This window comes from Nicotiana tabacum, chromosome 10 (genome assembly GCF_000715075.1).
Source record: "Nicotiana tabacum cultivar K326 chromosome 10, ASM71507v2, whole genome shotgun sequence".
NCBI classification, from domain to species: domain Eukaryota; kingdom Viridiplantae; phylum Streptophyta; class Magnoliopsida; order Solanales; family Solanaceae; genus Nicotiana; species Nicotiana tabacum.
The window spans coordinates 126,701,809-126,773,897 of record NC_134089.1 but is presented as its reverse complement, the minus strand read 5'-3'; the positions used below and the strand labels follow the sequence as shown (position 1 = coordinate 126,773,897).

The following is a 72,089-nucleotide window of genomic DNA, read 5'->3' as shown; positions in this document are numbered from 1 at the left end:
CGAGATCCCTTCTTCGGACTTGCCGTGGTCCTTGTATGCATTTTTGTTATAGATATTATGGGTATGTCGGGGCCCTATTCCGGCAATGTTGCAGCACTTATGTTCCTTTAGAGGCTCATAGACAGGTGTCGACTCATGTATAGTTTGGTATGCTTTGTCGGTTGATTTTTGTTGTATAGTCTTTCATGGTAGCGTGGTAGCTCGTACCTTATATATAGTTGTCATCCCATGTTATGTATGTTCATATCATCATCTTTTGTTGTTAGTTGTCCGTGATCCATGTCTACCAATTATATTGATCCCGTCGACCCTAAAAGATAATAAAGAAGGTTAGATAAAATGTACGTTGGTGCTCGACAAGTATGGCCGGGTGCTAGTCATGGCCCTCCAGTTTGGGTCGTGACAAATTTGGTATCAGAGCAAGTGTGTCCTAGGGGTTGTCTATGGGTCATGTCTAGTAGAGTCTTGATTATGGATGTGTAGCGCGCCACATTTATAATCAGGAGGCTACATGACATCTAGGGTCGTTACCTTCTTCCTGAATCTAGATCGTGCATAGAGTTGAATCGTAAGTGTTCATCTCTAATATTTACCTTGTTTTCTTTCAGTAATGCCTTCGACTAGGAAGCAAACGATTAGTAGACTTCTTGATACAGCAGGAGGAGAGGGTACCAGTCAGGTGCCCCAAGCTAGAGCAGGACAAAGTGAGGCTCAGAGTGAGATGCCCTCTCATACCTCATCTACTCCGTCTCCTCCAGAGGATATTAGGAGGCACCCAACACCTCAAGTTCCTCCGTCTGGCACTACAGACCTGGATATGCAGAGTGTTTTGCAGTTGTTGACTAGATTGGTAGCTGCTCAGGCTTAGAGGCAGAATACAGGTGTTGCATATAAACCAGTTAGTATGAGAGTTTGTGATTTTATTAATTTAGACCCTCTAGTGTTTACCGGATCAGACCCCAAGGAGGACCCGCAGACTTTTGTTGACCAGGTTCATCGTACACTACGGGTAATGCATGCTAGTGATACGGAGGCAGTAGAGTTGTCTTCTTATCGGTTACGGGATTTAGCGGTTTTCTGGTATGATAGTTGGGAGAGATCCAGGGGTCCGAATGCTCCTCCAACTATGTGGAAAGAATTTTCTGAGGCCTTTCTTCGTCACTACTTGCCAGTTGAGATACGACGAGCTAGAGCTGATAAGTTCTTGAACTTTCGACAAGGTAATATGAGTGTGCGAGAGTATAGTATGCAGTTTGATTCTTTGGAAAGGTATGCTCCCCATATGGTGGTCAAGATGAGTGATCGGGTGCATCTGTTCGTGAACGGGTTGGGACCATATCTGATAAATGAGTGTACGACAGCCTCCTTGGTGGAGGGCATGGATATTTCCTGTATTCAGACGTATGCCCAGATCCTAGAGGATCGTAAGTGCCAGCAGAGGGCTGATAGGGAGAAGGATAGGGGCCAGCATAAGAGGGCAAGATTTGCAGGGTATTCTGATGACTTCAGAGGCAGCGTTAGGCCCCAGTCTTCGAGGAGTTCGGCGCCACCTATAGCTAGTGCTCCTTCACAGTTTCAGAGGCCTCGATATGATCGATTTACCTATTCTGGTCTGGGTCAAAGTTCGCGGGCATCAGGCTCACAACATCACAGTGATACTAGTTAGACGAGACCCCAAACACCACGTTGTGATCAGTGCGGTAAGGCCCATTTTGGACTGTGCCATCGAGGTTTTGATGTGTGTTATTCTTGCGGACAGCCGGGCCATATGATGCGGGATTGTCCTAATAGAGGAGGTGATGGTATGGCCCAGCCGACTGGATCTATGTCTGGTTCTTCATCATCAGTTAGACCTCCAGCACGGGGTTTTCAGCAGTAGATATGTCTTGGTAGAGGTAGAAGTGCAGTGCCGAGTTTGAGTGGTGCTCAAAATCGAACCTATGCTCTAGTAGGTCGACATGATCTCGAGTCATCTCGAGATGTTGTTTCAGGTATATTGTCTGTATTTTCTTATGATGTATATGCGCTGATTGATCCGGGATTTATATTATCATATGTTACACCCTTTGTGGCTAATAAGTTTGGCATTGAACCTGAATTGATAAGTAAACCCCTTGTGGCATCTACTCCGATAGGAGATTCTGTGATTGCTAGAAGGGTATATAGAGGTTGCACTGTGATGATTTATAGTCGTCAAACCTCGGCAAATTTATTGAGTTAGAATGGTTGATTTTGATATGATAATGGGAATGGACTGGTTGGCCTCATACTATGCAAATGTTGACTGTCGTATGAAGATGGTTAGATTTCAATTTCCTGGTGAACCCGTCATTGAATGGAAGGGGAACATTGCTACACCGAAAGGTAGGTTTATTTCCTATCTTAAGGCAAGGAAAATGATCTCAAAAGGTTACATTTATCATCTCGTTCGCGTTAGGGATGCAGAGGCGAAGCCGCCTACTCTACAATCAATCCCTGTGGTCAACAAATTTCCAGATGTTTTCCCAGATGAAATCCCAGGCCTTCCTCTTGAAAGGAAGATTGAGTTTAGCATTGATGGGTTGCCTGACACTCAACCGATCTCTATCCCTCCAAACAGAATGGCCCCGGCAGAGTTGCGAGAGTTGAAGGACATACTGGATAAGGGCTTCATTAGGCCTAGCAATTCACCTTGGGGTGCACCAGTCCTATTCGTGCGGAAGAAAGACGGGTCGTTACGGATGTGTATCGACTATCGATAGTTGAATAAGTTTACTATAAAGAACAAGTATCCACTTCCAAGAATTGACGACCTGTTTGACCAACTCCAGGGTGCCAAGTATTTCTCCAAGATTGATTTACATTCAGGGTATCATCAGGTGAGGGTTAAGGAGAAGGATATTCCAAAGACGGTCTTCCAGACAAGATATGGGCACTTTGAGTTCTTGGTGATGTCGTTCGGGTAACAAATGCCCCAGCAGATTTTATGGATCTTATGAATACTGTATTTAGGCCCTATCTTGATATGTTTGTGATTGTATTAATTGATGGCATTCTAGTGTATTCTCGTTCGAAGGCGGAACATGCGGTCCACTTGCGGATAGTATTACAGACGCTTCAAGATCGTAAGTTATATGTTAAGCTATCCAAATGTGAATTTTGGCTGAACTCAATAGCGTTCCTTGGCCATGTGATATCTGACGAGGGTATTTGTGTCGACACTCAGAAGATCAATGCAGTAAAGAATTGGCCGAGACCTACAACACCATCAGAAGTCCGCAGCTTCCTAGGGCTAGTAGGATATTATAGGCGGTTTGTAGAAGGGTTTTCCTCTATATCAGCACCATTGACTAAGTTAACACAGAAAGCTACCAAGTTCTAGTGGTCTGACACTTGTGAACGTAGTTTTCAGGAGCCGAAGAATCGATTGACATCTGCACCAGTGCTCACTCTCCCTGAAGGAACAAAAGGTTATGTGATATATTGTGATGCCTCAGGTATAGGTTTGGGGTGTGTAGTGATGCAGCGTGGGAAGGTGATTGCTTATGCATCAAGACAATTGAAGAAGCATGAAAAGAATTATCCAACCCATGATTTGGAATTGGCTGCAGTAATATATGCTTTGAAGATATGGCGGCACTACTTATACGACATCCATGTTGACATCTACACAGATCACAAGAGTTTACAATACATCTTCAAGCAAAAAAAGTTGAATTTGAGGCAGCGTAGGTGGCTTGAATTACTGAAAGACTACGATGTCGAGATATTGTATCATCCCGGTAAAGCCAATGTTGTGGCAGATGCTCTCAGCCGTAAGTCAATGGGAAGCTTAGTAAATATTGAGACTGGTAGGTGGGGGTTGACTAAAGAGCTTCATCAGCTAGCCAATATGAGAATCAGATTATTAGACTCTGATGACGGACGTGTTACTGTACATAATATATCAGAATCATCTTTGGTAGCCGAGGTAAAAGCACGGCAATATGAAGATCCTATCTTAGTACGATTAAGAGAGAGCATTCAACAGTGTAAAAGTACGGCTTTTGAGATCGGAAGAGATGGGGCACTGAGATACCAGGGCCGATTATGTGTGCCTAATGTTGCAGGGTTGCGAGAGAAGATTATGAATGAGATTAATCAATCCCGATATTCCATCCATCCTGGCTCAACAAAGATGTATCATGATGTCAAAGAGCAGTATTGGTGGGATAACATGAAAAAGTCTATTGAAAAATTTGTAGCTCAGTGTCCCAATTGTCAACAAGTAAAGATAGAACATCAGAAACCCGGTGGATTGCTTCAGAATATAGAGATTCCGACCTGGAAGTGGGAGGTGATTAATATTGACTTCATTATTGGATTACCTCGCTCTTATCATAAGTTTGACTCCATCTGGGTTATAATTGATCGACTTACAAAATGTGCCCATTTTATGCCAGTTAAGACAACTTACACGGCTGAAGATTATGCGAAGTTGTATATCAAGGAGATTGTTAGGCTTCATGGTGTGCCGGTATCTATTATATCAGACCGAGGAGCTCAATTTACGGCTAACTTTTGGAGGTCTTTTCAAAAGGGTTTAGGCACACAAGTGAATCTCAGCAGTGCATTTCATCCACAGACTGACAGACAGGTTGAACGTACCATTCAGATACTGGAAGATATGTTACGAGCATGTGTTCTAGATTTTAAAGGGAATTAGGATGATCATCTTCCACTCGTGGAATTCGCCTACAATAATAGCTACCATTCCAGTATTAAAATGGCCCCATACAAGGCACTATATGTGAGGAGATGTAGATCACCAGTTGGATGGTTCGAAGTCGGTGAAATAGAATTATATGGGCCAGATTTGATTCACCAAGCTATTGAGAAGGTGAAAGTGATACAGGAGCGATTGAGGATGGCACAAAGCAGGCAAAAATCTTATTCCGATGTCCGACGTCGTGATCTGGAGTTTGAGGTTGGTGATTGGGTTTTCCTGAAGATCTCACCAATGAAGGGTGTTATGCATTTTGGGAAGAAAGGTAAACTGAGTCCAAGGTATATCGGGCCGTATAAAATTCGTCGACGAATTGGACAGGTTGCTTATGAGTTAGAATTGCCATCCGAATTGGAATTTGTCCACCCGGTATTCCATGTATCTATGTCGAGGAATGTATTGGAGACCCTTCTCAAGTCGTCCCTATCAAAGATGTACAAGTTACAAATGACCTATCATATGAAGAAGTGCCAGTGACTATATTAGATCGACAAGTATGCAAGCTGAGAACAAAAGATGTAGCTTCCGTCAAAGTATTGTGAAGGAACAAGAATATGGAAGAAATGACATGGGAAGCAGAAGAGGAGATGAAGTCTAAATACCCGTACCTATTCCAGAATGAAGATAACAAGGATGCTGGTGGAACACATGATACATTGTAAGGTGAAATGGCTATATGAGGTAAGCAATAACTTGAGAATACTCTTCCTTAATACAAAATGGTGATATGCAGATAATGTAAATATCCATAATGTTTTGTGTAGCCTTGTGAGGCCATATGTTGGGCTTAATTGCTTGCAAGTTTTGCTAGTGACCATTTTATAGGGGAAAATTAATAGGAAATTTCTATTGGAATCCACGATGATTTGGACTCCCCATAGACCCATACATTCGTGGACGAATGTTCCTAAAGGGGGGAGGGTGTTACAACCCATATTCACGTATGTTAGCTCATGCCATAAGGTAGTCAATGTAAATCCATTAAGAGATTATCTTTAAGATGATAAGAAGTTAATCCTATTGGTCTTAAATGATACAAAGGTGTATAAGGGTGGTTAACAAATATTAGAAGTTAAATGAATCAAGGGTGTTGTCAGCCGTATTTTCGGATAAACCTAGAGGTTCTTAATACACTCAAGAGGTAGTGTTTTAAGGTATTTGAATCATATAATATCCGTATTATAAGTCTTGAATTCAAATGAGTTATGAGACAAAAGTCGACAAAAGTTGTCACAACTTAGGTTCATAATTTTACTTAAACATTAGGTCAAATGTTATTAAGCTTTTCTCCCAATTTACTTAGAATTATGGGGTAATCTACCCACCAAATTGAAGATCTATGAGTCTAGTTTCAATGCATTAAACCGTTTCGCAGAGTAGAGAGATATTCGCATTTTCATGAGACTGCGCCAAGCACCTCTCTATGGGGCCCACTTAGGCGGTTTAAGACATTTGGGTATATATATGATTACTCCAACCCATTTTAAGTCATTTGTTTTCACGATACTCAGACCATAGAACCCTAGGAACACCCTTTCAATGTTCTCTCAAGATTCAAGGCCCAAACAAAGGGCAAACAACACAAATCAAGTATCGGGAATCCCATGGCGCTAGTAAGTTTTTTTTTCTTCTTGTTGTTGCTCATTTTTGTGTTGTTCCAGCTCGTGTGGGAGGTTGTTTTAAAAGGTTTATGTTCTGTAAATACTCCCTCAAGTTCTTAATATCAACCGTAGGAGATTTCAAGCCTTCTAAAGTGATTTTATTGCCGAAAAACACTAATTGATTGCTAGTTTCGCTTTCTTGTTGTTGTGGCAACATTTGAGGGATATTTCATGGAAAGTTAAGGTCAAATTGGAGTTGTTCTTTCTGTATAAAGGTAAGGAACCTCTTACTCTATATGTATTTAAGATTATCCAAGTTGCGGCTAAGTCATTGAAGCTAGAACTTGTGGAATATATATTGAAAGGTTTGGTAGTAATGTTATCGGTTGGTGGACTATTTTGGGAGGTTCAATATGATTAACATTGATGTTGTTTGGGCTGTTTGGTGATTGTTTTCACTTGTGAAAGTCATATAAGTAGGGTATGTGCTGTCCATTTTATCATAAAATAGGTTGTGGTCGATACATAATAGTTACGACGCTTAAACATTAACGATAGTGTCATTTCTCCTATTGTACACTAAGGAGTCTTGACATTTGCATAGCTTGAGGTTGGGCAGTTTATACAAGGTATGTAAGGCTATCCCTTTCCTTCTTTTGCACGACTCTGATTATACATAATGTAATGAACGAGCTTCCAAAGATACTCTACTCTTAGAAACTAGCAGTACTTACATTATTTCCCCTCTTATGGAACGATTAATGTTGATGTTGCTTCTCTTATTCTTATATTATCAATGTTGTTGGTACTTCCTAATTCTTATAAGGTTCATAGTGAAGAGTTAGTCCTAATAACGTGTACAAAGGATACCGACCTTATGTCACTCCGAAACGTTTAGAACATAATTCCATGAGTCGAGCATGCAGTATTATATATGTATCTGTTTTACTCTACTGAGCCGTGCTATAGTCTGCCGGGTACAGAACATATTGTGCAACCATTGATCAGTTGGGTTTTACCGAGCTCCACGTGGCCGGGTACAATTCTACTGAGCCTTATGATGGTCGGGTACGTTTTTACCGAGCCTATTACGGTCGGGTATGATATGATGATGATGATGTCCACAGAGGCGTATGTTTTAAAAGTTATGCATATATACATATGTATCATGCATTACATGTCAGTAGCCCTCAGATGTACCCAGACGTTACAGGTTGTATATTATTTATCCCTACTTACATTACTGTTCGTACTTATGGTTCTCGGCCTTACATACTCAGTACTTTATTCGTACTGACGTCCTTTTATTTGTGGACGCTGCATGTCGTGCTGTAGGTCCTGATAGACAGCCAGGAGCAGCTCCCCCACCACAGTAGGCGGTCCAATTCAGCGGTGATTTGCGAGATCCCTTTTTCGGACTTGTCGTGGTCTTGGTATGCATTTTTGTTATAGACATTATGGGTATGTCGGGGCCGTGTTCCGGCAATGTTGCAGCACTTATGTTCCTTTAGAGGCTCATAGACAGGTGTCGACTCATGTATAGTTTGGTATGCTTTGTCGGTTGATTTTTGTTGTATAGTCTTTCATGGTAGCGTGGTAGCTCGTACCTTATATATAGTTTCTTGATTGTCTGGTCATCCCATGTTATGTATGTTCATGTCATCATCTTTTGTTGTTAGTTGTCCATGATCCATGTCTACCAATTATATTGATCTCGTCGGCCCTAATAGATAATAAAGAAGGTTAGATAAAATGTACGTTGGTGCTCGACAAGTATGCTCGGGTGCTATTCATAGCCCTCCAGTTTGGGTCGTGAAAAATTTGGTATCAGAGCAAGTATGTCCTAGGGGTTGTCTATGGGCCGTGTCTAGTAGAGTCTTGATTATGTATGCGTAGCGCGCCACATTTATAATCAGGAGGCTACATGACATCTAGGGTTGTTACCTTCTTCCTGAATCTAGATCGTGCATAGAGTTGAGTCGTAAGTGTTCATCTCTAATATTCACCTTGTTTTCTTTCAGTAATGCCTTCGACTAGGAAGCAAACGATTAGTAGACTTCTTGATACAGCAGCAGGAGAGGGTACCAGTCAGGTGCCCCAAGCTAGAGTAGGATAAAGTGAGGTTCAGAGTGAGATGCCCTCTCATACCTCATCTACTCCGTCTCCTCCAGAGGATATTAGGAGGCACCCAGCACCTCAAGTTCCTCCGTCTGGCACTACAGACCAGGATATGCAGAGTGCTTTGCAGTTGTTGACTAGATTAGTAGCTGCTCAGGCTTAGAGGCAGAATAGAGGTGCTGCTGATAAACAAGTTAGTATGAGAGTTTGTGATTTTATTAATTTAGACCCTCTAGTGTTTACCGGATCAGACCCCAAGGAGGACCCACAGACTTTTATTGACCAGGTTCATCGTACACTGCGGGTTATGCATGTTAGTGATACGGAGGCAGTAGAGTTGTCTTCTTAACGGTTATGAGATTTAGCGGTTTTCTGGTATGATAGTTGGGAGAGATCCAGGGGTCCGAACGCTCCTCCAGCTGTGTGGAAGGAATTTTCTGAGGCCTTTCTTCGTCACTACTTGCCAGTTGAGATACGACGAGCTAGAGCTGATAAGTTCTTGAACCTTCGACAAGGTAATATGAGTGTGCGAGAGTATATTATGTAGTTTGATTCTTTGGCAAGGTATGCTCCCCATATGGTGGTCGAGATGAGTGATAGGGTGCATCTATTCGTGAACGGGTTGGGACTACATCTGATAAATGAGTGTACGACAGCCTCCTTGGTGGAGGGCATGAATATTTCCTGTATTCAGGCTTATGCCCAGACCCTAGAGGATCTTAAGCTCCAGCAGAGGGCTAATAGGGAGTAGGATAGGGGCCAGCATAAGAGGGCAAGATTTGCAGGGTATTCTGATGACTTCAGAGGCAGCGTTAAGCCCCAGTCTTCGAGGAGTTCGGCGCCACCTGTAGCTAGTGCTCCTCCACAGTTTCAGAGGCCTCGATATGATCGATTTACCTATTCTGGTCTGGGTCAGAGTTCGCGGGCATCGGGCTCGCAACATCACAGCGATACTAGACAGACGAGACCCCCAACACCACGTTGTGATTAGTGCAGTAAGGCCCACTTTGGACTGTGCCATCAAGGTTCTAATGTGTGTTATTCTTGCGGACAGGTTGGCCATATAATGCGGGATTGTCCTAATAGAGGAGGTGATGGTATGGCTCAGCCGACTGGATCTACGTCTGGTTCTTCCTCATCAGTTCGACCTCCAGTACGGGGTTTTCAGCAGTCGACAGGTCGTGGTAGGGGTAGAGGTGCAGTGCCGAGTTTGAGTGGTGCTCAAAATCGAACCTATGCTCTAGTAGGTCGACAGGATCTCGAGTCATCTCCAGATGTTGTTACAGGTATTATATCTGTGTTTTCTTATGATGTATACGCGCTAATTGATCCGGGATCTACATTATCATATGTTACACCCTTTGTGGCTAATAAGTTTAGCATTGAACCTGAATTGATAAGTAAACCCCTTGCGGCATCTACTCCGATAGGAGATTCTGTGATTGCTAGAAGGGTATATAGAGGTTGCACTGTGATGATTTATAGTCGTCAAACCTAGGCAAATTTATTGAGTTAGAAATGGTTGATTTTGATATGATAATGGGAATGGACTGGTTGGCCTCATGCTATGCAAATGTTGACTGTCATACGAAGATGTTTAGGTTTCAATTTCCCGGTGAACTCGTCATTGAATGGAAGGGAAACATTGTTACACTGAAAAGTAGGTTTATTTCCTATCTTAAGGCAAGGAAAAATGATCTCAAAAGGTTACATTTATCATCTCGTTCGCGTTAGGGATGCGGAGGCAAAGCCGCCTACTCTACAATTAATCCCCGTGGTCAACGAATTTCCAGATGTTTTCCCAGATGAACTCCCAGGCCTTCCTCCTAAAAGGGAGATTGAGTTTAGCATTGATGGGTTGCCTGACACTCAATCGATCTCTATCCCTCCAAACAGAATGGCCCCGGCAGAGTTGCGAGAGTTGAAGGACATACTGGATAAGGGCTTCATTAGGCCTAGCACTTCACCTTGGGGTGCACCAGTCCAATTCGTGTGGAAGAAAGACGGGTCATTACGGATGTGTATCGACTATCGACAGTTGAATAAGTTTACTATAAAGAACAAGTATCCACTTCCAAGAATTGACGACCTGTTTGACCAATTCCAGGGTGCCAAGTATTTCTCCAAGATTGATTTACAATCAGGGTATCATCAGGTGAGGGTTAAGGAGAAGGATATTTTAAAGACAGTCTTCCAGACAAGATATGGGCACTTTGAGTTCTTGGTGATGTCGTTCGGGTAACAAATGCCCTAGCAGCTTTTATGGATCTTATGAATACTGTATTTAGGCCCTATCCTGATATGTTTGTGATTGTATTCATTGATGGCATTCTAGTGTATTCTCGTTCGGAGGTGGAACATGCGGGCCACTTGCGGATAGTATTACAGACGCTTCAGGATCGTAAGTTATATGCTAAGCTCTCCAAATGTGAATTTTGGCTGAACACAGTAGCGTTCCTTGGCCATGTGATATCTGACGAGGGTATTAGTGTCGACACTCAGAAGATCGATGCAGTAAATAATTGGCCGAGACCTACAACCATCAGAAGTCCGCAGCTTCCTGGGGCTAGTAGGATATTATAGGCGGTTTATAGAAGGGTTTTCCTCTATATCAGCACCATTGACTAAGTTAACACAGAAAGCTACCAAGTTCTAGTGGTCTGACACTTGTGAACGTAGTTTTCAGGAGCTGAAAAATCGATTGGCATCCGCACCAGTGCTCACTCTCCCTGAAGGAACAAAAGGTTATGTGATATATTGTAATGCCTCAGGTATAGGTTTGGGGTGTGTATTGATGCAGCGTGGGAAGGTGATTGCTTATGCATCAAGACAATTGAAGAAGCATGAAAAGAATTATCCAACCCATGATTTGGAATTGGCTGCAGTAATATATGCTTTGAAGATATGGCGGCACTACTTATACGGCATCCATGTTGACATCTACACAGATCACAAGAGTTTACAATACATCTTCAAGCAGAAAGAGTTGAATTTGAGGCAGCGTAGGTGGCTTGAATTACTGAAAGACTACGACGTCGAGATATTGTATCATCCTGGTAAAGCCAATGTTATGGCAGATGCTCTCAGCCGTAAGTCAATGGGAAACTTAGTACATATTTAGACTGGTAGATGGGGGTTGACTAAAGAGCTTCATCAGCTAGCCAATATGAGAATCAGATTGTTAGACTCTGATGACGGACGTGTTACTGTACATAATATATCAGAATCATCTTTGGTAGCCGAGGTAAAAGCACGGCAATATGAAGATCCTATCTTAGTACGATTAAGAGAGAGCATTCAACAGTGTAAAAGTACGGCTTTTGAGATCGGAAGAGATGGGGCACTGAGATACCAGAGCCGATTATGTGTGCCTAATATGGCAGGGTTGCGAGAGAAGATAATGAATGAGATTAATCAATCCCTATATTCCATCCATCCCGGCTCAACAAAGATGTATCATGATGTCAAAGATCAGTATTGGTGGGATAACATGAAAAAGTCTTGCAAAATTTGTAGCTCAGTGTCCCAATTGTCAACAAGTAAAGATAGAACATCAGAAACCCGGTGGATTGCTTCAGAATATAGAGATTCCGACCTGGAAGTGGGAGGTGATTAATATATACTTCATTATTGGATTACCTCGCTCTTATCATAAGTTTGACTCCATCTGGGTGATAATTGATCGACTTACAAAATGTGCCCATTTTATGCCAGTTAAGACAACTTACACGGCTGAAGATTATGTGAAGTTGTATATCAAGGAGATTGTTAGGCTTCATGGTATGCCAGTATCTATTATATCAGACCGAGGAGCTCAATTTACAGCTATCTTTTGGAGGTCTTTTCAAAAGGGTTTAGGCACACAAGTGAATCTCAGCAATGCATTTCATCCACAGACTGACGGACAGGCTGAACGTACCATTTAGATACTGGAAGATATGCTATGAGCATGTGTTCTAGATTTTAAAGGGAATTGGGATGATCATCTTCCACTCATAGAATTCGCCTACAATAATAGCTACATTCCAGTATTAAAATGGCCCCATACGAGGCATTATACGTGAGGAGATGTAGACCACCAGTTGGATGGTTCGAAGTCGGTGAAATAGAATTATATGGGCCAGATTTGATTCACCAAGCTATTGAGAAGGTGAAAGTGATACAGGAGCAATTGAGGACGGCACAAAGCAGGCAAAAATCTTATTCCGATGTCCGACATCGTGATCTGGAGTTTGAGGTTGGTGATTTGGTTTTCGTGAGAATCTCACCAATGAAGGGTGTTATGCATTTTGGGAAAAAATGTAAACTGAGTCCAAGGTATATCGGGCCGAATAAAATTCGTTGACGAATTGGACAGGTTGCTTATGAGTTAGAATTGCCATCCGAATTGGAATTTGTCCACCCGGTATTCCATGTATCTATGTCGAGGAAATGTATTGGAGACCCTTCTCAAGTCGTCCCTATCAAAGTTGTACAAGTTAAAAATATCCTATCATATGAAGAAATGCCAGTGACTATATTAGATCGACAGGTATGCAAGCTGAGAACAAAAGATGTAGCTTTCGTCAAAGTATTGTGAAGGAACAAGAATATGGAAGAAATGACATGAGAAGCAAAAGAGGAGATGAAGTCTAAATACCCGTACCTATTCCAGAATGAAGATAACAAGGATGCTGGTGGAACACATGATACATTGGAAGGTGAAATGGCTATATGAGGTAAGCAATAACTTGAGAATACTCTTCCTTAATACAAAATGGTAATATGCAGATAATGTAAATATCCATAATGTTTTGTGTAGCCTTGTGAGGCCATATGTTGGGCTTAATTGCTTGCAAGTTTTGCTAGTGACCATTTTATAGGGGAAAATTAATAGGAAATTTCTGTTGGAATCCACGATGATTTGGACTCCCCATAGACCCTTACATTCATGGACGAATGTTCCTAAGGGGTGAGGGTGTTACAACCCATATTCACGTATGTTAGCTCATGCCATAAGGTAGTCAATGTAAATCCATTAAGAGATTATGTTTAAGATGATAAGAAGTTAATCCCATTGGTCTTAAATGATACAAAGGTGTATAAGGGTGGTTAACAAATATTAGAAGTTAAATGAATCAAGGGTGTTGTCAGCCGTATTTTCGGATAAACCTAGAGGTGCTTAATACACTCAAGAGGTAGTGTTTTAAGGAATTTGAATAATATAATATCCATATTATAAGTCTTGAATTCAAACGAGTTATGAGACAAAAGTCGACAAAAGTTGTCACAACTTAGGTTCATAATTTTACTTAAACATTAGGTCAAATGTTATTAAGCTTTTCTCCCAATTTACTTAGAATTATGGGGTAATCTACCCACCAAATTGAAGATCTATGAGTTTAGTTTCCAATGCATTAAACCGTTTCGCGGAGTAGAGAGATATTCGCATTTTCGTGAGATTGCGCCAAACACCTCTCTATTGGGCCACTTAGGCGGTTTAAGACATTTGGTTATATATATAATGCCTCCAACCCATTTTAAGTCATTTGTTTTCACGATACTCAGACCTTATAGCCCTAGGAACACCCTCTCAATGTTCTCTCAAGATTCAAGACCCAAACAAAGGGCAAACAACACAAATCAAGTGTCGGGAATCCTATGGCGCTAGTAAGTTTTTTTTTCTTCTTGTTGTTGCTCATTTTTGTGTTGTTCCAGCTCGTGTGGGAGGTTGTTTTAAAAGGTTTATGTTCTGTAAATACTCCCTCAAGTTCTTAATATCAACCCTAGGAGATTTCAAGTCTTCTAAATTGATTTTATTTCCAAAAAACACTAATTGATTGCTAGTTTCGCTTTCTTGTTGTTGTGGCAGCATTGGAGGGATATTTCATGGAAAATTAAGGTCAAATTGGAGTTGTTCTTTCGGTATAAAGGTAAGGAACCTCTTACTCTATATGTATTTAAGATTATCCAAGTTGCGGCTAAGTCATTGAAGCTAGAACTTGTGGAATATATATTGAAAGGTTTGGTAGTAATGTTATCGGTTGGTGGACTATTTTGGGAGGTTCAATATGATTAACATTGATGTTGATTGGGCTGTTTGGTGATTGTTTTCACCTGTGTAAGTCATATAAGTAGGGTATGTGCTGTCCATTTTATCATAAAATAGGTTGTGGTCAGTACATAATAGTTACGACGCTTAAACGTTAACGATAGTGTCATTTCTCCTATTGTAGACTAAGGAGTCTTGACATTTGCATAGCTTGAGGTTGGGCAGTATATACAAGGTATGTAAGGCTATCCCTTTCCTTTTTTTGCACGACTCTAATTATACATAATGTAATGAACGAGCTTCCAAAGATACTCTACTCTTAGAAACTAGCAGTACTTACATTATTTCCCCTCTTATGGAACGATTAATGTTGATGTTGCTTCTCTTATTCTTATATTATCAATGTTGTTGGTACTTCCTAATTCTTATAAGGTTCATAGTGAAGAGTTAGTCCTAATAACGTGTACAGAGGATACCGACCTTACGTCACTCCGAAAGGTTTAGAAAGTGATTCCATGAGTCGAGCATGCATTATATATATATATCTATTTTACTCTACTGAGTCGCGCTATAGTCTGCTAGGTACGGCACCTATTGTGCAACCACTGATCAGTTGAGTTTTACCGAGCTCCACGTGGCCGGGTACAATTCTACTGAGCCTTATGATGGTCGGGTACGTTTTTACCAAGCCTATTACGGTCGGGTATGATATGATGATGATGATGCCCACAGAGGCGTATGTTTTAAAAATTTATGCATATATACATATGTATCATGCATTGCATGTCAGTAGCCCTCAGATGTACCCAGACGTTACAGGTTGTATATTCTTTATCCCTACTTACATTACTATTCGTACTTATGGTTCTCTGCCTTACATACTCAGTACTTTATTCGTACTGATGTCCTTTTATTTGTGGACGTTGCATGTCGTGTTGCAGGTCCTGATAGACAGCCAGGCGCAGCTCCCCCACCATAGTAGGCGGTCCAATTCAGCGGTGATTGGCGAGATCCCTTTTTCGGACTTGCCGTGGTCTTGGTATGCATTTTTGTTATAGACATTATGGGTATGTCGGGGCCCTGTTCCGGCAATGTTGCAGCACTTATGTTCCTTTAGAGGCTCATAGACAGGTGTCGACTCATGTATAGTTTGGTATGCTTTATCGGTTGATTTTTGTTGTATAGTCTTTCATGATAGCGTGGTAGCTCGTACCTTATATATAGTTTCTTGATTGTCTGGTCATCCCATGTTATGTATGTTCATGTCGTCATCTTTTGTTGTTAGTTGTCCGTGATCCATGTCTACCAATTATATTGATCTCGTCGGCCCTAATAGAAAATAAAGAAGGTTAGATAAAATGTACGTTGGTGCTCGACAAGTATGGTCGGGTGCTAGTCATGGCCCTCCAGTTTGGGTCGTAACAAATTTGGTATCAGAGCAAGTGTGTCCTAGGGGTTGTCTATGGGCCGTGTCTAGTAGAGTCTTGATTATGGATGTGTAGCGCGCCACATTTATAATCAGGAGGCTACATGACATCTAGGGTTGTTACCTTCTTCCTGAATCTAGATCGTGCATAGAGTTGATTCGTAAGTATTCAACTCTAATATTCACCTTGTTTTTTTTCAGTAATGCCTTTGATTAGGAAGCAAACGATTAGTAGACTTCTTGATACAGCAGCAGGAGAGGGTACCAGTCAGGTGCCCCAAGCTAGAGCAGGACAAAGTGAGGCTCAGAGTGAGATGCCCTCTCATACCTCATCTACTCCGTCTCCTCCAGAGGATATTAGGAGGCACCCAGCACCTTAAGTTCCTCCGTCTGGCACTACAGACCTGGATATGCAGAGTGCTTTGCAGTTGTTGACTAGATTGGTAGCTGCTCAGGCTCAGAGGCAGAATACAGGTGCAACTGATAAACCAGTTAGTATGAGAGTTTGTGATTTTATTAATTTAGACCCTCCAGTGATTACCGGATCAGACCCCAAGGAGGACCCGCAGACTTTTGTTGACCAGGTTCATCGTACACTGCGGGTTATGCATGCTAGTGATACGGAGGCAATAGAGTTGTCTTCTTATCGGTTACAAGATTTAGCGGTTTTCTGGTATGATAGTTGGGAGAGATCCAGGGGTCCGAACGCTCCTCCAGCTGTGTGGAAGGAATTTTCTGAGGCCTTTCTTCGTCACTACTTTCCAGCTGAGATACGTCGAGCTAGAGCTGATAAGTTCTTGAACCTTCGACAAGGTAATATGAGTGTGCGAGAGTATAATATGTAGTTTGATTCTTTGGCAAGGTATGCTCCCCATATGGTGGTCTAGATGAGTGATACAGTGCATCTATTCGTGAACGGGTTGGGACTACATCTGATAAATGAGTGTACGACAGCCTCCTTGGTGGAGGGCATGAATATTTCCTGTATTTAGGCTTATACCCAGACCCTAGAGGATCTTAAGCTCCAGCAGAGGGCTAATAGGGAGCAGGATAGGGGCCAGCATAAGAGGGAAAGATTTGCAGGGTATTCTGATGACTTTAGAGGCAGCGTTAGGCCCAGTCTTCGAGGAGTTCGGCGCCACCTGTAGCTAGTGCTCCTCCACAGTTTCAGAGGCCTCGATATGATCGATTTACCTATTCTGGTCTGGGTCATAGTTCGCGGGCATTAGGCTCGCAACATCACAACGATACTAGACAGACGAGACCCCCAACACCACGTTGTGATTAGTGCGATAAAGTCCACTTTGAACTGTGCCATCGAGGTTCTGATGTGTGTTATTCTTACGGACAGCCTGGCCATATGATGAGGGATTGTCCTAAAAGAGGAGGTGATGGTATGGCTCAGCTGACTGGATCTACGTCTGATTCTTCCTCATCAGTTCGACCAACAGCACGGGGTTTTCAGCAGTCGATAGGTCGTGGTAGAGTTAGAGGTGCAGTGCCGAGTTCGAGTGGTGCTCAAAATCGAACCTATGCTCTAGTAGGTCGACAGGATCTCGAGTCATCTTGAGATGTTGTTACAGGTATGTTGTCTGTGTTTTCTTATGATGTATACGCGCTAATTGATCCGAGATCTACATTATCATATGTTACACCCTTTGTGGCTAATAAGTTTAGCATTGAACCTGAATTGATAAGTAAACCCCTTGCGGCATCTACTCCGATAGGAGATTCTGTGATTGCTAGAAGGGTATATAGAGGTTGCACTGTGATGATTTATAGTCGTCAAACCTAGGCAAATATATTGAGTTAGAAATGGTTGATTTTGATATGATAATGGGAATGGACTGGTTGGCCTCATGCTATGCAAATGTTGATTGTCATACAAAGATGGTTAGGTTTCAATTTCCTGGTGAACCCGTCATTGAATGGAAGGGGAACATTGCTACACCGAAAGGTAGGTTTATTTCCTATCTTAAGGCAAGGAAAATGATCTCAAAAGGTTACATTTATCATCTCGTTCGCGTTAGGGATGCGGAGGCGAAGCCGCCTACTCTACAATCAATCCCCGTGGTCAACGAATTTCCAGATGTTTTCCCAGATGAACTCCCAGGCCTTCCTCCTAAAAGGGAGATTGAGTTTAGCATTGATGGGTTGCCTGACACTCAACCGATCTCTATCCCTCCATACAGAATGGCCCCAACAGAGTTGCGAGATTTGAAGGTGCAGTTGAAGGACTTACTGGATAAGGGCTTCATTAGGCCTAGCACTTCACTTTGGGGTGCACCAGTCCTATTCGTGCGGAAGAAAGACGGGTCGTTACGGATGTGTATCGACTATCGACAGTTGAATAAGTTTACTATAAAGAACAAGTATCCACTTCCAAGAATTGACGACCTGTTTGACAAACTCCAGGGTGCCAAGTATTTCTCCAAGATTGATTTACATTCAGGGTATCATCAGGTGAGGGTTAAGTAGAAGGATATTCCAAAGACGGTCTTTCGGACAAGATATGGGCACTTTGAGTTCTTGGTGATGTCGTTCGGGTAACAAATGCCCTAGTAGCTTTTATGGATCTTATGAATACTGTATTTAGGCCATATCTTGATATGTTTGTGATTGTATTCATTGATGGCATTCTAGTGTATTCTCGTTCGGAGGCAGAACATGCGGGCCACTTGCGGATAGTATTACAGACGCTTTAGGATCGTAAGTTATATGCTAAGCTCTCCAAATGTGAATTTTGGCTGAACTCAGTAGCGTTCCTTGGCCATGTGATATCTGACGAGGGTATTAGTGTCGACACTCAGAAGATCGATACAGTAAAGAATTGGCCGAGACCTACAACCATCAGAAGTCCGCAGCTTCTTGGGGCTAGTAGGATATTATAGGCGGTTTATAGAAGGGTTTTCCTCTATATCAGCACCATTGACTAAGTTAACACAGAAAGCTACCAAGTTCTAGTGGTCTGACACTTGTGAACGTAGTTTTCAGGAGCTGAAAAATCGATTGACATCCGCACCAGTGCTCTCTCTCCCTGAAGGAACAAAAGGTTATGTGATATATTATGATGCCTCAGGTATAGGTTTGGGGTGTGTATTGATGCAGCGTGGGAAGGTGATTGCTTATGCATCAAGACAATTGAAGAAGCATGAAAAGAATTATCCAACCCATGATTTGGAATTGGCTGCAGTAATATATGCTTTGAAGATATGGCGGCACTACTTATACGACATCCATGTTGACATCTACACAGATCACAAGAGTTTACAATACATCTTCAAGCAAAAAGAGTTGAATTTGAGGCAGCGTAGGTGGCTTGAATTACTGAAAGACTACGATTTCGAGATATTGTATCATCCTGGTAAAGCCAATGTTGTGGCAGATGCTCTCATCCATAAGTCAATGGGAAGCTTAGTACATATTGAGACTGGTAGATGGGGGTTAACTAAAAAGCTTCATCAGCTAGCCAATATGAGAATCAGATTGTTAGACCCTGATGACGGATGTGTTACTGTACATAATATATCATAATCATCTTTGGTAGCCGAGGTAAAAGCACGGCAATATGAAGATCCTATCTTAGTACGATTAAGAGAGAGCATTCAACAGTGTAAAAGTACGGCTTTTGAGATCGGAAGAGATGGGGCACTGAGATACCAGGGCCAATTATGTGTGCCTAATGTGGCAGGGTTGCGAGAGAAGATTATGAATGAGATTAGTCAAACCCGATATTCCATCCATCCCGGCTCAACAAAGATGTATCATGATGTCAAAGAGCAGTATTGGTGGGATAACATGAAAAAGTCTATTGCAAAATTTGTAGCTCAGTGTCCCAATTGTCAACAAGTAAAGATAGAACATCAGAAACCCGGTGGATTGCTTTAGAATAAAGAGATTCCGACCTGGAAGTGGGAGGTGATTAATATGGACTTTATTATTGGATTACCTCGCTCTTATCATAAGTTTGACTCCATCTGGGTGATAGTTGATCGACTTACAAAATGTGCCCATTTTATGCCCGTTAAGACAACTAACACGGCTGAAGATTATGCGAAGTTGTATATCAAGGAGATTGTTAGGCTTCATGGTGTGCCAGTATCTATTATATCAGACCGAGAAGCTCAATTTACGGCTAACTTTTGGAGGTCTTTTCAAAAGGGTTTAGGCACACAAGTGAATCTCAGCAGTGCATTTCATCCACAGACTGACGGACAGGCTGAACGTACCATTCAGATACTGGACGATATGCTACGAGCATGTGTTCTAGATTTTAAAGGGAATTGGGATGATTATCTTCCACTCATAGAATTCGCCTACAATAATAGCTACCATTCCAGTATTAAAATGGCCCCATACGAGGCACTATACATGAGGAGATGTAGATCACCAGTTGGATGGTTCGAAGTCGGATAAACAGAATTATATGGGCCAGATTTGATTCACCAAGCTATTGAGAAGGTGAAAGTGATACAGGAGCGATTGAGGACAGCACAAAGCAGGCAAAAATCTTATTCCGATGTCCGACGTCGTGATCTGGAGTTTGAGGTTGGTGATTAGGTTTTCATGAGGATCTCACCAATGAAAGGTAAACTGAGTCCAAGGTATATCGGGCTGTATAAAATTCGTCGATGAATTGAACATGTTGCTTATGAGTTAGAATTGCCATCCGAATTGGAATTTGTCCACCCGGTATTCCATGTATCTATGTCGAGGAAATGTATTGGAGACCCTTCTCAAGTCGTCCCTTCAAAGATGTACAAGTTACAAATGACCTATCATATGAAGAAGTGCTAGTGACTATATTAGATCGACAAGTATGCAAGCAGAGAACAAAAGATGTAGCTTCCGTCAAAGTATTGTGAAGGAACAAGAATATGGAAGAAATGACATGGGAAGCAGAAGAGGAGATGAAGTCTAAATACCCGTACCTATTCCAGAATGAAGATAACAAGGATGCTGGTGGAACACATGATACATTGGAAGGTGAAATGGCTATATGAGGTAAGCAATAACTTGAGAATACTCTTCCTTAATACAAAATGGTGATATGCAGATAATGTAAATATCCATAATGTTTTCTATAGCCTTGTAAGGCCATATGTTGGGCTTAATTGCTTGCAAGTTTTGCTAGTGACCATTTTATAGGGGAAAATTAATAGGAAATTTCTATTGGAATCCACGATGATTTGGACTCCCCATAGACCCTTACATTCGTGGACGAATGTTCCTAAGGGGGAAGGGTGTTACAACCCATATTCACGTATGTTAGCTCATGCCATAAGGTAGTCAATGTAAATCCATTAAGAGATTATCTTTAAGATGATAAGAAGTTAATCCTATTGGTCTTAAATGATACAAAGGTGTATAAGGGTGGTTAACAAATATTAGAAGTTAAATGAATCAAGGGTGTTGTCAGCCGTATTTTTGGATAAACCTAGAGGTGCTTAATACACTCAAGAGGTAGTGTTTTAAGGTATTTGAATCATATAATATCCGTATTATAAGTCTTGAATTCAAATGAGTTATGAGACAAAAGTCGACAAAAGTTGTCACAACTTAGGTTCATAATTTTACTTAAACATTAGGTCAAATGTTATTAAGCTTTTCTCCCAATTTACTTAGAATTAAGGGGTAATCTACCCACCAAATTGAAGATCTATGAGTCTAGTTTCTAATGCATTAAACCGTTTCGCGGAGTAGAGAGATATTCTCATTTTCGTGAGACTGCGCCAAGCACCTCTCTATGGGGCCCACTTAGGCGGTTTAAGACATTTGGGTATATATATGATGCCTCCAACCCGTTTTAAGTCATTTGTTTTCACGATACTCAGACCTTAGAACCCTAGGAACACCCTCTCAATGTTCTCTCAAGATTCAAGACCCAAACAAAGGGCAAACAACACAAATCAAGTGTCGGGAATCCCATGGCGCTAGTAAGTTTTTTTCTTCTTGTTGTTGCTCATTTTTGTGTTGTTCCAGCTCGTGTGGGAGGTTGTTTTAAAAGGTTTATGTTCTGTAAATACTCCCTCAAGTTATTAATATCAACCCTAGGAGATTTCAAGCCTTCTAAAGTGATTTTATTGCCGAAAAACACTAATTGATTGCTAGTTTCGCTTTCTTGTTGTTGTGGCAGCATTTGAGGGATATTCATGGAAAATTAAGGTCAAATTGGAGTTGTTATTTCTTTATAAAGGTAAGGAACCTCTTACTCTATATGTATTTAAGATTATCCAAGTTGCGGCTAAGTCATTGAAGCTAGAACTTGTGGAATATATATTGAAAGGTTTGGTAGTAATGTTATCGGTTGGTGGACTATTTTGGGAGGTTCAATATGATTAACATTGATGTTGTTTGGGCTGTTTGGTGATTGTTTTCACTTGTGGAAGTCATATAAGTAGGGGATGTGTTGTCCATTTCATCATAAAATAGGTTGTGGTCGGTACATAATAGTTACGACGCTTAAACGTTAACGATAATGTCATTTCTCCTATTGTAGACTAAGGAGTCTTGACATTTGCATAGCTTGAGGTTGGGCAGTATATACAAGGTATGTAAGGCTATCCCTTTGCTTCTTTTGCACGACTCTGATTATACATAATGTAATGAACGAGCTTCCAAAGATACTCTACTCTTAGAACCTATTGTGCAACCACTGATCAGTTGGGTTTTCCCGAGCTACACGTGGCTGGGTACAATTCTACTGAGCCTTATGATGGTCGGGTACGCTTTTACCAAGCCTATTACGGTCGGGTATGATATGATGATGATGATGACCATAGAGGCATATGTTTTAAAAGTTTATGCATATATACATATGTATCATGCATTGCATGTCAGTAGCCCTCAGATGTACCCAGACGTTACAGGTTATATATTCTTTATCCTTACTTACATTACTATTCGTACTTATGGTTCTCTGCCTTACATACTCAGTACTTTATTCGTACTGACGTCCTTTTATTTGTGGACGTTTCATGTCGTGCTGCAGGTCCTGATAGACAGCCAGGCGCAGCTCCCCTACCACAGTAGGTGGTCCAATTCAGCGGTGATTAGCGAGATCCCTTCTTCGGACTTGTCGTGGTCTTGGTATGCATTTTTGTTATAGACATTATGGGTATGTCGGGGCCCTGTTCCGGCAATGTTACAGCACTTATGTTCCTTTAGAGGCTCATAGACAGGTGTCGACTCATGTATAGTTTTGTATGCTTTGTCGATTGATTTTTGTTGTATAGTCTTTCATGGTAGCGTGGTAGCTCGTACCTTATATATAGTTTCTTGATTATCTAGTCATCCCATGTTATGTATGTTCTTTTCGTCATCTTTTGTTGTTAGTTGTCCGTGATCCATGTCTACCAATTATATTGATCTCGTCGGCCTTAATAGATAATAAAGAAGGTTAGATAAAATGTACGTTGGTGCTCGGCAAGTATGGTCGGGTGCTAGTCATGGCCCTCCAGTTTGGGTCGTGACAAACTTGGTATCAGAGCAAGTCTGTCCTAGGGGTTGTCTATGAGCCGTGTCTAGTAGAGTCTTGATTATGGATGTGTAGCGTGCCACATTTATAATCAGGAGGCTACATGACATCTAGGGTTGTTACCTTCTTCCTGAATCTAGATCGTGCGTAGAGTTGAGTCGTAAGTGTTCGTCTCTAATATTCACCTTGTTTTCTTTCAGTAATGTCTTCGACTAGGAAGCAAACGATTAATAGACTTCTTGATACAGCAGCAGGAGAGGGTACTAGTCAGGTTCCCCAAGCTAGAGCAAGACAAAGTGAGGGTCAGAGTGAGATGCCCTCTCATACCTCATCTACTCCGTCTCCCCCAGAGGATATTAGGAGGCACCCAGCACCTCAAGTTCCTCCGTCTGGCACTACAGACCTGGATATGCAGAGTGCTTTGCAGTTGTTGACTAGATTGGTAGCTGCTCAGGCTCAGAGGCAGAATACAGGTGATACTGATAAACCAATTAGTATGAGAGTTTGTGATTTTATTAATTTAGACCCTCCGATGTTTACCGGATCAGACCCCAAGGAGGACCCGCAAACTTTTATTGACCAGGTTCATCGTACACTGCGGGTTATGCATACTAGTGATACGGAGGCAGTAGAGTTGTCTTCTTATCGGTTACGAGATTTAGCGGTTTTCTGGTATGATAGTTGGGAGAGATCCAGGGGTCCGAACGCTCCTCCAGCTGTGTGAAAGGAATTTTCTGAGGCCTTTCTTCGTCATTACTTGCCAGTTGAGATACGACGAGCTAGAGCTAAAAAGTTCTTGAACCTTCGACAAGGTAATATGAGTGTGCGAGAGTATAATATGCAGTTTGATTCTTTGGCAAGGTATGCTCCCCATATGGTGGTCGAGATGAGTGATAGGGTGCATCTATTCGTGAACGGGTTGGGACTACATCTGATAAATTAGTGTACGACAGCCTCCTTGGTGGAGGGCATGAATATTTCCTGTATTCAGGCTTATGCCCGGACCCTAGAGGATCTTAAGCTCCAGCAGAGGGCTAATAGAGAGCAGGATAGGGGCCAGCATAAGAGGGCAAGATTTGCAGAGTATTCTGATGACTTCAGAGGCAGCGTTAGGCCCCAGTCTTCGAGGAGTTCGGTGCCACCTGTAGCTAGTGCTCCTCCACAGTTTCATAGGCCTCGATATGATCGATTTACCTATTCTGGTCTGGGTCAGAGTTCGCGGGTATCAGGCTCGCAACATCATAACGATACTAGTCAGACGAGACCCCCAACACCACATTGTGATCAGTGCGGTAAGGCCCACTTTGGACTGTGCCATCGAGGTTCTGATGTGTGTTATTCTTGCGGACAACCTGGCCATATGATGCGGGATTGTCCTAATAGAGGAGGTGATGGTATGGCTCAGCCGACTGGATCTACGTTTGGTTCTTCCTCATCAGTTCGACCAATAGCACGGGGTTTTTAGCAGTCGATAGGTCATGGTAGAGGTAGAGGTGCAGTGCCGAGTTCGAGTGGTGCTCAAAATCGAACCTATGCTCTAGTAGGTCGACAGGATCTCGAGTCATCTCGAGATGTTGTTACAGGTATGTTGTCTATGTTTTCTTATGATGTATACGCGCTAATTGATCCGGGATCTACATTATCATATGTTACACCCTTTGTGGCTAATAAGTTTAGCATTGAACCTGAATTGATAAGTAAGCCCCTTGCGGCATCTACTCCGATAGAAGATTCTGTAATTGCTAGAAGGGTATATAGAGGTTGCAGTATGATGATTTATAGTCGTCAAACCTAGGCAAATTTATTGAGTTAGAAATGGTTGATTTTGATATGATAATGGGAATGGACTGGTTGGCCTCATGCTATGCAAATGTTGACTGTCATACGAAGATGGTTAGGTTTCAATTTCCTGGTGAACCCATCATTGAATGGAAGGTGAACATTGCTACACCGAAAGGTAGGTTTATTTCCTATCTTAAGGCAAGGAAAATGATCTCAAAAGGTTGCATTTATCATCTCGTTCGCGTTAGGGATACGGAGGCGAAGCCGCCTACTCTATAATCAATCCCCGTGGTCAATGAATTTCCAGATATTTTCCCAGATGAACTCCCAGGCCTTCCTCCTAAAATGGAGATTGAGTTTAGCATTGATGGGTTGCCTGACACTCAACCGATCTCTATCCCTCCATACAGAATGGCCCCGACAGAGTTGCGAGAGTTGAAGGTGCAGTTGAATGACTTACTAGATAAGGGCTTCATTAGGCCTAGCACTTCACCTTGGGGTGCACCAGTCCTATTCGTGCGGAAGAAAGACGGGTCGTTACGGATGTGTATCGACTATCGATAGTTGAATAAGTTTACTATAAAGAACAAGTATCCACTTCCAAGAATTGACGACCTGTTTGACAAACTCCAGGATGCCAAGTATTTCTCCAAGATTGATTTACATTCAGGGTATCATCAGGTGAGGGTTAAGTAGAAGGATATTCCAAAGACGGTCTTCCGGACAAGATATCTGCACTTTGAGTTCTTGGTGATGTCGTTCGGGTAACAAATGCCCCAGCAGATTTTATGGATCTTATGAATACTGTATTTAGGCCCTATCTTGATATGTTTGTGATTGTATTCATTGATGGCATTCTAGTGTATTCTCGTTCGGAGGCGAAACATGCGGGCCACTTGCGGATAGTATTACAGACGCTTCAGGATCGTAAGTTATATGCTAAGCTCTCCAAATGTGAATTTTGGCTGAACTCAGTAATGTTCCTTGGCCATGTGATATCTGACGAGGGTATTAGTGTCGACACTCAGAAGATCGATGTAGTAAAGAATTGGCTGAGACCTACAACCATCAGAAGTCCGCAGCTTCCTGGGGCTAGTAGGATATTATAGGCGGTTTGTAGAAGGGTTTTCCTCTATATCAGCACCATTGACTAAGTTAACACAGAAAGCTATCAAGTTCTAGTGGTCTGACACTTGTGAACGTAGTTTTTAGGAGCTGAAGAATCGATTGACATCCGCACCAGTGCTCACTCTCCCTGAAGGAACAAAAGGTTATGTGATATATTGTGATGCCTTAGGTATAGGTTTGGGGTGTGTATTGATGCAGCGTGGGAAGGTGATTGCTTATGCATCAAGACAATTGAAGAAGCATGAAAAGAATTATCCAACCCATGATTTGGAATTGGCTGCAGTAATATATGCTTTGAAGATATGGCGGCACTACTTATACGGCATCCATGTTGACATCTACACAGATCACAAGAGTTTACAATACATCTTCAAGCAGAAAGAGTTGAATTTGAGGCAGCGTAGGTGGCTTGAATTACTGAAAGACTACGATGTCGAGATATTGTATCATCCTGGTAAAGCCAATGTTGTGGCAGATGCTCTCAGTCGTAAGTCAATGGGAAGCTTAGTACATATTGAGACTGGTAGATGGGGGTTGACTAAAGAGCTTCATCAGCTAGCCAATATGAGAATCAGATTGTTAGACTCTGATGACGGACGTGTTACTGTACATAATATATCAGAATCATCTTTGGTAGCCGAGGTAAAAGCACGGCAATATGAAGATCCTATCTTAGTACGATTAAGAGAGAGCATTCAATAGTGTAAAAGTACGGCTTTTGAGATCGGAAGAGATGGGGCACTGAGATACCAGGGCCGATTATGTGTGCCTAATATGGCAGGGTTGCGAGAGAAGATTATGAATGAGATTAATCAATCCCGATATTCCATCCATCCCGGCTCAATAAAGATGTATCATGATGTCAAAGAGCAGTATTGGTGGGATAACATGAAAAAGTCTATTGCAAAATTTGTAGCTCAGTGTCCCAATTGTCAACAAATAAAGATAGAATATCAGAAACCCGGTGGATTGCTTCAGAATATAGAGATTCCGACCTGGAAGTGGGAGGTGATTAATATGGACTTCATTATTGTATTACCTCGCTCTTATCATAAGTTTGACTCCATCTGGGTGATAATTGATCGACTTACAAAATGTGCCCATTTTATGCCAGTTAAGACAACTTACACGGCTGAAGATTATGTGAAGTTGTATATCAAGGAGATTGTTAGGCTTCATGGTATGCCAGTATCTATTATATCAGACCGAGGAGCTCAATTTACGACTAACTTTTGGAGGTCTTTTCAAAAGGGTTTAGGCACACAAGTGAATCTCAGCAGTGCATTTCATCCACAGACTGACGGACAGGCTGAACGTACCATTCAGATACTGGAAGATATGCTACGAGCATGTGTTCTAGATTTTAAAAGGAATTGGGATGATCATCTTCCACTCATAGAATTCGCCTACAATAATAGCTACCATTCCAGTATTAAAATGGCCCCATACGAGGCACTATATGGGAGGAGATGTAGATCACCAGTTGGATGGTTCGAAGTGGGTGAAACAGAATTATATGGGCCTGATTTGATTCACCAAGCTATTGAGAAGGTGAAAGTGATACAGGAGCGATTGAGGACGGCACAAAGCAGGCAAAAATCTTATTCTAATGTCCGACGTCATGATCTGGAGTTTGAGGTTGGTGATTGGGTTTTCATGAGGATCTCACCAATGAAGGGTGTTATGTGTTTTGGGAAGAAAGGTAACTGAGTTCAAGGTATATCAGGCCGTATAAAATTCGTCGACGAATTGGACAGGTTGCTTATGAGTTAGAATTGCCATCCGAATTGGAATTTGTCCACCCGGTATTCCATGTATCTATGTTGAGGAAATGTATTGGAGACCCTTCTCAAGTCTTCCCTATCAAAGATGTCCAAGATACAAATGACCTATCATATAAAGAAGTGTCAGTGGCTATATTAGATTGACAAGTCCGCAAGCTGAGAACAAAAGATGTAGCTTCCGTCAAAGTATTGTGAAGGAACAAGAATATGGAAGAAATGACATGGGAAGCAGAAGAGGAGATGAAGTCTAAATACCCGTACCTATTCCAGAATGAAGATAACAAGGATGCTGGTGGAACACATGATACATTGGAAGGTGAAATGGCTCTATGAGGTAAGCAATAACTTGAGAATACTCTTCCTTAATACAAAATGGTGATATGCAGATAATGTAAATATCCATAATGCTTTGTGTATCCTTGTGAGGCCATATGTTGGGCTTAATTGCTTGCAAGTTTTGCTAATGACCATTTTATAGGGAAAAATTAATCGGAAATTTCCGTTGGAATCCACGATGATTTGGACTCCCCATAGACCCTTACATTCGAGGACGAATGCTCCTAAGGGGGGGGGGGTGTTACAACCCATATTCACGTATGTTAGCTCATGACATAAGGTAGTCAACGTAAATCCATGAATAGATTATCTTTAAGATGATAAGAAGTTAATCCTATTGGTATTAAATTATACAAAGGTGTATAAGGGTGGTTAACAAGTATTAGAAGTTAAACGAATCAAGGATGTTGTCAGCCTTATTTTCGGATAAACCTAGAGGTGCTTAATACACTCAAGAGGTAGTATTTTAAGGTATTTGAATCATATAATATTCGTACTATAAGTCTTGAAGTCAAACGAGTTATGAGACAAAAGTCGACAAAAGTTGTCACAACTTAGGTTCATAATTTTACTTAAACATTAGGTCAAATGTTACTAAGCTTTTCTCCCAATTTACTTAGAATTATGGGGTAAACTACCCACAAAATTGAAGATCTATGAGTCTAGTTTTCAATGCATTAAACCGTTTCGCGGAGTAGAGAGATATTCGCGTTTTCGTGAGACTGCGCCAAGCACCTCTCTATGGGGCCCACTTAGGCGGTTTAAGACATTTGGGTATATATATGATGCCTCCAACCCGTTTTAATCATTTTTTCACGATATTCAGACCTTAGAACCCTAGGAACACCCTCTCAATGTTCTCTCAAGATTCAAGACCCAAAAAAAGGGCAAACAACACAAATCAAGTGTCGGGAATCCCGTGGCGCTAGTAAGTTTCTTTTTCTTCTTGTTGTTGCTCATTTTTGTGTTGTTCCAGCTCATGTGGGAGGTTATTTTAAAAGGTTTATGTTCTGTAAATACTCCCTCAAGTTCTTAATATCAACCCTAGGAGATTTCAAGCCTTCTAAAGTGATTTTATTGCCGAAAAATACTAATTGATTGCTAGTTTCACTTTCTTGTTGTTGTGGCAGCATTGGAGGGATATTTCATGGAAAATTAAGGTCAAATTGGAGTTGTTCTTTCTGTATAAAGGTAAGGAACCTCTTAATCTATATGTATTTAAGATTATCCAAGTTGCGGCTAAGTCATTGAAGCTAGAACTTGTGGAATATATATCGAAAGGCTTGGTGGTAATGTTATCGGTTGGTGGACTGTTTTGGGAGGTTCAATATGCTTAACATTGATGTTGTTTGGGCTGTTTGGTGATTGTTTTCACTTGTGGAAGTCATATAAATAGGGGAGGTGCTGTCCGTTTCATCATAAAATAGGTTGTGGTTGGTACATAATAGTTACGACGCTTAAACGTTAACGATAGTGTCATTTCTCCTATTGTAGACTAAGGAGTCTTGACATTTTCATAGCTTGAGGTTGGGCAGTATTTACAAGGTATGTGAGGCTATCCCTTTCCTTCTTTTGCACCTCTCCGATTATACATAATGTAATGAACGAGCTTCCAAAGATACTCTACTCTTAGAAGCTAGCAGTACTTACATTATTTCCCCTCTTATGGAACGATTAATGTTGATGTTGCTTCTCTTATTCTTATATTATCAATGTTGTTGGTACTTCCTAATTCTTATAAGGTTCATAGTGAAGAGTTAGTCCTAATAACGTATACAGAGGATACCGACCTTACGTCACTCCGAAAGGTTTAGAACGTGATTCCATGAGTCGAGCATGCAGTATTATATATGTATCTATTTTACTCTACCGAGCCGCGCTATAGTCGGCCGGGTACGGCACCTATTGTGCAACCACTGATCAGTTGGGTTTTACCGAGCTCCACGTGGCCGGGTACGATTCTACCGAGCCTTATGATGGCCGGGTACGTTTTTATCGAGCCTATTACGGCCGGGTATGATATGATGATGATGATGCCCACAGAGGTGTATGTTTTAAAAGTTTATGCATATATACATATGTATCATGCATTGCATGTCATGCATTGATATATCAATCCCTAAAATAACCCCGACCATGTGTTCCTAGCGCTTATGTTCTTATATATATATACATGAAGCGCTAGTAACACAGGGTCGGGTTATTTTAGGGATTTATATACTTGTAAATTGATTCATCGACTTATAACCTACTCAGATGCATCATTGAATATTAAAAACAAAACGTCTCGATTTATCTCTCTCTCTCTCTCTCTCTATATATATATATATATATATAACACGCTTCATTGTATAATTTTAACTACATATATAGCATGTAGAGTATATTTTAGTGTATTCATCTCTTGTATTACAAAAGTGTTAACGGATTACATTTATATTATTTAGATAGTAAATATAAAAGTGATTTTTAATTTTGACCAATGTTGACCTGAAAAGAGACCAACTTTGGTCGCTAATTATCCAGAAATTAAAATTAGCGACCAAAGTTGGTCGCTAAATTTAAATCAGATTTATTTATATTTTATATAATATTTAAAATAATAATATAATTGTTAAACGTTAGAACTGGGTCCCAGATTAGCGACCAAAGTTGGTCTCTATCTGCTTCCCCTTTCGTAAGTGACCAACTTTGGTCGCTAATTTTAAATTATATTTATTTATATTTTATTATTTTTTTAAAATAATAATATAATTATTAAAATTTTATAACTGGGTCCCACTTTAGCGACCAAAGTTGGTCGCTAATTTCAATATTTCTTTGACCAAACAAGTCTGACCAGTTCGGTCAACATTTTGACCATATTATCGACCAAAAAGCGACCAAGGTGTATTTAGAATAATTATTTAATAATTTTCTCCAATTTGGCGACCAACTTTGGTCGCTTTTCTTGACATACCAATTTTGGTCGCAAATTGTTGGTCGCTTTTTTCTGGATTTCTAGTAGTGTTAGTACAAATTTTCCTTACAATATATATATATATATATATATATATATATATATATATATATATATATATATATATATATATATATATATCCACAAAATCTCCAAATAAAGTACAACATATGGACATCTACTCTCTCCGTAAGCGTTTAAAAGTACGTGATGATTATAGCTACTTCCATTACTGAAATACTTACTCCACAACTGAAATACTTACTCCACAACTGAAATACATGCACTTCCAATAAAGAGTACTGGATGAACGTCGTAGATCTCTTTGTTTTAGCATTTCATCAACCTTTACAAAGTTATCAGTTAGTACAAGATGCAAAGAGAAATAGTATCTAAATAGACAAGAGATGCAATAATTAAATATGATGTATAGCAAACTCTAATGAAACCTTTTTATTGCTAACTTGCTGAAGTATATATACATCAGTGATGAGGGTCATCAGATTTTTTATTTTTCCCACCCCTTGATAATGAAGATGATAATAATTCATTGATGTTATGACCAGACCACCATCACCGTTCATTATCTTAACCAGATAAGCAATATCAATTGCTATCAAAAGTAAGACAATATCATGTGGCATAGACACAGTGCACACAGAAAATTTTTGTGAAACACATAACTATAGATACTTGTGAGCCAAAAAGTATGTCTAAAGATTCTGTAGAAATTCAAAAGTCACGTTGGATGATGATGATGATGATGATTTGAGTTTAAGTTATATATGATATTAGTATAAATTTTTTGTTACATTATCAAGTCATTCAAATAATATCAAGATGAATTACTTGCTATAATAATAGTTAGGTGACTTGATAGTAAAAAAAAATCTTAATAGTATATATATAACTTAAAACTCATCTTATTTTCACCACATTATAGCGACTTTCTGTTATTATATGATAATGAACAGAAATTTTAAAATATGGAACAAAAACTAAAATATCAAAAACAAGAAAAAGTAACGTGAAATTATAGATTGTCATCTGAAATAAATACTATCTACTATCTGACGTATTTCAAATTCTACATTGTAAACATCTTTCCTCATCTTGTCTTCCTAATACCCAGCAAAGGAGAAAGAGAAAGGCATTAGAGGGGAAGGGTTTAATATATTTGTTAGCTCTAGTTCTTTTTTGTTTTTTGCTGTATAAAATTTATAAGTCGGTCCTTTTATCATCAATAAGCCTAACCAAAAATCTATATTTTTATGAAAACAGAAACTAAGCCCCGTTTGGCCATAGATTTTGCCAAGTTTTTTTCAAAAAAAATTTGGCAAAACATGTTTGTTTATAAATTTTATCCATGTTCTCGCAAATTTTGAAAACGAAATTTCCAAATCCAAAAACTAGCTCTAGACATGTTTTTGGCCCAAAATATTACTGTTTGATCTTTTAACAATTTTAAAATTACCCCAAACTTTTGTATTTAAGAAAAAACTCACCACCTACTATGACCCAACTAATTTACCAGCTAATTAATGGCATTTTTTTTGGACAGATGTAACTTGTAATATTATTGCAGTTTGACGAATTATTGTGGCTAGTAATTGTGTTATTAGCTATTTTTATTAAAATATCAGGTTATGATTTTAGGATAGTGTATTATGTAATTCATTATAAAAATAACAATTTTGTGCCAAACTTATCTATGTTGAGGACTATGGTTTGTAATGATAATGAATGGCATCGATGAAGGTTCTGCATATAGAGGATTAGCAAGTTTGTTTGTTTGGTATTGTTGGGGTATTTTTTAATAATTTTTAGATCTTATCGGTAAGTCACCTTTCATTTTTTTTTTAAAAAAAAAAAGTGAAATATGTTTTGAAAAATTATGTCCAAACAGATTTTTATCTTCAAACCTAACTTCCCCAAATCAAGTCTTTTAAAACAAATTTGAAAATCTATGGCCGAACGCTAGCTAAAAATCAGTTCGCTAGTTCAATTCAATATGTTCTGCCAGTTTTAGGAGTTCTTTTGACACCCCTAGAGAAGAGTATTGAAGTATATAAGGACGATAAATACTTATTCGGACCGAATGTTTATACTAAGTCAATGAGTGTAACATATGTTTTGCATAAAAACTTTCAAATACTTAACCATGATTCTTAAGGTTAATTTAGTTAGGTGCAAATATCTTTGGATTAGCTTTTGAATTTTGGGTTGTCTTATCTATTTCAAACAATAAACTCTTCAACCATTCTTGCTCGTGCTAGCCCCTAGAAATTTTTGGATTTCTTGAAATATGAGATTAAATGCCAAACTTTTATTTGTATTTTATTTTATATTGGTGTTGTTAGGAAATCTGCACCGCTGATGCTATGGAGGCCTTACTTCTAGTATGAGCTTTAATTCATATAGCTACTATGATAACAATTGGCTTCTCATGATAGCAAGGTCCTCGCCTTTATTATGAATATCCACATATGGTTTTGATTGCTATGATATTATTCTTTCAGGCAACCACCAGAATATTACATAATGATTTAAGGAGGGTCATAGATTATTCGACTTGTAGTCATCAATTAGGCTATATGATCTCTACTTGCGACATCTCTAACGGTTCAGTGGGGATAAGTATTTACTAATGCAGAGCGGTGTTTGCAACTACGCCATACAATATAATCTAACTGAAGGAGTGAAGAAAGTACTCATGAATATTGAGACTAGGGGTGTACAAAGGAAACCGACAAACCACACCAACCCGATAATCCGAGTTAAACCGGAAAAAAAAACCCGACTATGTTTTGGTTTGATTTGGTTTGGTGTTGGAAAAAAAACCGACCTTAATTGGTTTGGTTTGGTTTTAACTAAAGAAAGTCAAACCGAAACCAAACCAACCCGACATTACATATATGGAAATTTAAGATATATTTAACATATATAAATATACTTATTGTGATGTAATTTATAAATGTTTCTTAAAAAATTTCATAACTTTATCTTTTAAGGTATTATTTCAAGGTTGGACTTACAACTTTTGTATGCTCCAATAAGTTTTATAGCCATTAATATTAGTAAATTAAATAACGCCTAACAAAAATCCAAAACAAAACCAAATCAATACTAATGCTAACAAAAGACATTCAATTCAACATTACGAACGGGAATGTATTGAATATCTATTTTTTGTTTTGCAATAATTTAGATAAAAATGCATAACCTATTTTTATTTTTCTTTAGCATTTAGTCATGTAATTAATACTCCCTTATTAGTCTATTTAATTTATTTTAGCATGATTTAGTACTTTTAGATTATATTTAATTTTATTATGGCTTTTTAATTAGCAATATTTATATTATATAATTTTATTGTCTTTATTGTTGAATATTTTAGGATAATGCCATGATACATCTCATATTTTGTATTATTTTATTGGAAAATACTTTATATAGCTGTATCTTACTAGGATTAAAGAAATATTTTGAGCATACATTATATGTTTTGTTATACGAAGATTTTATCGGAAAAAAAATTCGAAAAAATCCGAATAACACGAAAGCCCGAGATTGAAAAACCCGAATTTATTGGTTTGGTTTGGACTTTAGATTTAATAACCCGACATAATTGATTTGGTTTGGTAATTGTAAAATCCGAACCAACCCGACCTATGTACACCCCTAATTGAGACAATGAGATCCCATATGTTTGGCTTATGCTTAAGTAAATTTGGTATACTAGTCTTTGGGATTCAGAATCCTCCGTTAATTATCCAAAGATGTACACAGTAAGATATTACTACTAGTTAAGCAAAAACAATTACTGCTAAAAGAAAGCACAGATTGCTGGAGTTAGCAGTGCAACAACAACAACCTAGTGAAATCCCACAAGTGAGGTCTGGAGAGGGTAGTGTATAAGCAGACCTTACTCCTACTCCGGAGGAGCAGAGAGGCTGTTTCCGAAGAGTTAAGCAATGCGAGGATGTTATATTTCGAGAACAGTAAGGCGCATAATAGTTGTCACCACATATGTCCTACTAAATTCTGCTCCCTTTGCAAATCACGAATTACGATCAGCATAATCCACAACAGTTCACAAACACTTTTCTAGCATAGTTTGGCTAAAGCTATCTTTCAAATTCAGGCAGTAAAACTAGCATGATGGCTATTCTGAAGCTGGATTTTAGACATCCACCCTAGAATGATAGTCTGTATACTACAGAACCAGATACCATTCCAATAACATATTACATTTCTCTGATGACTCAATGAAATTTTTGAAAAAATATGGCCAACTTATTTATGAGCTATCACACACCACAAAAGATCGAGTATCCAACGTGTAGTTGATGATCACATTTTCAACTCTTGAGTTGAATCTGAGACTTCCCAAAAATGCAGAGAAAAGGTTCCCTCTAAGAGAAGCTTATTTTTTTTCTTTGCATGCCTTTGACAGAAAGCAGTTAGTCTCTTGAGGCCATCTTCTAGAGTTGATAGTTCGCATGCAAAAGTTATCCTGAGCCAATTCTTGAGTCCTACAGTAACACCTGCGCCAAGCCTTATTGTCATATATCTATACAACAAAGAACAAAGAATCGAGTACATGCAGTAAATTCATAGCGCAAAAATTTGACATTCATATAACACGGTTACATTTATGGAGTCTAAATCAAATTTGACAAATGCCTGCCATTAATACGATTATACGAAATCTTTGATAGAGTTTGATGCTTTATAAGAGAGTTACTTGTTCATTTACCTGGTAAAATTATTAAAGACTCCTCCTTAGCAAGCTTGACACAGAAGTCCAGGTCATCTTCAATGTCTTCTAGAAGGTTCAAATGAAGTTTGACCTGCAAAGGGAAAGACCTTCATTAGATATTTCATTATTCCTTCTAATCCTAAGCTAACAGCTAATTAAGCTTCCATTTTTCTCTTACCATCACAGACATAGATCCTTCAGGTTTACTTGGGCAAGTGATGCAAGGTATATCCTTGATTTTGTCATAACAAATGTCTGCAGCTTGTCTTAGTATATTTACTATTTTAGAGAAGAAATCATCTTTTGTTTTCTGAAGGATCATAGGTATTGCTCCCTGTCAAAAAGAAACCAGATACCTCAGTAAAAGATATCGAAAATACATCTAAACTAATTAGTTCTTAAACAACTACGCCATTAGACCAAATGTGTGGCTAGAAGCAGAGGCGGAACCAGGATTTAAAGCTTATAGGTTCGGTTCTAAACTAACAACTGTTACATATTCAATGATTTTTTTGAAATAAATATAGGGTTTGAACCAAAACTATTGGGTTCGACTGAACCCATATGCAACATGTTGGCTCCGCCCATGGCTAGAAGGAATAACATGCATTAGATTTTTAAATGAAGGCAAGCAGAACAGAGTATTATAAACCTGAATAAGGGTTGCGGGGTCAGAAATTAGATTGAGATACCCCATAATAGAATCTATGACCTGCAAATAAGAAAACACTAAGTGAGAATATGCAGACATATGTGAAAATAGTACAGAATGACCATCTTTCAAAGAAGAGTAAGTACCCCATATTCTTTTAGTATGCCATTTGGATCATTTGTAACAAGCCAACCAAGTCGCCAACCAGGGACAATCCACCTCTTTGATATGGATCCAAGTGTAATAACAGGCGCAATCGATCCAAAGATTCCCATAGGTACAAATGGTTTACTTCCAAAAGTAAGATGATCATAAACTTCATCAGCAATAACTAAAATTCCAAGCTTCCTTGCCATCTCCGCCACCTGATAGAAATTAAACCACTTTGTTACATTCACAATGCTCAGAGTATCAATATATTACCAAAGAAAAGGATATGCATACATACCTCCTTCAAGTGTTGGTATGTGTAGACATTGCCGCAAGGATTTCCAGGATTAATAATGACCATAGCAACAGTATTTTCATCTGCCAAAGACTCAACTGCATTAAGGTCCACCTCCCACTTCTTTTCGGGGAGAAGATTAAAGTGACGCATTTCAAGATGATTATATGCAGCTCGCGCTTCATAATAAGGAAATCCAGGCCTTGGAAGTAGAATATTTGCATTCGGGCGAGCAAGAACATTCAAAATTATCTCAATTGCTTGAGTACATCCAATTGTCAGGTAAACATCATCAGGGGACAGCTTGTATGGAAGATCTTGAGATAAGTGTTCTGCTACAGCCCTTTTCAGAGAAAAAAGATTGATGAATAATTCTGAATTTGAAGAAAATTAATGATGTTTACAAGAATCTGTTAGTTATGTTCCTTTAGTTTGTTCACACAATGCTGATAGTTTTCTTGCCTAGGGGGGAGTTCTTAAGTGGACTAGCTCCATACTTGCCTCATAGCTTTGTGTGCCCAACAATGATAGAACATCCAATATGTTTCGCAAAACTTTTAAAATCAGCTTATTTTGAAAAATGTTTTTCTCAAATTTGTTTTTCAAAAAACCCCTTTTAGTAAAAAGCAGTTTGTGTCTGGTTAATCAATTCGAAAAATATTTTTGAGCAACAATTAGTATTTGGGCAATCTTTTAAAACATCTTTCTAAGTGTATTTTCTCAAAATTGCTTTTAAATAGATAATTTTTGGGGGGAAAACTACTTATTTCAACTTCTCAAAAACAGCTTTTGCTTCTAGTTAAAAGCACTTTTTTTCCTTCTAAATATTTGCCCAAACATATTAACTTTGAAAACAGTACTTTTAGCCGAAAAACAAAGCTTGGTCAAACAAGCTATTAGTAAGATGAATGGCTACAATCAATACATAGGGACTAGGGTGCTACAAAAGTCGATGACTCTCTCTCAAAAAGGAAGAAATTTAAAAATAGTCAGATTTACAAGTGGTCATTCAAAAATAGCAACACTTTCAAAAATAATTGAAATTTAGCCATTTTTCACGTAAAGACAAATCTGAACGAAAATACTGTTCAAAATCCGGAAAATACTCCAACATAATATATTGGAATTTCAGTATAATATACTGAAACTCCAATATAATATACTGGAGTTCCAGTATATTTATGCTAGAACTCCAGTATAATATACCGGTCCAACACAATATGCTGGAATTTCATACACAGTTGCTCCAATCTCCAGTATATTATGCTGGAACTTTCCGAATTTGGCTCCACAGGGACCAGCAGAATATAATGGACCACTGTATTCAGTGAAGGAATTAAAAGTATGTATAAACCGTAAGTAGTGTAACAATTAAAGCACAACTTTTTACTTAGAATGATTGTTTTTTTCTTTTTCTCATATACTTCGAACAGTGGCGAAGCCAGGAAATTCAATAAGAATGTTTAAATTTTAAACACCGTAGCTATGCAAGGGTGTTCAAAATCTGTTTCGAATGATTGCGTCAATGAGGAAAATGACAGTGTTGATGGATCAACTTCTTCGACACTCGCACGTGAACTAAAGCCTTCCGATAGTTTCTTAACCTTCAGTAACTATACGACGTCTTTTGCCCATTTTGCCAAACTTTAAGGAAGTTTTTTTGTTTACATAGATACTTAAAAGATTAAAATTAAGTTTGAATATAGTTAAGGGATTTTTTTGGGCCAAAATCTCATTAAAACGACTAGCACTACTAAAATAAGACATATACTCCCTTTGTTTCAATTTATATGAACTTATTTGATTGTTCGAAAAATTTAAGAAGGAAATGAATATTTTTAAAACTTACGGTCTTAATTATAATATTTTATGTGACTATATTGTTTTAAAATTTGTGGTCTTAAAATATCATAATATTTGTGTGCCTATAAAAAATTATCAATAAAAAATAAATAAAATTAATTAAACTATACTCCCTCCGGTTCAAAATAAGTGATTTTTTGGCTGTTTTCACACAGATTAAGAAATTCACCTTATAACATTAATTAGCAATGAAATTGACCATATTAACCTTTACTATCTTTTCACATAAAGACTCCTAACACATACTCTAACACTATTTACTCCAAGGATAATGTAGGAAAAAATAATTAATTCATTCTTAAAATTTGAGAAAAAATTACTTATTTTGGACCACAAAAAAAAAATAGATCACTTATTTTGGACCGGAGAAAGTATTGAAATAGAGAGTCATTATCTTATTGAACTAAAATAGATTCACATAAACAAAACTATAAGGTAATAAAAGTTACACTCAGTTATTGTGAATTTGTGACCATTAGCTAAAATAAGTAGTACTACAACCAGCTAGCGCCTGCATGGTGCAATGCCAAAAATACGAAAGTCTAACATGTAAAAGCAAACATGTAATTCAAGAAAAGTAAAAAACACCCCTACCTCTCTATAATAACAGTCTTTATCATTTATTATAAAAGTCAAATTTTCCTCAAAATCAATTTTATATTATATTATAATATATATCCTCTATAACAACACTTCACGGTAGTATCCAAAAAATATCGAAACAAATACAGTTATTATAGAAGGTTTTGACCGTACTCCGAAATGAGAAGTAGAATGTAGAAGGTACGTACCTTCTAGCAGAAAGGATGCCGACGGAGGACGAATAACCGTTGAACTTAGCAGAGCGAACGGAATCAAAAATAGCATCTTCAGCGACGGGAGTTGTTCGAAAGCAGGAGAAGGAAGAAGGGTCGCCGTGGGAGAGAGGGATAACGGGTCGGGTATCTGACGGGTCGACGCTCTGCATCAATGTATTACGAACCACTCTTATGGAGACACCCGACCCAGCCAACAACTTGTCGTTCTCTTTAAAATTCCATCTTGTTTTTGCACCGTTCTCCTTCATGTTTGCTCTCCTTCTCTACCTTCTTTCCCTCTCAATAAATATTTTAGAAGCAGATATATGGTCTGGAAGGAGGAAAAAAGTAGAGAATATATAATGCAAATGGATTCTATATATGTACTGCAAGCTAAGATATAGTACTTGTTACAGAAATATATATAAAGGCAGATTATAGAAAAGAGGTCGTTGGAGAAAAGAGCGCGTTCAAGCTGTGTGAATAGTTATTAATATATGCATTATGTAAATTATTTATATCACAACTTTTATGCTATAGTCCTCTTCAACATGCATGAATAGAAATGCTTTATGTTTATGCGTGAGGCTGCCTTTTTAGGCCCTTGGAAAAAGAGATGGATCATGCCTGATGCTCTCCTCCTCTGATCCTCCTCGACATTTTTGTCATTTTCCCGAGGTAGTTGTGGTGGGAGCATCAAATTGCTGTCTTGTTCAGTGGTATTAATCTTTTATTTTTGGTAAAGATGGGGTGCTTACATTACCTAAACAAAATTAGTATAAGGAGCATCAGTTGTTAATCACAGCTACTGATGTGGAAGCTGGTGGATTAGGAGCAAAAAAGGCGTGTATCATCAGGAGTAGGGTGGCAAAACTATCCGTTTCCATTTATTATATTTCTCTTATTAGTTCGTTCCCCAAAAAATAATACTCCACTAACTACAGCCTCCATTCATTTTTGGCAAGTTTTGATTTTTCACGCTCCTTAAAAAATAATAAATGAAGTGTATAATTTACTATGATACTCATCGAGGGTGTTCATAAAAACCCAAAAAACCGAACCAAACCAAAAACCAAACTAACAGACCAGAAAAACCGATACATTTTGATTTGGTTTGGTTTTGATTTTGAATTTTAAAAACCGATCAAATTTGGTTTGGTTTTGGTTTTAATAAGAAAAAAATCGAACCAAACCGACTATAGGAGTAGCTATTTCAAATTTATTATTACACCTATATATATATATTACACCTATATATATATTGTTATACAAAGTTTCAAAAAATTTATGGTAAATGTTAATAGTTTGCACTTTTAATATAGTTTTTTACCTTTATATTCTAGTTTGATTGGTAGTTTTCTTTTGTTTAGTGTAAAAATCCATTTCGTGTTAAAAATAACATATTTTTAATTGAGTCCTTAAATTATTCATCACTAGTTGATTCAATTATCATCAATATATTTTGGTAAATAATAGATTTCTTAAAGGGCAATTGATTTGATAGTGTTACATTGAAAATGTGGTCGCCGGAATATGTGTTTGGTAGTGTATGTCTTATATTTAAGAAAAAAACGACATAAATCGAATCGAGAAAAACCGACTTAATTAGTTTGGTTTGGTTCTAATATTTGAAAAACCGACTTACTTGGTTTGGTTTCTTTTTAGGGAAAAATCGATCCAAACCGAACCATGAACACCCATAATATTTATATTAATTGATGTATATTAGATTTGAGAAAATGATTTGAAATGAGTAATAAATTAGATTTGGTATCTTAATTAATATAGTCCAACAAACAGTGCTCCATTGAGTTATGGACCGTAACTAATTAAATTAACATTCACCCACCTCAAGATCCTCACAAATTTAATTAGGATTCATTGAAATCGAGGGCACCATGTAATAAGACATTTAGTAAAAATACCCGAGCACAGAAGACTAAGCTTAATATATCTTTATTCATCGGATGAAATTAAATATTTGAATTCATCAGTATTATTATTCTTTAATCTTGTAGGTTAAACTCAAATCATGTTTGATTTCACATTGATAGCACAACGAGTACTTAAAAGCCTTACATTCAACAATCTGCAAGTAAAAAATTTCATCAAGCTCAAAACAGGAAACTTAGTGCAATATAGCCAGCAAAACAATCAATCAAGAAAAACTATTTAATTATGTATTTCATGATCTTAAAAGATATTGACAAACGGAATAAAGAAAGCAAGAAAGAAAAAGCATGGAGAAAAGGACCGAATAGAAAAGATTAAACAAAGAAGTACCGAAGAAGCCGATAGACCCAAAACAAATCATTGGAAGTACATAATGATTTCAGTTTTGAAGTGTTATTATTCAAGTGAAGTTATTATTTTATAAAAATCCTAAATTATTAAAAATAAATTAATAGTAAGTAGTAATTTAGTTCGATGTGAAATCTATTTTTAAAATATAAAAAAGTTGATCAATACTTTGGGGTTAAGTGCACAAATAATCGATCTTTGGGCTATTGTTTGAGCCATGCCCAAATTGATAAAATTTTGCAAGTCTATCCCGAAACAACTTCATACATACAGATCTAGAGGGTTGCAAAAGTTCGTATCTGAAATTGGTAGGCTATATATATGACTGAACTTCAGCCACAATGTGGCTGAAATGGTTATAGTGCCTGAAGGTGTTGGTTTATGTTTAGTCAACAATGGCATGCCAATTGGAAGAGTTGGTGGAAAGAGTTGGTGTGGATGCTAGGAGGAAGCTTCTTCCTTTGATGTCACCCATGACATCAAGAGGAGGTAGTTTGATGTCACCAATGACATCAAGAGGAGGTCTTTACCTCTATAAATAGATGCACTCCTTCATTTGTAGAAACCATCCCAAAAATAATACAACACATTGTAGTGAGTAGAGAGTTAAGAGAGAAATTCTCTTAAGTGTAATTGGGAACTCTCCCCTTCCTTTGTTAATATTAAAAAGGCAACTGTTCTCTGGTGGACGTAGGATTATTTTGATCTGAACCACGTTAAATCTTGTGTTCTTTCTTTTACGTTTCCGCTAACAATTGGTATCAGAGCAATAGGATTCTTTAACGATCCAAGGAGGAAGAACAAGCAAAGATGAGTTCCATGAAGTTTGAAATTGATAGATTCAGTGGACGCAACAACTTCAATATCTGGAAGATCCAGATGATGGCGTTACTACGGAGGGAAGGTTCAATCCATGCTATTGACGGAAAGTATCCTAAAGATATATCAGCTCCCGACAAGGAGAAGATTGAAGGGGATACATTGAGTGCAATCCAACTATCCCTTGCACCTAACGTGCTTTGTGAAGTGAGTACGGGTACCGAAGAGACGGCCAAACAGTTATAGGAAAAGCTAGAAGGGCTATACCAAGACCGATCAGTGACAACAAGGATGTTGTTACAACGGCGTCTTCACACATTTAAGATGGGGTCAGGTACTTCGTTACAAGATCATTTTGATGCGTTCAATTAACTTGTCATGGACTTACAGATTGCAGGAATTAAAAAGGAGGAGGAAAGGCTTGCATGTGCTTTGCTATTTTCATTGATTTCAGGATATCGTGATATTGAGAATTCAATGATGTATAGCAAGGAGCTATCAAGCTTGAGCAAGTGCGGCAGGCACTTAACTCTAGTGATGTGCGGAGGCACATTGAAGGAGATAGAGATGACCAGGCAAGTGGGCTCTTTGTGAGAGGCCGGACTAGCCAACAGGGAAAGAGCAAATCAAAGCACAGATCAAAGTCTCGTGTGAACAAGAAGAATACAGAGTGTTGGGGTTGTGGCAAGAAGGGGCACTTTGAACGAGACTGCCCAATGTCAAAGTCTAAGGAAAAGGCGAGTGCATCCACAGTTGAACAAGTACATGATTTTGATAATGATTATGTACTAACAACATCATGTAATAATAATAGTAGTTATGGAAACAAATGGGTGTTAGACTCTGCTTGCACTCTGCATATGACATTCCGAAAAGACTGGTTTAGCAGCTATGAAAAAAGTGGAGGAACCGTAGGAATGGGCAATAATGCAACTTGTGCAATAGTTGGCATTGGCTCAGTTCGGGTTCGCTGCCATGATGGAGTCGTGAGGACTATTACACAAGTCCATCATGTTCCTGATCTGAAGAAAAATTTGATCTCCCTGAGTACTCTGGATGAACAAGGCTACAGGTACATGAGCGAAGTAGGAACTATAAAGGTGACTAAAGGTTCTTTAGTCATGTTGAAAGGCAAGTTGGAGAATGGCCTTTACACATTGGCCGGAAGCACCATTGTTGGCTCTGCAAATGCATCTACAGTGTAGTTATCTAATGATGACAAGGCAAGACTATGGCACATGAGACTGGGTCATATGAGCGCACGTGGACTGGAGATGTTGAGCAATCGTAACCTTTTGGAAGGTGAGAAGATCAACACATTTGACTTCTGTGAGCACTGCGTTCTAGGGAAGCAAAAGAAGGTCAGCTTCAGCACTGACAAACACAAGACAAGAGGAGTGCTAGACTACATCTATTCAGATTTATGGGGTCCCTCTAAACTTCCATCGAAGGGCAAAAAGAGGTATCTTCTCACTTTTATTGATGATTTCTCACGAAAGGTTTGGGTGCATTTTTTGAAGGCAAAAAGTGATGTTTTTGAAGCATTTAAAAAGTGGAAGATTTTGGTTGAAAATCAAATGGAGCGGAAAATCAAGTATCTTCGCACAGACAATGACTTGGAGTTTTGCAATGAAGAGTTTAATGAATTCTGCAAGGTTCATGGGATCTCAAGACATAGGACTGTCAGGCATACCCCACAGAAGAATGGAGTTGCCGAGAGAATGAACAGAACTCTTCTTGAAAAGGCTCGTTGTATGCTCCTACAAGCCAAAATGTCCAAAGTATTTTGGGCTGAAGCAGTTCACACTGTTGCTCATATTGTCAATCGATCTCTAGCATCGGCAATTGACTTTAAGACTCCGAATGAGGTATGGTCAGGTGAACCCTCTAACTATTCATACTTACGAGTATTTGGGTGTCCAGCTTATTATCACGTTAATGAAGGAAAGCTTGAACCAAGGGCTAAGAAGGCCATATTCGTAGGGTATGTGGATGGAGTAAAAGGGTACAAACTTTGGTGTTTGTCTTTACTCAAATTTATAGTTAGTAGAGATGTCATCTTTGATGAATCCTCTATACTTGATCCCCGTAAAGTTTCCGTGGAGTTTTCAGGAAACAAGAACGATGAGCAGGTGGAGCTTCCGGTAGAGCTTGCCAAGGAAAAGGATCAAGAGACTCAGGTTAAAGATGAGTCAGAAGATGTAGACCTTGAAGAACTTGCTGTCAATGAACCATACACAATTGCAAAGGGGAGGGAGAAGAGGCAAACACGAGAACCGGAACGCCTTATAGATCAAGCAAACTTGATTGCATATGCGTTCGTAGCTGCACAAGAAGAGATTAAGGATCTGGAGCCCTCCTCGTATATTGAAGCAACTTCTTGCAAGGATGTTGTACAATGGCGTTTAGCTATGACTGAAGAGATGGAGTCTCTTCACAAGAATTAGACATGGGTCTTAGTGAAAAGACAAAAGGGGAAGAGGACAGTTGGATGCAAGTGGGTCTACCGAAAGAAAGAGGGAATTCCTGAAGTGGAAGATGCTAGGTTCAAGGCGAGATTGGTTGCAAAAGGATTCAGTCAGAAGGAGGGAATTGACTACAATGAGATTTTCTCTCTAGTCGGGAAGCATAGCTCAATTCGTGTGCTACTAGCATTGGTTGCCCAATTTGACTTGGAGCTTCAACAGCTTGATGTCAAAATTGCTTTCTTACACGGTGATCTAGAAGAGACAATCTATATGGATCAGCCTGAAGGTTTCCTAGCTGAGGGAAAAGAAGATCATGTATGCCAACTAAAGAAGTCTTTGTATGGTTTGAAGCAATCACCTAGACAGTGGTACAAGAGGTTTGATGCATTCATGACTACACATGAATTGTCAAGGAGTGCATTTGATAGTTGTGTGTATCACAAGAAGATGCTTGGTAACTCAATGATTTATTTACTGTTGTATGTTGATGATATGCTTATTGCTGCTAACAATATTACAGAGATAAATGCTTTGAAGAAACTATTGAGTAAGGAATTTGACATGAAGGATTTAGGAGCTGCAAAGAAAATCCTTGGTATGGAGATTTCAAGAGAAGGCAGTATTGTACATCTTTATCAGAAGAGGTATATTGAAAGGGTTCTCAAGAGATTCAATATGCATATGTGCAACCCTGTAAGTACACCATTAGCTCATCATTTTAAACTTTCAGAGTTACAAATGCCTCAGTCCGAGGATGAGGTGGAGCATATGTCAAAGATTCCTTATGCTAGTGCAGTTGGTAGCATTATGTATGCTATGGTATGAACATGTCCAGATATTGCTCAATCTGTAAGTGTGGTAAGTAGATACATGTCCAGCCCAGGAAAGAGGCATTGGGAAGCTGTCAAGTGGATATTGAGATATCTCAAAGGAGCTTCTGGTGTTGGTCTGACCTTTCAAAAAAGTGGTGGAGGTAGTTCAATTCTCGGTTATGTAGATTCTGACTATGCAGGAGATCTTGACAGAAGAAGGTCCACAACTGGATACATCTTTACCCTCGTTGGCAGTGTCGTTAGTTGGAAGTCGACTCTGCAGTCGATTGCCGCTTTGTCTACGACAGAAGCAGAATACATGGCAGCAGCGGAGGCGGTGAAGGAAGCTATCTGGTTGAAAGGTTTAGTAGCGGAATTGAGTTTGGTTCAGCTGGAATCAACTCTTAGATGTGATAGTCAGAGTGCTATTCATCTAATGAAAAATCAGAGATTTCATGAGCGCACTAAACACATTGATGTCAGATTTTATTTTATTCGAGATGTTATTGAAGAGGGAACTATCAAGGTCGTGAAGGTTATCACAGACGATAATGCTGCAGATATGTGGACCAAGATAGTCCCACTCGCTAAGTTTGCACACTGCAAGGACTTGGCGGGGGTGTGCATCAACTGATGCAACTCCGAAAAGAAGAGTTGTTAGGTGGAGGTGGTATGTTCAACAATGGTTTGATTCTTCTTGTTTCTTACAACGTGGTTGCCCAGTAAACTTAGAAGTTTTGGCCAGAGTTGTTCACACGCACGCTTGAAACGCAAACCAAGGTGGAGATTGAAAGAGTTGGTTTATATTTAGTCAACAATGGCATGCCAATTGGAAGAGTTGGTGGAAAGAGTTGGTGTGGATGCTAGGAGGAAGCTTCCTCCTTTGATGTCACCCATGACATCAAGAGGAGGTAGTTTGATGTCACAAATGACATCAAGAGGAGGTGTTTATTTCTATAAATAGATGCACTCCTTCATTTGTAGAAGCTATCCCAAAAATAATATAACACATTGTAGTGAGTAGAGAGTTAAGAGAGAAATTCTCTTAAGTGTAATTGGGAACTCTCCTCTTCCTTTGTTAATATTAAAAAGGCAACTGTTCTCTGGTGGACGTAGAATTATTTTGATCCGAACCATATTAAATCTTGTGTTCTTTCTTTTACGTTTCCGCTAACAGTGTCTGTTGTTCCTTGATCATCACTTCAAGAAAGTTTAAAATTGATGCTTATTCACATGTCTCTGGCTCTTTTGACATTCCTATTTAAGATCCTTGAGTGAATTATATTGGTCTAGCTCTTTTGCTATCTCGAGTGAATTCTTTATCCAGGACAGGTCATACAAGTCTATATATACAATATTCTTAAGATTGCAACTACTCATATTAATATAACATGGAACCTAGAATAAGGAATGTCGTTGATGTACTTCCTAGAACATATTCTTGTGCTATAAACGTTCATTTTATGGTGAAATATTTTTGGAACAAATTCAGTAATAAAACAGTAACCAACACTCCCAAACTATATTAATAGGAACTTAGGTCAAAATTACAATTGCTGATAACCAGGTTACCACTCAAAAGCAGAAAATTGCAATAAGAAGTATTGGAAGTAGATAACTAGGGATAATAGAGAACGAGATGGGAAAGTAGAAGAAAAGAGGGAGAAAACAGATAATACTCATATCAATATTTGCCTAACTCCTCAATGCCTTTTGCCTGCTGTTTTATACTCTTTTGCCCAACCAACTTTGTCCTTATACACGTGACCATCACCTTTCCTAACGTAATCTCTAAGTCTTTTTGGAGGAATAATTCTTCTAAAACTCCTACTTATCTTATCCATGTGACCATCCTTTGTGGCAGCTTTGTTGGCTTCCCAGTCAACTATTTCAGTCACAACATTACTCCCTCCCTGTAAATCAACCTTGTCCTCAAGGTTGAGGTTGGCCTGCTCATTAGATGGTGCAGCATCAATCAGTTGCAAAGGAGTTACCTGCTGGTCCGGAGTTCCAACGCATCACTTCAACATGGAGACATGAAAAACTGAGTGTATCTTGGCAGCTTCAGGCAATTCAAGGCGATATGAACAGCCCCAATACATTTTAACACCATGTAAGGTCCAAAATATCTCCTACCCAATTTGTGATCGCTCTGTAAACACAGAGTGGATTGCCCGTAAGGCTTCAACTTAACATACACCCAATCTCCTACCTCAAAGGATGTGTTAGTGCATGATTTATCGGCTAAAGTTTTCATGCGATTTTGAGCTTTAAACAAATTATTCTTGAGTATTTGCAGCACTTCGTCTCGTTGCAGTAAGTAACTTTCCACCAATTCACTCGTAGTGCTACCCAAAATATATCGAGCAATGGTAGGTGGCTCACGACCATACAAAGCTTGAAAAGGGGTCATACCTGCAGAAGTCTGGTAGGAAGTGTTATACCAGAATTCAGCCCAAGGTAGCATAGTGACCCAGAGAGAAGGTACCTCGGCCACATAGCAACGTAAATATTGTTCCACACATTTGTTAAGAGCTTCCGACTGACCATCTGTTTGGGAATGATGGGCAGTGCTCATGACCAAAGTTGAACCTTGCAATCGATTTATCTCTAAAAAGAATGGAGGAACCTCGGATCCCGATCAGTCACAATGGTGCGAGGAGGTCCATAGAGCCTGATTATACCTACCACAAAAGCTTCAGCCACTGTATGAGACAAAAAAGTCGAAGGTAGGGGTATGAAGTGGTCGTACTTTGTAAGACAGGTGACCACAGTCATAATAGTTGTCTTCCCTTTGGAACTAGGCAAGAAAGTGATGAGGTCCATAGCAATATCTTCAACGACCTCATCCGAGATAGGCAGGGGTTGAATTAGACCTGCAGGGTGTAGATGTGAATCCTTCATCTGTTGGCATATGTGACAAGCAGCGACAAACGCCAAAAGAAATTAGAAGCCGGACGATGATAGGTGCGCGCGATCCCAGCATGACCACCAATAGATGTAGCATGGAACTCATAGATTGGTTTTTGGCGTAGAGCAGAATCTGAGGGAAGCACTAGTCGACCGTTGTAGAACAGTAGGCCTTCCTTGAAATGGTATCAGCATATGTCATATCTCCTTAATTGATTCACTACTTGTTGAACCACAATCAATTCGGTGTGGGTTTGATTTAAGTGCTTCAGATCTTGTTTAAGGTTAAAAGGTTGAACTGAAATAGCCGTTAAAGCAACCTCTAAATAGCGATACAAAGCATCAACTGCAGAGTTTTGTTTGCCAGGCATGTACAAAATAAAAAAGTCATAGCCGACCAGCTTAGTGAGCCACTTTAGTAGTTCAAGCAGGGGCGGATTTAGGGGGCGCAAGGGGGTTCACCCGAACCCCCTTCGCCGAAAAATTACACTGTATATATAAGGCAAAATCTGTTTTTTACCTCTATATATTAAGTTTTGAACCCCCTTAACACAATCCAAAAGTGTAGTTTAGTGGTCAAGGGGGTTCAAAATCTACATAAGGTCATGGGTTCAATTCCCTCTAGCTACAAAAAAAAAATTGAACCCCCTTCTTGGAGATTCTGCCTCCGCCACTGAGTTCAAGTGTTTGGATTGTTTGAGTGGTCAGGTTCCTTAAAAATTGCTGATCAGTATGGATGGTAAATTGGCTTCCCAGAAGATATTGTCTCCATTTACTCACTACTTGAGTAATAGCAAACATTTCCCGATGGTAAGTTGAAGCCGTCTGTACTTGGGGGCTTAGTTTTTTATTGAAGTACACAATGGGATGACCCCGTTGGGAAAGAATAGCACTAATTCCTTGCCCCGACGAATCAGTTTCGACTTGGAACTCTTGGCTAAAATCTGGTAATGTTAGAACAGGTGTAGATCCCTACTTGTCCTTAAGAGTATCAAAGGCTTGTTGTTTTTTCTCTCCCCATCGGAAAGAATCCTTGCGCAACAAATATGATAAGGGTCCACCTAATGTAGCATAATGATGAATGAAATGTCTGTAGTAGTCAGCTAGCCCCAAAAAGCTACAAATTCCTTGATTGAACGAGGTGGAGGCCATTATTAAAAAGCATTAATCTTCGATCATTGGGCTGAGATAATGTGCCCCAAATAATCAACAGAAGTTTGCCCAAACAAGCACTTAGAGCGCTGGGCTACTATATGGTGCTGACACAATAGATTCAATACTACAACTAAATGTTCCAAGTGAGCAGCCCAGGAAGGACTATAAACTAGGATGTCGTCGAAGTAAACCATCATAAAACGGCGCAAGAGGGGTCTAAATACCTCATTCATAGTGGCTTGGAACGTTAAGGGAGCATTAGTTAGCCCAAACGGCATTACCAGAAAATCATAATGTCCATCATGGGTCTGAAAAGCTATCTTAGCCATATCCTCGGGCCTGACTTTGATTTGATGGTATCCGGATAATAAATCCAGCTTAGAGAAATAATGAGCGCCATGTAGTTCGTCAAATAATTTGTCAATGGTTGGAATTGGGAAGCGATCACGGACTATAAGGGCATTCAAGGCCCGATAATCTACACAAAACCTCCATGTCCCATCCTTCTTTCGTACCAGTAGTACTAGAGAAGAGAAATGGCTCGTGTTAGGTCGTATCACTTCTTCTTGAAGCATATCCACAACAAGTTTCTCCATTACCTACTTCTGAAAATAGGGATTTACATTCAAAGGTTGAGCCCCGAGTGCCAGATGGATTTGATGATCCTGGTCACGCGAGGGATGAAGGACTGTGGGCCTCTGGAATATATATTCAAACTAACTCAAGAGAGCAATCAATTCTACAGCTGCTTCCCTTGTATCAATCACCTCCTCTATAACCATCTCTAGCCTAAAGAATGAATACTTGGCATAAGTGGCGGCCATTCTTCGTCGGCTATGCAACTGAATTGCTTGGGTATCCGTTGGACAATCTCCCTACCAAGTTGTTCGTGATCCATTCAATGTAAACCTAAAATCCCTGGGTGCATAATTTGTAAGTACCAGCCCCAAGATGGCCAACCATGCCACTCCCAGCACTATGTTGAATCCATGGAATGGCAAGATATATAAATCTTCCACTAGTGCACGCCCTTGGATCACCAGATTGGTTTGCCTCACCACTGCATTACTTGGAAGGGGCTGTCCACTACCCACCATGACCGAAAAAATAGGAACCGACTCAATATGAAGCTGGGGGTGCTTAGCGTCTCAAGGCTGGATAAACTTATATGTGCTTCCTCCGTCTACCAAGACCTGAACCGGAGTACCATTGACTTGGCGTGTAAATCTCAGAGTCGATGGCGAAATACCTCTAGTTAAGGCATGATAAGAAATTGATGAATGTTCTTGTAGTTCCAAACATTGCAGCTCCTCCACAATGAAATCATCAGAGGCAAAAGGTTCCGACAATTTAGGGTCAATATCAGGTTCATCAATGAGCAAGAGAAGCTGGGATGCAGTCTTACACTTATGTGTTGGTACAAATTTTTCCTCACAATAGAAACACAACCCACGCTCACGATGGCTACATCTGCATGAGATAGCCACTTAATAGGAGGACGATTTAATGTTTGGGAGGCAGTAGCATTAGTGGTGAGGGGGTGGAGGGATTTATATTGAGGAGAACTAAGTTAGGGGTTAGTAATAAGGGGGTTGTTCGAGCAAATATGGGTTGGCAGGTCCCTTTTTAGCTTGGATTCTACGCTCATGGATATGGGCCAAATCAAGGGTCTCTTCGTAAGTTTTGGGCCTACGAACTAACACAGAATTCTTAATATCCTCACGAAGCCCAAAAATAAAAATACGTACCATAAGAGCATCAATCATGTCGTCTTTATCATTTGGAAGGGTCTCAAACCGCTTCTGGAACTCAGATACAGTGGTGGTTTGGCGTAGCTTCACCAGCCGTCCCTTTGCCGATTCCAATCCTTTTTGTCGAACACAAATTTGGACCTTCGCTGCAAAGTGGTCCCAATCCACCATTTGTCTATTCTGAAAGATCCACCGATACCATTCAAGCGCCTCTCCATCGAGGTAAAAGGATGCAATGGTTATCTGCTCCGATTCTGATGTTTTGTAAAATTTAAAGTAGAGCTCCACCTAAAAAATCCATGCCTATGGATTCTTACAGCAAAACCGACCTATCTCTGGCCTGTGGCGATGAACCATCGCCGGAGTGACCTCCATAGTTGGATCTGGGTTTTTAAAGGCGGTCGTAGCAGTTCTCCCCATAACCTCCATCAACATCAAACGTATATCAGTAATGTCATTAGCGAACGAATTCGATGATTCCTAAACGGATTCTTCAATGAGAGACTTGAGTTTGTGGTCATCCATGGAAGACCTCTGGATGAAAGTACCAATAGAACAAATTCAGTAATGAAATAGTAACCAACACTCCCAAACTATATTAATAGGAACTTAGCTCAAACTTACAATTGTTGATAACCGAATTACTACTCAAAAGTATTAAATTACAATAAGAATTACTGGAAGTAGATAACTAGAGACAATAGAGAAGGAGATGGGGAACTAGAAGAAAAGAGGGAGAAAACAGAGAACACTCATATCGATATTTGCCTAACTCCTCAATACCCTTTTGCTTGTCACTTTATACTCTTTTGTCTAACCAACTTTGTCCTTATTCACGTGGCCACCACTTTTCCAAACGTAATCTCCAAGTCTTTTTGGAGGAATAATTCTTCTAAAACTCCTACGTGTCTTATCCATTTGACCATCCTTTGTGGCAGCTTTGTTGCCTTCCTAGTTAGCTATTTTAGTCACAATAATATTGTAATTTAAATGTGAAAATAGTATGGGCTAGTTACTTTTTGGACTGGTAGTCAAAAAATAGCCACTAATTTGCTAACACGCGGAAAGTTCCAACACAATATGCTGGATTATGTAGCTTCTGCGTATAAACATCCAGCATATTATATTGGAACTCCAGCACACGGAAAGTTCTAGCATAATATGTTAGATTATGGAACTCATGTGTGACACCCTAGGCAAATCTCACATCGACAAAATACGGGAGAGATGCTGGGTATATAAGTCGACAGACCTTAGACTCTAGTGACACCCTAGGCAAATCTCACATCGACAAAATACGGGAATTTCATCCGTATATAAGTAGACATGACCTAAACGCTAATAACGTATTTTAAAACCGTACGGGCCAGGCCCAAAGCGAAAAATATCTCTAGTGGAATGAGATGTTGCACCCATTTTTCTAGGATCCCCTGCTCCTAGTCATTGAAGTCAAACCTCAGTAAGGACGCTGAGTTCCTAAGGGGAGTGTATGTGACACCCTAGGCAAATCTCACATCGATAAAACACGAGAGAAATATTGGGTATATAAGTTGGCAAGCCTTAGAATCTAGTGACGCATTTTAAAGTCGTGCGAGCTATGCCCAAAACGAACAATATCGCTAGAGGGCTAGGGTATTACATATGGTATTAGAGCTATGCCGCGTGAAACCTTGAACGATGGTTGGGCAATCCTCAGCTAGGACGCTGAGTTCCTAAAGGGGAAGGGGATGTATGTGACACCCTAGGCAAATCTCACATCGACAAAACACGAAAACAATGTTGTGTGTATAAGTAGACATGCCTTAGACTCTAGTGACGCATTTTAAAGCCGTATACGGGCTAGGCCGCAAAACGGACAATATCACTAGTGGATTGGGCTGTTATATTCGGCATATAAACTTCCAGCATATTATGTTGGAACTCCAACATATTATGAAATTCCAACACATTATGCTGAAATCTCATATGTAAAAAATTTATGCTGGAATTTTTTCGGATTTTTATGGGTGTTTTTTGTTCAGATTTTATCTTTACATGAAAAAGTAGCTAAATTTTGATTACTTTTGTAATTGTGGCTATTTTTCAAGGGGGAATGTCAAAGTTACCCACAAAAATAAAACTAATTACCCTTATCTAGCCATTTGTTTTCCTACCCATCAAACTAATTACATTTCCTACCCATAATAGTTTTTACGGGGAATTTGTCTTTTTTCTTCAATTTTTTTTATTTCTATGCTTCTTTTCTTTTTTTTTTCTTTTGTCTTTTTTTTCTCTTTTTTTCTTGTTTTCTTCTTATTTTTTTCTTTTTTCTCTTTTATTCATTTATTTTTGCCCAGATTGTATTATTGTTATTTTTATCGTAATTTATTTCATACTCAAATTTGACTCCTTCTTTATTTTATTTATTATTTATTTTCTTTATTTCTTGTTCCTTTTCTAATTCTACGTGATTGTCATGCAAACCTTGATCTTCTTTCCTACGAATATTAGTATACACTCTACCATTAGCAATAACACTACCAGCTATGAAGCAAGAAAACATAATACGGCCACCAAATCTCCATATATACTAGTTAGAATAGAAATGATAATAAAATATTAGAAAATAAAATAAAAATATAAGTAGCATAAAAGATTTCTAGTACCATATAATACCAATATGGTATACATGTATGCCAACAGAGTATATGATTTCTCTAGAATATAGTATATCATTGCATTATATAGTATACTATAATAGTATATCATTGGACTGAACTGTATACCAAAATGGTATATAGTATATCATTTTGGTATACAATACAAATTCTTCTTCGTCAGTTCAACACAATAAATTATACATTATTGAATTAATCAAAATGGTATATAATATGTTATTTTGGTATACAATACAAATTCTTCTTCGTCAGTTCAACACAATAAATTATACATTATTGAATTAACCAAAATGGTATATAATATGTTATTTTGGTATACAGAGGATTGGTTTATTTCTTCAAAAAAAAGATTAGTACTATACTATTGTTGTTAATTATATACTCTTGAATTAATTTGTATACCAATAGAGTATACAATATACCATTTTGGTATACAGTATAAATCTGTCTTCTTTGCTTGTTCAACTCAATTTCAACCCAAAATTTAAAAATCTAGTCCAAAATCTCCACCAAATTGACTCAGAATATAGCCACTTCCTCCAACTAATATTCGAACATACCCAGTCAGAATCGGATCAAAATAACCACCACAAACCTAATTTATGAGTTTCAAGCTTCAAGGTCCTCCAATGGCAGACTAATGTTTGTCACAATTAAATCTTCAAAAAATCATCATTAACACCAAAACTTGCCACAAAGAGTGTTGGCAATTAAAATTTGTTATTACATACATAACCTCACAAATTTGTAGCAAACTGAAATCTTAGAAATTTTTATCCTTGTTTGATAGATCTTTCTTTTTTAGCTTTTTTTTGGCTGGGACAAATGATAAAGATAGGAGAGAGAGGTAGATAGATCATACATCTAATGAAAAATTGTAGGGATATTGGAAAAAGGAAAGAAAGAGAAAGAGCAGAGAAAATGATAAGAGAAGAAAGCAAAAAGGAGGAGAAAATTAGCTTTAACCAGAGCAAAACAGGAAGAAGGATTAATGGGGAATTACTTTTGGTTGCATAGGTACATACCAGTATTTTTGTTTGTGTATTGAACTTTGTTGCTTAAGGCAATGAAGGCACACATATTTCAAATCTCGGCTCCCCTCAAGGAAAAAGCGGGTTACTTAGCTGAAAGGGTGAACAAGGCCGAGCGCCTTCAAAGGTTGCTCCAGTCGCCTGAAGCCTTGTGGATTGATTGTGGGGGATTTAGGCGTGTCACGCCAACCATCTTCCAGTTCCTGGATAAAAGGTTGGTTGAGACACGGGATGATAGGGCGGGCGGCCGACTTTCGGTACTTCGAAGAAATTGAAAAATGAATTGAAACCAAAATAAGAATATCAATATAAGGCCCAGATGTAACCTGTGCGGAGCAAGCCTATTTCTAGAATAGGTAATGGTGGGTAATTATTTTGGGTAGAATAGGTATATAGCATAATTTGCTCATTTTTCAATTACCAGTTATAAATCAAATGCGCAACGGATACAACCAAGACGAAATACAGAAATACAGAAAAATAAAATGCTTTTGCTAAGAGTCAAACTCAAGACCTCTACTAACTAAGCAGACGCTCTAACCAACTAAGCTACGAGAGGTTGTTGCTCTTTTATATCAATTCAATATAATTAATCTCTTGTTTTATAGATTTGTTATAAAATTCAAATACAGCTACGAATGGTAAATTTGCTAAAGGTATAGCTACGGATGATAAACATAGTATATATGTTTGATGTATTGCGTAACGTGAATAAATTGAGGCCAGCAACGAGGATAAAGAAGAAATATTGTATGAGCCAACTATTTGCCTAGTAAAAGAATGGGCCAACACAGATGTGCATTAGAGCATGGCCCAACTTACCGTCTGAGGATGGAAGACAAAAGCAATGCGAAGAGTTGAAGAATTAGAAAAAATAAATATTAAATATGGTCGGCTATTTGGGAAATAATCCCGCAAATTTTTGGGAGCTTTACATTTCTAGCAGTGCGGCACTCCCCTCTTACAGCCGCCTAACCAATTAATTTGGGTTATAAATTCTAATCGAAAAAGAATAACATCTGCTAGAGGAGAAATCCCAAATCCAAACCTTCCTCTGCACTTTCTCTTTTTTCTCTCCCACAAAATGATACAAAGCCTCCAAGAAAATACCCATAGTCAATCATTTTCAAATAAACCAATCCATTGAAATAATACCGTTAGTAAGTAGTATAATAGCCCGTTTGGCCAAACTTCTAAAATCAGCTTATTTTGAGAAGTGTTTTTTTAAAATTACTTTTAAAAAAGTGCTTTTGTGAGAAGTAGTTTGTGTTTGGCTAATTAATTAGAAAAGCAGTAATTAATGTTTGGCCAAATTTTTGAAAACTGCTTCTAAGTGTATTTTTCTCAAAAGTGCTTCTCAGAAAAGCTATTTTTTTCTGTTTCTCCAAAACTTTCAGCTTCTCATCAAAAACACTTTTTTTTCTTTCAAAAGCTTGGCCAAACACCTTAATTTTTGGCCAAAAAAAAGTACTTTTAGCCAAAAAAAACACTTTTGACCCAAAAAAAAGTTTGGTCAAACAAGCTATAAGTGTTATAAAGTTCTTTAGGTGGCATCAGAATAAACGTGTTGGCACTTTTAACTCATTGATTTCTTTATCAAAATAAAATAGGAAAGAGCAAATGAGGTCAACGTTGAACTTTCGATAGCAATAAGTTCATGTTTTCTTCACTTTATATTGATTAAAACTACCATAGTTATAATTAGCAATTTAGCATTACATAGTGAAACGACTAGTTCATGTGGTAATAATTAGGATTTGTAGACAAATAACCGATCATATTCATTGTTTACTTTTTTAGCCATATACATTGATTATACACAATTACATATATATAATACATAAATTATGCACATATTATATCTTCACTAATTATGTTTAGTTTAAGCGGTTGGATGAACAACTATTTGGGTTAATTCTTCCTAATTGGCGTCGTCTTTTAGATGTCAAGGCCTACATTTGGATCGAGAGATGAATCCTCAAAGTTCAAGTCCAACCCAAAATTCCGACCGACGAGGGTTTACCAAACAGCCCATTAAATTAGTATAACTGCTAGAACCTCAAATTCTGTTCTAGAAATGCATTACGAAGTCTAGGAGAAAAAGAACTGAATCAAAAATTACTTCAACTTATGAAATCATTGAGCAAAGGAAAATCAATATTTGTTAACTTCAATGATTTATGGATTTTTAAACCGTGCTTAGTGTATTGATCAATGACCATTTGCTAACACAGAAGTGAAAGACCTAATGGCAAATTAGTAGCGCTTGCCAAACACCAGATATCTCATTCTTCTACTTGGATTCGCACAAATCAATAGAAAATGCTATTTGCTTTCAAAAGGTCAAATGTTTGATAATTCCATTATCTATGATTGAATTGCGAATTCTCGATATGAATCGGTTGCGATCCCTCAAATATTTGTGTTGATTGTAATGAATGGTTTTTATTGGAATTTTCTTTCTGAGTTTATGTATGGGTCAAAATCTACCCTAGAATATTTAACATAAGATAATACTAAAGAAAAAATTCTCGTTGGTCGAGGTGGACTAGGAAGTAGCGAGACTCATAGTCCAAAAGTCGATGAGAACTGAGGTCGAGATATCAATAATGGTCGAGGTCGAGCATCGTAGATGAAGTCGTAACGGCTAGTTTCCGAAATAGGATATTAAAGAGAATATTCTAGTGGATATTCTCTGCACTTATACAATTAAGGTGTACTAGGAATGTGTCTCATATACATAGGAAAAAAGACAATGATATGAGGCATGTGATATTCATTTCGTAAGAACAGACTTTGATAAAAAGATTCTCTGTCTCTCTCCCTCTTACTAAGATACAAACACTATCTTTTTACCAAGATTCGTGTCTACATTATTCCATATTTTTCCATCAGATACGAGAATAATTCGGACATTCAAGGATTTATCTGTCACTTATCATTGTCAGGAGGAACAATCATCTAGTTAATTCTTTATTGGGTGAATCATTCCTCGTATTTACTTAAATGTAATTTATTGTTATTCATTACTATTAAATGCTGCATTATTGCGCATACTTTTTGCAATAGTTATTGCAAATTGTTATCACTTTTCTACCAGATCTATTCAACGCTTGTTACACTTTCGGAAGTCACACCTAGAAATATTATTAGTAACTACGTTTAACCCATAATCATATAAGTTTAATTATTTGAACCAAGAGTTATAATTTTTTGTCAAACAATTTGGCGCCATCTGTGGGGATTTCTTAGTTAAGCTTTTAGTTTCTTCTAGATCTACAACTAGCTCGGGTCATTAAAGTAAAAAAAAAAGCAAAAACAAGATCTCCTTTCTTTGTACGCACAAATCCCAACAAGGTAGGTAACCGAGAAGGAAGGATGAGAATAATACGTGACCTCCCAACCAACCTCATGAACGTCTTCAACGAGAACTGTGAAATGGTAGACGAAGGCGCAATACCCAGTGCCTCCTCTAGGAGAGATGGGTCCCCGCCCCCTCACTGTAGCATCACAAAATCTCTTGGTAAAGGAGCCTTCACATCTATGGGGGAAAAGACGCCCCAGCTGTAAAAAAGCTCCTCGAAGCGTGGCTAACTGACACGCTAACCAGCATCCTCAACAAGCCCGCCCAGGATACGACTACAGAAAATGCAAGGACTTGCCATATACAACCAGCAGAAGAGCAGTGCAATCAACTCCCTCCTCCAATGACATGTATTACTCACAATGTCACTAATCGTGTAGTGACAACGCCCTCGCAGCCCTTTTGAAAAGGATAGAGCAAATGGAGAATGAGAACAAGGCACTCTGAGATCAAATGAAAGAACACGAGAAAAGGGTCAACAAAATACCGGGCGCCCCCAAGCTGTTGCTGAAGAGAGATGTCGGTTGGTTCGTCGAACAGCCGTACAGTGATGACACAACCCCACATGCTATACCAAAAACCTTAAAATGCCGCCCTACCTCAGGATATATGATGTTACAACCGACCCTGAAGATTTTGTGACTTAGTACGTTACTGTTGTAAAAGGCAACGACCTCGCCAAAGAACAAGTGTCTTCCATTTTGCTGAAGAAGTTCGGCAAAACCCTCACGGGAGGGGCATTAACCTGGGATTCACAGCTACCAGCACACTCCATTGAAACTTTTGAAGAAATGGCCGACAAGTTTGTAACGGCCCACGCCGGAGCCAAAAAGGCCAAGGCAAGAGTGAATGACATATTTCTGTCAAACAATCTTTGGGAGAGGGACTGAGGGACTTTCTCACCTAGTTCAACCGAGTAAGGATGACTTTGCCAAACGTGTCCAGGGAATGGCGATCGTAGGGTTTCAGAATGAGCTGAGCAGGGATGGTTCAAGAGCAACAAGGAAACTGTTAAGTCGGTTGATGAAGTACCCCCAACCACTTGGGACGAAATCCACAATGCTTATTGTGCCGAAGTCCACGTAGAGGAGGACGACCTCAACGGGCCAACCCACCATCTAACCTCAGTGCAAGCGGAATCTAAGGATCGAAGGGGCAATGCTGGAAAAGATCACCTAATTCTGCGACCTAACAGGGAACGACACCAACTATATATGAGAACGACCGCCCCCTCCCTCCGCTACGAAGAAGGTCCATCCAAACCAAGGAGGGGAACTCATCGGAACGATAAAGGTATGCCCCTTATTAACTTCTCACAATTTTTGTGTCTTACCTACAGAGATAGTGTACATCCTAGAGAAGCTTGGACCTAAAGTGAAGTGGCCGCCAAAGATGAGATCATACCCTAATACCAGAAGGTCTGACGCCCTCTGTGAGTTCTACTAGGAATGAGGGCACAAGACGAAGGACTACATCGCCCAGGAAGTCGTGAATATGCTACGACAAGGACATCTTAAAGAGCTGCTAAGCGATAAGGGAAGAGCTAATTTCGCCAAAGGACGCGAACATCAAGGGCCACGCAAACCGTCCTCACTAACCCGTACCATCAATATGATCATCGGAGACGATGCCTCTATCAATAGCGTGAAGTTCATCACTACCCACAAGCTCAAGAGATCTATCATTCACGAACGGTACGACGAACTCGAAGAAAATATCACTTTCGATAAGTCGAATGCGAACGGTTTGGTTTTTCCTCATCATGACGCCCTCGTTATTACTCTACAAATTTTGGATACTGATGTTAAACGTATAATGATGGATGATGGAAGCGGCGCATACATTATTCATCCCCGAGTACTTACCCAAATGAAACTCGAGGATAAGATAGTGTCGCACTGCATCACGCTGACTAGTTTTAACATTGCAGTTGAACGAGGGCAGAAGGCATGAACTCGACAAAGTTGATGAACGAAGAGATATGGCCTATATAAGAATGATCGCCCAAAAACAGCAAGCAAAACGCTGTTATAACAAGAAAGCAAAGGTCAGGCCGCTCAAAGTTGTGGACTATATGTTGAAAGCTAAAACCCAAGCGAGCAAAGATCCTAGGAAAGGCAAGATGGGAACAAAATTGGGACGGTCCGTACAAAATCACAGCAAAAGCAAATAAAGGATCATTCCAACTAGAAATAATGGAAGGAAAGCTACTACCAAACAACCAGAATATCAGCCACCTCAAATACTTCAACTTCTAAAAGAAAGAGTGTCCCCAAATCGTACTTTTTTCCCCTCAATTGAGTTTTGTCCTAGTTGGGTTTTCTCAAGGAGGTTTTTAACGGGGCGACGAAGGGAACACTCCAAGTCGAAGTACGCGAAGGCAAGGCCTTGGTTACTATTTCATTGCTCGACCTCTGACTACTCTCCAGATCGACCAATGAAGGGACTAGATAAACTGGAACTGGGACTGGAATGTCAGCCAACACCCAAAATCTATAAATTTCTCCAAATATGTAACAAATGCAACAATGTCAAAGCAATAAACTTTACACTTACCGGCGCATTTCTCTTGAATTTGGGTTATGTTCGACCTCGCTCGAATTAACACCTATTGGCCCTGTGAGCACGTGATTTTTGCCCTATGAGAACTACTCCCAAAAATTCAAAATAAAATGGTTTTGTGTTGTTTGTGATTTATTTGTATTTTGTCTGTGCATGTTTATTTCTACTTTAATTAAGAAAAATACAAAAATATGTGTTGCATGTGCATTTAGGATTTAATTTTACACTTTAGGAATTAATTAAACAATCAAGTTTGTTTTACAAAATGGAAAAAATATATGTACTTTGCATTTTTGCATTTAATATCCGAATTGTGTGATTTTATGTTTATTTGATGTTTAATTTCGTGTGATAGCTATTATTAAGAGTTAATGTTTTAGTTAATTGTCAATTTTATAATTTAATTAGAATTTTTAGTTGGTAATTAGGAATTAAAAAGAAAATAGAAGAAAAAGAAGATACAAGAGAAGAAAATCAGACTGGGCCAATTTGAAAAGACAGTTCAGGCCCAGTCCAAATACCCTCTTACCCGATCCAACCCAACCAGTCTTGGAGGCGGGTGGAATGACGCTGTTCGGGCATGAAAAATCTGGGACGTTGATCTCACTCGATCGAACGGTCCAGTTAATCGCTAGATATATCCAAACGACGTCGTATATAGCCAATAGATCCAGGCCATTCATTTCATTTGATCCAACGCCTCAAAACAATTCCCACAACCAGACCCACTTTCCCCTGGATCGACCCCGCCCCAGTACTACTCCAAACGACACCGTTTCCTTTAAATGAATTGATCCAGGCTATTGATCGTGCTTGATCGACCGGCCAGGGTTAAACCACCCCCTTCGTATATAAGCCCAACCTCTCACCTCACACCCCCCTAAGCCATACCCATGTTCATCGTCTCCTTCAAAGACAAACCAAACGACCCTCGAAACCCTAGCTGCCTTGAAACCCTTTCGCCTGAAAGCCGGCGGCAACAAAGCCGATGACCATGAAACCAACACCCCTAGAGCACTTAACCACCCTCTCCACAAATCTCTTACCCATTTTGCTCGAATCAGACTGTAGCTTCTCGAATCTTCAATCGAAGATTCAAGTAAAACTTGAAACCCACCCCAACCAGTCCCAAACTCACACCAAGGCACCCCCTAACCACCCTTGTTACGGATCTGTTAACCGTTTGCCTCGAATCAACCTCCAGCTTCTCGAATCTTCAATCGAAGATTCGAGCAGAACCTAAACCTACCCCAACCAGTCCCAAACTCATACCAGACATCTCCCTGACCTCCCTCGTCACCAAACCACCATTGGTTTGTTTTGAATCAGACCAGAACCGTTCGAACCCCAAATCGAACCCCCAAGAACCCTAGAAAACCAAAGGTTGAAGTTTGTCCGAAGAAAAGGAATTTGGGTGTCCAGTGGACCTTATTCGAAGTGTTCTTAGTTGAGAACACTCGATTAAGGTCCGTTTGATCTCAAAAAGGTCCGAGTCAGAGTCCAAGTCAGGATCGTCTAGTCTCCGAGTTCCTGAGGTATTTTCCTTTTCCTGTTTGTTCCATTTTTGTGTTTTTTTATTCTGTTTACTTTGTTTAAGTGTAGCTTTATTGATTTTTCAATTTTTGTCGATTGACTCTGTCTTTCTTCATCAGACCTTTTATTTGGTCCAATTTTATCATTGCTTCTGTTTGTTGTCGATTGTTATATGTTATAATTTGTGTAATCGATTGAATAAGTGTCGTCGATTAGTCAGGTACGCTTGAATGTTAGATTAGCATGATAATAGTCTAATTTGTGGTTCATTCTTGTCTGTTTCCCTCCTGCCTCATTTGTGTTCTAAAGTTTGTATTAAAATGAGCTCGTTGGTATATTTGAATTTAGAACTGAGCCTGTTGGTATATTCAGTTCATTGAAATGGATTTATTGGTCATTTGTTATCCTGAATTACTAGCTGATTTGAATTGGTTATAGCTATTGTAGTATGTTGGATTCAGCTTAGTTAGTTGGTAGGTTTGAATAGGTTAGAGTTGAAAGGTTCAATGCAGAGTGAAAGAGATTGGGTAGGGCAGTAATTTCAGGGACTTTAGGAGGATATTTTGGGATTGAAAGATTTGAAATTAGTTCAGTTGAATGTCCTGACAATGGGGTATTAAAGTACCAATAAACTAATGAATTATTTAGTGATCAGGGGGAACAAGGTTTAATAGCATGGGAAGTTGATTAAATAAGTTAAGTTACCCATAACCTTGGATTAAAAAAAGAGAAAAAACATGTAGTAGTGGCTGTCAGGGAATATCATGGGCAGAAATACTTTCCCAAGTTCTCCTTAGAGCTGGAAAATGGGCTGAGGTTTTGGGTTTAAATATAGAGATTAGTAGAGACATTAAGGGGGGATTTTTTGGAACGGGCAGGAAGGGTTGGAGTAAAAAACATATAGAAAAAGTCCAAAGATAGACATACAGAGAGAAAAATAGAAATTGAGAAAACCTACTATTGCATTAGTGCTCCTGAAGTCAAATTAGAATTCCAGTTGATGAGTTGCATATTTCTAGCTTGATTTCTGATTGTGAGAGTTTCAGAGGTTTCCTGGCTGGTTTTCTAGTGATTTTGGGTTTACTCAGGCTGGTTTTGAGTCAGTTCTGGTACACGGCTTTGCCTTTGATAGTTGCGAGCTGAAATATGAAAGGATTGAAGCATGAAATCTAAGTTATTTCAATTTCTATAACTGTATACTCAACATTCAACTTATTGATGTGGTTTAGATTTCTGTTTATGATGTATTAAGTGGGCTATTAAACTGCTAAGTATGAATGTGTCTAGTTGAATCATAAAATCGTGTATTCATGTGTACAAAACGTACAGGAATTTTAGTCGTTGAGCACCAGTTGTGATTAATTGGAAGAAGTTCACGTTAGCTTTAGTTAAATTCATGTCAACTATTTTCAAATCTGTTTAAAGAAAACTTATGTTATGAGATAGAGTTCCCAGTAGAATTTGTCGTGTAGATCATAATCATAGGCGAGTAGGTGGTTTTAATTGGTGACTTTAAGCTGAGTCCCAACGCATTAATTTGCATGTAGGAAAGGTAATATCCAAATAACAAATAGGATTTTGAAATTGATAGTTTGTTTGCCTATAGAGCATTGAATAAAGCCATGATATCCCTGTACAGAGGCCCATGATGGACCGATTATCAAATTGAACTGAATCTATTTGAGTACTTAATCACGGTTCAGTGACATGCTAATTAATTAGGGCCTTTTCTTATTACTAGAGACAAAATATGATAGAAAAATGTAGTCACTTTAGGATCGTCCTTTTAAAATAAACGAGATGAGCCTCGCCAAATAAAACGCACGGACTGTGGGGCCCTCACAAACGTATGTATTAATTACTTAGAACTCGGGATCGGCCGCTTAGCAAACTTCACGGCCTTTTCCCAAAATAACCACGTGTTAGTCTCTTTAGGCGCGTACTTTAGATAACATTACCTTCTTAAACCCGGGTGCACATTTATGTGACCCAAATCCAAATCTCAACAGAGTTGAAATGTGTCAATAACCACGGGTGCATTGATGTGACGTGGTTCGAGCTGTATTTTCACGATGTTGCAATTCTCGGTAAAAGTAATAATAATAAAAGCGGTACACAGTTAAAATTTGCACACAGGTTCAACCTGTATTAAAATCAGATAAATAAGCCGAATATGACAGTTGAGCGACCGTGCTAAAACCACGGAACTCGAGAATGCCTAATACCTTCTCCCGGGTTAACATAATTCCTTACTTGGATTTCTGGTTCGCGGACTGTAATATAGAGTCAATCTTTTCCTCGATTCGGGATTCAACCGGTGACTTGGGACACCATAAATCTCCCAAGTGGCGACTCTGAATTAAATAATAAATCTCGTTTCAATTGTCCTTTAATTGGAAAAACTCCCCTACGCCCCTGCGGGCGCAGGTGAAAAAGGAGGTGTGACAGGCCCTCAGCCATAATTAAAATTAGGTTATGTTCGACCTCGCTCGAACTAACACTTACTGCCTTCCTCGCATTCAGGTTATGTTCGACCTTGCTCGAACTAACACTTACCGACCCTCGGCCATAATTAAATTCAGGTTATGTTCGACCTTGCTCGAACTAACACCTATCGGCCCTCGACTATAATTAAATTCAGGTTACGATTCGACCTTGCTCGAACTAACACCTATTGGACCTCGGCCATGATTAAATTCATGCTATGGCTGACCTCACCCGAACTAACTCTTATTGACCCTCGGCCATGATTAAATTCAGGTTGTGTTCGACCTCGCCCGAACTAACACCTACCGACCCTCGGCCGTAATTAAACTCAAATATGTTCGACCTCGCTCGAACAAGAAATAGAAGCAAAAACACACAAGTATAGAAAGCAAACCACAGGAAAGGAAAAATAAGAAAAAACACACAAGTAAGAAAGCAAACCGTAGAAAAGGAAGAAGATGCAGAAAATAACCCGGACACTCCATTTCATACTTAACTTTTTTTTTTACAAAGGCTCGTGAAGACGCCGGCGAAAATACACAAACTTATAAAAGAAGAAGAAGAAGAAGAAGAAGAAGAAGAAGAAGAAGAAGAAAAGAAAAACTACTGGTCGCCGCTATAAGGATCTTCGACACCTCCACCACCCTGACCGCTGATGCCTGGGTCATCTCGATACCTTTCTTCATCATCACCTTCGCCCTCAGGGTATATAACATTATACCCGTTCTCTTCAAGCTGGTATATGCCCTCGTCCCCCTCATCATCACCAGCCTCAAGAGTGGCTAGATCATTCCACAACCGGCCCGAGCCTCGTGGGCCTTAACGCGAACATCAACAAGGGTGCCCATATAAACAGACCCCGCCTTATAAAAATCTCAAAACATGTCTATCTGAGCTTCAGCGAGAATCCATTCCTCATACAGGTCCCGAGGAACATTTGGGAAATCTGAAGTATGTGAGGAAGATGGTTGCGCAAGCAATTGAGCCTTTTCAACATCTAAAACGGCCACCCGGATATGGAGGAGGGAGTTCTCTTTCTCCAGCTCTCCGATCCTCTCCTCCAATCTATCCTCTTTTGCCTTCGCCGTAGATTGATCAATCTCCCGCTCAGCTCGGAAAGTCCTATTCATCAACTCTAACGTCTCCAATTTTCTCCGAACTTCCAAACGGGAAGACTCCGCCTTCTCAAGCTCGCTCTACTTCTGGTGACCTCGCCATGAAGAACCACCGTCTGTAGTCGGCATTCTTCTAATTTCCTGTACAGCTCAACTACCTGTGCCTGAAGGTCACCACGCTTGGCCTCTACGGCCCTGCTGACCTCGATCTCCTCCTCCCTACTCCTTAGTGTCCCATCGAGGACGATGCAATTTTCGATGAATCTCACTAGCTCGTCATCCTTCTCCTTCAGCTCCTCACGAAGGGCCTACAGATTGCCGCCCTCACCAAACCGGCTGCGGAACTCCTGGTACTTGCCACGATGCTCGAAATATTTATTTTTTAGCCTTACAAATATTTTCCTACACTTCTCCTCTTTTCGAGCGCTTTAAATCTCCAAAATCATAGTATGCAAAAAAAGGTAAGGTAAACATGAAGACGCCCCTATCAATAAAGGCAAAAAAGAAAAGGACAACACTATGCACTCACCCGGAGAGCGAAACCTTCTATGCTCCTCGATAAGGTGATCTCGTCTAGTTCTTTGAGGGTCTTACCCTTAATTTCGGAGAAAAGAGGGCCAAGGGTAGGGACCACGTCTTCCGTGTTCTTTGGCAAGTCTCGGTCCATAGGGATTGCAATGATCCTCGTAAACCCCTCTAATCTTATCTCAAACTGGGTAAAACCCTCCTCCATCATTTTCAGGTCGGCCGCATCAAAGTCAAACACCGAATCATCACCGCCATTAACAACACTTTTACCCCTCTCGTTGGCCGGTAAAGAAGCATCAGCGGTCGGTTGAGACGTCGATATCTCCTCTCCTCTCGAAGTCCCGAAGGCATCATCAATCAATCTCTCCACTTCGGCAACTACCGAAGGCATACCCATTTTGGCTCGATGTCATCTCGATAACTATAGTCACTATCTCGCACAAGGAGAAATCACCCGCCATTGAATCAACGGCCCAGGTGACCCTGCCACCAACATCTACAGACCTCCTCTTGCGAGGCATTAAGTCCCCCTCGCTCGAGATAGGCTCATCGTCTTCATCTATAAGATGATGTCAGGGAAAGGCTGAGGTTTCCATTGCCGTAGAAGGAACAGAACCAGGCGCGGCTGCAAAAGCGGTCGAGGTGTGAATAGAACTAGCCGCCGTCATAGGTGGGGCGGAAGCCGAAGGCTCAACTGTTTTTTTTTTTCGGAACGAAGGGTTAGGAGCCCTTTCCCTCCTCAAAAGCCCCCTGGTCGATCCTAGGAAAAACACAAGAAAAGGGAAAAAATCAGCAAGGTAAATAGAAAAGAAGGGAGCCAAGACTCCAATAAAATGAGTAACTTACCAGTCGAGAGGGGAGCCGGCCCAACTTCTTGAGGAAACCTGGTCATTCACGAATCCCTGTGATGTGAGGGAGGAGCTGACCGACCCAAACATAGATGTCCTCGACTAAAAAAGGAGGCGAGGTCTTGGTTGCGTAAGAAAAAAGCGAGAGGTCAGAATTAACAACTAAGCAAAATAAACCAAGTACCTATATGCAAGGGAATGAGGCGCTTATGAGTGCAATTCTAAGCTTCAGGGAAGCCGTCAACATTGGCCACCACAACCTCATTTCTAACGAAGAAAAAGTTGAGCCAGAACTGGCGGTTAGCCTTGTCATCCATCTTCACCACCGGCATATGCCTCCTCGGTGGCGGAGGTTCAGCATCGTCCCTCTATAAAAGCTGGGCCCGAATAGGTCCATCAGGTGTCGAAGTGTGATCTCAAACCCGGCTAACTCCGTGAACTTGGTAAGCATACTTATGATCTTGTAAACGTACGACGCGAGCTGATCAGGGCAAATAACGTAGAAGCGATAGAATTCCTCCGCCAGTGAGAGGAGAGGTAAAGTATAGCCGACGTGAAAGGGATAGGCTAGAATGCGCAATACCTAGGACAGTGGCACTACATCGTGTCCCACTCGGCAGGGATCAGCTTGACGTGATCGGGAAGGCAGTATTTTTCCTTAAGCTCTAACAAATCTGCCTCCTTCATCGCGGACTTAAAGGTTTCAGATTCGACCTCAGGCAATTTCTAGAAGTCAGACCTGACATCGGAGTTACGAGGAACTATCTCTTCCACAGCCGAGAAACTTCCATCCTCAATAGTAGCGGGAACGTTCTCCGCATGAGGAGGAAGATGAATAGCTAGAGAGACCGGGTCACTTCCCTTGCTGGGTCCAGAAGGTATGTTAGACATATTTTCAATAAAAAAGAGTAAGGTATCAAACAAGAGAGAATTAAAAACGATAATGATCGCTGGAACAGAAGGAAAAGATGCACAATAATGGAAGAGGAAGAAGAAGATATAGGGTTTTGGTGCAAGAATTTTATAAAGTTTGAAGTTATATCCTCCCCCCTATTTATAGGAATCCAAGTGTCATAACCAAGAAATTGGCACATCAATTCATGGCACCATAACCGAAGCGACAGATCCAATCATAAGATGCACCCGAAATAAAACGGCGCATCAGGAAAATGCGTCATAATGATGCATGACATCACCTTGATTCATGGACAGCACAACTCCAAAATTCACGGCTCACGAAGGGCGACGTCGCCAGCTCGCCCCTATCATCACGACTCGATCAACTCACCCAATCATTTGACTGTAATGAATGGAATCAGCTCATTAAGCCCACCTGAGGCCGGCCTCAATAAGCGGAGGGACTAACTGTATGGGTCAAAATCTACCCTAGAATATTTAAGATAAGATAACACTAAAGAAAGAATTCTCGTTGGTCGAGGTGGATCAAGAAGCAACGAGACTCATAGTTGAAGAGTCGACGAGAATTGAGGTCGAGATGTCAATAATGATTGAGGTCGAGTATCGTAGATGAAGTTGTAACGACTAATTTTCGAAATAAGATATTAAAGAGAATATTCTAGTGGATATTCTCCGCACTTGTACTATTAGGGTTTACTAGGAATGTGTATCATATAAATAAAAAAAGAGACAATGATATGAAGCATGTGATATTCATTTTGTAAGAATAGACTTTGATAAAAAGAATATCTCTCCCTCTCTCTCTCTCTTGCTAAGATACAAACACTACCTTTTTACCAAGATTCGTGTGATCAGATCCGAGAATAATTCGAACATTCAAAGATTTATGTGTCATTAATCATTATCAGGAGGAACAATCATCTAGTCCATCCTTTATTGGGTGAATCACTTCTCCTATTTTCTTAAATGCCATTTATTACTATTCATTACTATTACATGTTGCATTATTGTACATACTTTTTGGTATAGTTATCAAATTGTTATCACTTTTCTACCAGATGTATTCAACGTTTGTCACACTTTCGGAAGTCACATCTAGAAATATTTTTTTTGGTAAATAGCTTTTTTATTAACCAAAAAAGTATCATTTACAGACTCCAGGCAAACAGCCGACCTCTTGCACTCCTATTTACATCTTACAGCCCCTAGTTTAGCTATACTAACTATAGGAAATCAAGAAAATGTTCATCTATCTCACGAAGGGTATGAACTCAGCAGACTCAAAGGCTTGCACCATTTACTAAGGTTTTGTCCTCTAATGTGAATATGTACTGATATTTCTCTACTGACTCTATCTTCATCATAGGTGCTCTTCTGGAACCGTAGCAGATTCCTCTCCCTCCATATGACATAGACTGTCATCGCATATGCACAGCTGGTGATAGCTCCCAGTCCACTCTTCCTCTTGGCAGTATTGCATAGCCATTGCAATTCATGTTTGGCATCACCTCTGTTCCTGATATGCCCATGCCAGGTCAGTAATCTCAGCTACAATACACGTGTAACAGGGCATTCAAAGAATAGTTGTGCATGAGTTTCTGTGCCACCATGACAGAAAACACAAGCCATAGGAGCTTGTATGCCTATCATCTGCAGTCAATCCACTGTTGCCAGCCTGTTTTGCACTGTAAACCATAGGATAAATTTCACTCGTGGAGGGATGTTTTACTGCAGGTAAGGCTTTTCCAGGGGACTTTGGGGTGAGGAGGAATCAAGTGTAGGTACATCTTTTTAATAGAGAAAGAACCATCCACGTTCTGCATTGTTTCTAACGTTACAAGTAAGTCACCTTGTACCACAACCTGTTGTATAACCATATCTCGAGTTTCCATAATCTTCCTAACTACCCAAGATGTTGTCTTAGGTATAGGGCATGAGTCAAGAGTTTGTTTCTTGATGTAGTAGCTATGTACCTACTTTATCTAGAGGTAGTTCTTTTTCTATGTAATTGACCATAACTACTTTATTATTGCAGCCTTATTCTATATACATAAATTCAGGACATTCAAGCCTCCAGCTGCTTGAGGTAAACATACTTTGTCCCAAGACACCAGTGCTTTCTTTGATAGATTTATCATTCCAGTTCATAAGAAGTTCTACATAGACTTTCAATAGCTTTCATTACCTTCTTTGGTATCACAAAGATCTGTGCCCAGTAAATTTGTATTCCAAATATTACAAATTTTATCAACTGAGGTCTGCCTGCATAAGAGAAGAGATTGGCAGACCAACACTTCATCCTTGCAGTAATCTTTTTAATAAGAAACAGACATTGAACCACTGAAAGTTTTTTAGATGACAATAGAACCTCCAAATATTTGAAAGATAGATCACCCAAGGAATATTCCAAGAGTTGCACTATGTCTTGTTTAATGTTCTCTGTCACACCGACTATGTAAATGGAGCTTATGGTAGCATTAGCCTGTAGACCTGAAGCTTGTGAGAATGCTTGAAAAACACCGTTCAATAGCTTAACAAACTCTTTATCTGCTCTACAGAACATAAGCAAGTCATCAGCAAAGCAACTATGAGTGACTCCCAGTTTCCTACACTTTGGATGAAAATTAAAATCACCATTTGTAATCAATTGATTCACCTAGAAATATTATTATTAACTAGGTTTAACCCATAATCATATAAATTTAATTATTTGAATCAAGAGCTATATTTTTGGTCAAACAGTTTACAAATGTTATAATTTGTAAGTTAAATTAACATTTTATTTGGTCTGTTCAATTGAATACTTTTATTAGGGGTGTTCATAAAAACCCGAAAAATCGAACCAAACCGAAAACCAAACTAAACTGACCAAAAAACCGATACTTTTTAGGTTTGGTTTGGTTTTGGTTTTAAATTTTAAAAACC

General features: G+C 39.3%; 1 protein-coding gene across 1 annotated transcript; it reads right to left on the bottom strand.

Annotated features, from left to right (window-relative positions):
• Positions 1 to 35,441: 35,441 nt before the first annotated feature.
• On the bottom strand, positions 35,442 to 40,359 carry LOC107788787 (putative aminotransferase TAT2). Its single transcript, XM_016610498.2, has 7 exons — positions 39,900 to 40,359; positions 37,249 to 37,588; positions 36,947 to 37,165; positions 36,801 to 36,860; positions 36,327 to 36,482; positions 36,146 to 36,239; positions 35,442 to 35,933 (listed from the first exon to the last, which is right to left on the bottom strand). Exons 1-7 carry the CDS (start codon positions 40,172 to 40,174, stop codon positions 35,740 to 35,742), a joined length of 1,338 nt encoding a protein of 445 aa, XP_016465984.1. The 5' UTR covers positions 40,175 to 40,359; the 3' UTR covers positions 35,442 to 35,739.
• Between the last annotated feature and the right edge of the window lie 31,730 nt (positions 40,360 to 72,089).

Excerpts from the sequence above, each read along its gene's own strand:
- LOC107788787 (XM_016610498.2), bottom strand. The coding sequence starts at position 40,174 with ATGAAGGAGAACGGTGCAAAAACAAGATGGAATTTTAAAGAGAACGAC. Across the intron at positions 37,166-37,248 it reads CATACCAACACTTGAAGGAG|GTGGCGGAGATGGCAAGGAA; the intron begins GTATGTATGCAT and ends AATTTCTATCAG. Across the intron at positions 36,483-36,800 it reads ACCCCGCAACCCTTATTCAG|GGAGCAATACCTATGATCCT; the intron begins GTTTATAATACT and ends TCTTTTTGACAG.